We start from the raw sequence: 72,089 nt of genomic DNA, 5'->3' as shown, positions 1-72,089 counted from the left end.
TGAGTTACGAACTTCGCCAGCTTTGGGAACAATGGCTTCCCATTCGCCGGCACTTGCAACTTCCGGAAAAAGATCATATAATTTTCATAACTTTTAGACGAAATTTCCCACAGGCAGGTTTTCAGGCGTTCACTTTTACGCGCTTATTAGCAATTTAATAATGATATTTATGGATTCCTTTTCATTCCAATTCACATGTGTCACCTGTGCTACTTTCTATTAATTTAGTGTAAGACTCATTTTTGCGGCTCATATGTCAGGGCCATTCTTCCCTTCCGTTTCCTTGCACTTACGTAATTACTATACATACAATCAGAATGGAGTGATTTCAATATCTAAAGCGAATACACGATACACATCAAAGGCTCATTCAGTAAAGTAAAGCCACAGCCCTGGTGACGTCTTGCACTAGGTGTTGTTTATGTATTTACGATTAGTTAATTATGTCTTATGAAGTAAATATCGTGTGTGAAACGGGCATGTCTACCCTCACTGTTGTAAACCGCCAGCCTCCTTCGTGTCATATACTGCCACCTGACTGCTAGAATTCGGTTCAGTTGCGCTAATTTCGATGATTAAGATCTGCACAGCGATTTGATCACCAATCCCAGTTTGTAAAGCGGTAAGGAACGAAACTGGACTGGAGATGAATTCGGAAGTCAAAAATTTCATTTAACTTCCACTCCACGAGGATATCTTTTAAACACATTAGGTACTCGACAGACGTACGTACAGTTAACTTTTTCCACTACGAAGTGCAATTTTACGGCACAGAGTAGAAAAACGGAGGAAATTAAAATTTTTCGTAAGTTTATGCTAGCACAGTCACGGGCGACTCCAGGCCGATGTGATAACGTAGCTATGCAGCAGAATGAAATTAACACTGTAAGTCGGTCACGTGCAGGAGCACATAATGCGAAATCGGCATCAATCGCCAGGTACAACTTACACATTCAGTGAGACGTTAACTGAGAGAGAGTGAAGTGGTATGTTTCTTGGCTTTTGTTACCTGGAGGAACAAGCTGTATCTCGAACGCTATGATACCTGTCAGAGACTTGACATTGCAGTTAACAGGCTGTAACAAATAGTTAAGCAAACACAGTGGAATGAGAACCTCTTACCACCAGTAACAAACCAGGCCACATTTAGTCATAGTATTCAGAGCTAGACTTTATTATCAAATACCAGTCTCAATAAACACCATAGATCTCTATTTCTGAATTGAGTTGGTTATCTGACAAAGACCACTGGTGAGTGGTCTTTGTATCAAAGCACATGTTTCATTTATTATTCGGTGTAGTGACACCTAGATGTTAGACGTTCCAGCACTACTGGTGAACACGCCGCTTCCTGTTCCAGAAATGACAACATCTAAATAACCATGAACTACCAGTGATGAAACTTTGCATTTGCTAACTGCCACATCACTCATGGGGAGACTGAGGGTCTTGCAATATCCGTAAATCTCGTGATGCTTATCGCACTCTCTCTTGGGTGAGAGGACAGTCTGCTGCCTCTAATCATGATCATCGCTGCAGTGTCTTCTGGATGCCAGGACCTGGCTGTACATCGGACCAACGATCAGCCGATTACATGACTTCCATAGAGCGCTAATATCGATGGGTCACCGCAAGTCATCATCTTCTGGAACGGGATCGACAATGCTCTAACGCAGTGTGGCACCATAATCACACGCTGTCCCGACCCCATAGTTGTTGATAATGGAGCTGTACCTACCTCTGCCCTTCTGGCATCTGGCCACATGTCGGACGATAGCATCCCGCCATCCGACACTGAACGGCATGTTAGGAAGCAAGGGTCGTCGAGGAAACGGAAGAGACAATGCCGTACCCCTTCTGATTACTGCGTCCATCAGAAGTCAGCACAGGATGACAATTCTGCTGTTCATATCGCGCTGTCCTCTGACGCCCTGACACTTGACGACGAGACGTCCTTCCCTGCGGCCATCTCTCCAGTCAACGTCCACCTCCGGACACCGACCTTCCCCCGGCTGCATCTGATGTGGTTGCCTCCTTTTCTGTGTCTGACGCTATCTGTGGACTCACCCTTGATAATGTTTCAGTGAACCGGCGGATGACACTTATAACCGGTATGTTGAATGGTAATTCGAATGTTCTTTCGGGAAATCTCTGTGAGAGATTCGCCAGACCTAATGGGCCCACGTGACGTAATTGTCATGCATTTCCTTCTACATGACAATTCTCTACCGCACAATGTGGGGGGCAGTGAGGACGTACCTACAGTGTTGTCGATGAGAAGTGTTTGATCACCCACCACATAGCCCGGACTTGGCTCCATCTGACTTTCATCCCTGCTAACATGAACTGCTAACCTTGAAGTCAACATTTCGGCACACAGAATAATCTACAGATCAGCGTTTGAGAATTGGTACAAAAAACACTTGCGGCTATCTACTGTAACGAGCGTATTGGTGATTTGGTACAATGCTACGACAAATGTCTCAGACGGAGCGGTGACTTTGTAGAGAGGTAGCAGGAACCTGTAGCCAACTGTTGAAAATAAAATACACTACTGGTCACTGAAATTGCTACACCATCAAGATGACGTGCTACAGACGCGAAATTTAACCGACAGGAAGAATATACTGTGGTATGCAAATAATTAACTTTTCAGAGCATTCACACAAGGTTGGCGCCTGTGGCGACACCTACAACGTGCAGCAACGTCTCAATCGCTAGGTCAACAGATGGGGACGTTTGCAAGACAACAACCATCTGCACGAACAGTTCGACGACGTTTGCCAGCATGGACTATCAGCTCGGAGACCATTTCTGCGGTTACCCTTGACGCTGCATCACAGACGGGAGCCCCAGTGATGGTGTACTCAACGAAAAACCTGAGTGCACGAATGGCAAAATGTAATTTTTTCGGATGAATCCAGGTTCTGTCTACAGCATCACGATGGTCGCATCCGAGTTTGGCGTCATCGCGGAGAACGCACATCGGAAGCGTGTATTCGTCATCGCCATACTGGCGTATCACCCGGCGAGATTGTATGGTTACACGTCTCGGTCCCCTGTTGTTTGCATTGACGGCACATTGAACAGTGGACGTTACATTTCAGATGTCTTACGTCCCGTGGCTCTACCATTCACTCGATCCCTGCGAAACCCTGCATTTCAGCAGGATAATGCACGACCGCATGTTGCAGGTCCTGTACGCAGCTTTCTGGATACAGAAAATGTTCGACTTCTGCACTGACCAGCACCTTCTCCAGATCTCCCACCAACTGAAAACGCCAGTGACGCACGACCGCATGTTGCAGGTCCTGTACGCAGCTTTCTGGATACAGAAAATGTTCGACTGCTGCCCTGACCAGCACATTCTCCAGATCTCCCACCAACTGAAAACGTCTGGTCAATGGTGGCCGAGCAACTGGCTCGCCACAATACTCCAGTCACTACTCTTGACGAACTGTGGTATCGTGTTGAAGCTGCATGGGCAGCTGTACCTGGACACGCCATCCAAGCTATGTTTGACTCAATGCCCAGGCGCATCAAGGCCGTTATTGCGGCCAGAAGTGGTTGTTCTGGGTACTGATTTCTCAGGATCTATGCACCAAAACTGCGTGAAAATGTAATTATGTCAGTTCTAGTACAATATATTTGTCCAATGAATACCCGTTTATCGTCTGCATTTATTCTTGGTGTAGCAATTTTAATGGCCAGTAGTGTATTTGTAATTTTCACTGTGGTTTCCATTTCATTTACGATCGGGCGTCGTCTGTCGGATAACCCTCGTTCATCATAGATGTCTGAGATCTGAAGAGGTCTCTGGAATCATATAGCAATATTCAATCATGTTTTACTAGCACCAGAAGATGGCCTACAGGTGCCACAACACCATCCTGACAACGTAGAAGTGTATCCACTCGGCGCACCTACAGCATTAAAGACGAGCTAAAAGCTTTTAACACCCTTAAAACGGATAGTATTAAACAGGTAAGCTACATGCGTGTAGAAAGCCACGCAAGAGATCGCCGTCACCGACAAGTATCTCCCCTCCATGAGATAGTCATGAAATATTAAAACAACGCCTCCCGCCGTGTCAGTCAGTGATAGCAATCGAAGTAATGAGTTCCTTTTGATACGTTGCGTCCCTCCATTTCGTGGACATTGTAAAACATGGAGGACGCCCACGCGCCTCGCGTGACGCGGCGATCTCGAGAGTTGCTGGAGTACAGTGCGCGGCTGACTACTACGGTGTTTGCGGCGCAGCCGCCACCGACGCGGTGAACGAGTCAGTAATTATGCAGCAGAGCCGGCCTAATGGCCCGGCAGCTGTCAGTCGCGGGCGCGGGCGCCAGCGGCCGCTCGCTCACGCCATCACCACTGCCTAGGAGGGCCGGCCGGCCGTCCGCCGCCGCCTTGGAGCGCACTGCGCTAATCCGATAACGCCGGCGACTGCGCGATCGATGGCGTGCAGGCGCTCCGCCGGCCGCGTCCCGGCCTGCGCCCCGCGGCACGGCCCGCTCCTATAAATCCTATCTGTTGCTCTCCAGACTCCCGGCCCGAGATCAAACAGGTAAGTGTTTCCGCGCAGAGGGGTGGAGGGAAAAAGAAAAAGATAACGCTGGGGGTGGTGCAGCCTGAGGGTGGGCAGTGTCAGCGGTGTACACCGATTCTATAAATCAGAGATAACAACTATTTCTCCCCCCACCTAAGCCTCTTTTTATTTCCACGCCATAAACTCTGAGACTTCCCTTACGGCCGGCAGAAAACCCCCACAGCCAAATGGAGGAGGAAAATTGCGCTACCCTCGCGCACTGGCCTTGTCGATAAGTCAACCTCCTGACCCATGCACGCTCCTGGTCCATCGGTTATAACGCTAATGGAATTGCACGCTTCTGATGCACTATTTCTGCTGTATACGCTGAAGAGCCAAAGAAACTGGTACACCTGCCTGACATCGTGTAGGGCCCTCGCTAGCACGCTGCTGCCACGGTCGCAGGTTCGATTCCTGCCTCGGGCATGGATGTGTGTGATTTCCTTAGGTTAGTTAGGTTTAAGTAGTTCTAAGTCTAGGGGACTGATGACTTCAGATGTTAAGTCCCACAGTGCTTAGAGACATTTGAGCTTAAGCCTACCAAACACAAAGCGTAAACCTTCTCTTATCTTCTAGGTCTTAACATACATGGACTTGACACTGGTTCGCCTAAAATATATAGCTTGCTTTTCTACATCTTATTTTCCACTTTACCTTTCCAATCAAAATCCACAACTTCTGGAGTAACTTCCGGACTCGATACATTTTCAAACGTCTCACATGTCCATTTTTCGTCCTCTTCTGCAACTACATCTTAATATTCGCTGGCGACATAGCTTTCACAGCTTCATACGGCCCTTGATTCTTTGCCAGACATTTTTTTCGTCTTCCCTTTTGAGTACAAGAAGTCGATAACATTACCCATTGGCCAATCTTGTATTGTGGTATTCTTGCTGTATGGCTCAGTGCTTTTCCTTACCTTTATAGTACTCTGATATTATCCCTATGGCAATTGTTCCCTATCTCCATTATCACTCTTATCAATGTTTCAGCCGATTCTCCTGTCTTACCATCCTTGGTCCCTAACATACTGAACACAGATGGAATTTTATGACAACATACTACTTCACGTGGTGACAATGTTGTATTTGTACTGCTTGAAATTTTACAGCAAGACCAAATATCTCAAATAAACATTCGAATTGTAAACATTCGAACTGTATGGCCGCGCGGGGTAGCCGCGTGGTCTCATGCGCCTTGTCACGGTCCGTGCGGCTATCTCCGTCGAAGATTCGAGTCGTCCCTAGGGCATGGTGTGTGTGTTGTTCATGACGTAAATTAGTTTAAGTTAGATTAAGTAGTGTGTAGGTTTAGGGAACGATCACCTCAGCAGTTTGGTCCCATAAGACCTTACCACAAATTTCCAAATTTCCAACTTGTATGGCGTGAATCCACATAGTGTACTAGCATTTTTCCTGTAGTTCTACGCACCATTTCCCTTCTACCCTTACCTTAAGGATGTAAAGAACTCTCCTGAAATTTCTTCACTCCTAAAGGTACAATTCGTTGAACAAAGCCAACATAAAACGATTTTCTGGTCTGTCAATATCTTCTCAAGTACTGTGAACTTCACTATCCAGTTGTTTACTAGAACTGGTTCGGATGGTTCAAATGGCTCTGAGCACTATGGGATTTGACATCTATGGTCATCAGTCCCCTAGAACTTAGAACTACTTAAACCTAACTAACCTAAGGACATCACACACATCCATGCCCGAGGCAGGATTCGAACCTGCGACCGTAGCAGTCACGCGGTTCCGGACTGAGCGCCTAGCACCACTCGGCCACCGCGGCCGGCTGCAAGTAATCGAATTGAAAGAAAATGTAACGAAAAACGGAGTCTGAGGTGTGATCCAAACATGCGAATCACTGAGTAGCCGATTACAAATCTCTAACGCTACTGTACGAGACTGGCAGTCCGTAGATAATATCACCTCAGCTTTGGTGAATCAAATTACCTCAGAAAACTTCAAAGTCCATTTTCTCTAGAAACCTTGAAAGGTGAATCAAATTTGTGTTATTGATATTTGATATCTGAGGTTCGCGTGGCTCAGACATTCAATACTGCAAACATCCGATTGCTAGGTGGGCTCCTTTTAGTTTAATGTATGTAAAAGACGACAGAGAACATAAATAAAAAATACCAACGCGTCTTTCCATGTTGTGTATCGAGTTATTGAACAGTCGGGTGGATCCAGTTACCTGCAACACCGTCAAGACGACATGACGACATGCTACAAACATCAGTTTCACATGATGTGTATTGTACAAATCGAAATCAAAATGACAGGTATTTCTGGGCAACCATACATAGCAGGTAGCAGTAACGCTGTGTACATTACTTGTTTTATGCAAGATCGTGTGCCGAATCTCTTATTAACTAGCGCATTCCAGTGATGTTTGTGAGAATATGCTGTGCCACATCTGAAAAAGACAAACAAGTAGCAGGAATTACACGAACTGGATTGGCAGTATCGTGCCTTATGGAGACAGCAGTTTATGTACACTCGGTATTGCTGCACGCGTTGGTTGGGATTCCACGACTTTCTCTACAAGTCGATGAGTTCAGAAGAACTCTACCCAACGTTATGCAGGAACTCCATGGTCCACACGACTAGCGCCCAGGAGGATATACGTAGGTTGGAACTTAAATAGTGGCAACACTGGTGTGGGTACACTATGCAATGAAATCTAATGTCGTCGCTGAGAGCTCCCGTTGTTGGCAAACCTACCTTACCTACGAGCGAATTGACTCCCCCGTCCCACGTCAACGGCGTGTGCACAATCGAGGGAATCAGAGCTACTTGTGAGCGAGCGGTCTAACGTAACGGTGTCAATATGTTTTAGAAACAGGAACATCGGAGTTGGATCAAGATTGAATGTGCCATAGGTCGTACAGCACGACAGTGTCATCAAGGTCCTCAAGAGGTGTGCGGGGAATCGGCATTGTCGTACAGAACAGTGACACGTTGGGTAAAAGCCTTCAACGAAGGTCGAAGAACTGTGCCAGACATGCATCGGGCAGGTCCTCCTAGCGTCTCTGAAGAAGAAGTGTATGCCGTTGCAGCGTTAGTGGACAGTGATCGATGCCATACGATTCGTGAGCTCGCCAATGAAACCGGATTAGCGCATACGACTGTGCTCCGCATAGTGAAGGAACGCATGGGCATGCGAAAAATAGCATCACGATGGGTTCCGCATGACTTGACGGAAATGTAGAAATGGATCCCTTACGACGCTGCTCAGACGCACTTGGAGCGCTATGAGCGCGAAGGAGAAGCTTTCTTGATCCGTATCGTAAAACTGTATGAGACATGAGCCACACGTACGAGCCAAAACTGAAAGGCCAATCGAACGAATGGCGTCATTATGGGTCGCCGCGAAAGTTGAAAGTGCGACAGAGTCCCAGTATGGTGAAATTTATGGTGATTTTCGTGTACGACTGTGATGGTGTTATCCTAACGCAATACGTTCCTCCACGGCAGACCGCTAGTGCACAGTATTACTGTTCGTTTTTGGAGCATCACCTGCGACTGGCTTTGTGAAAGAGGCGATGACACTTTCAGCGCAACACACATATCATTTTGCACAACAATGCCCGGGCGCATACAGCGCAAGCTGTGGCTGCTCTGTTTGGTCGATACAGGGAAGTACTGTACCAGCCACCATACTCCCCGGACTTAGTGCTTGTGACTTTGTTATGATTCCGAAGATGAAGAAACCACTTCGTGGCATTCGCTTCAGAACTGTTCCAGAGATTCGACAGGCAGTAGACTGCTCCATTCGAACCATCAACAGAACAGACTCTGATAACGGTATACTACGCCTTCCACATCGCTGGCAACGGGTTCTACACAACGCTGGTGACTACTTTGAAGGACAGTAACAGTTGCAAACATGTAACTCCTTTGTATCGGTTGTGAATAAATAGTTGCCACTATTTAAGTTCCAACCCTCATACGTATTGTTCTCTAGGCTCAGTAAAACAGTAGAGCAACGTCACGTACCTCGAGTCAGAAACAGGGCTGGTACGAAGCAAGACATGCTTCCATATGGACAGTTGGATGACACGTCGAACACAACAAATGTCAACACCTCGACCACTGCTGCGGAGATGGTGATCTCCCGAAGATCTGTTGCTGAGAGACTGATATGCTGCTAATGGCCATCTTCAGTCATTACTGGCCTCTGTGGTGGAATTGAGGCAACGTGAAACGACGTACCTGTACCTTAACGATTAACGAAAACCACCACAGCTATATTAGTACACCTTATTTGCGCTACGGCCTTCCTCGTTCGTAGAACATTGACAGCAGTCCTGTACTAAACTAAAATTGTTAACTTTTCGAAACAAATGTTGATGACCAAATCCAGAATCAATAATAAAATTCGTTTGGCCGACAGTCTTGCGGAAGTCTGACGAGCAGGCACGGCGTGCTGTGTACAGTAAACCAGCTAGTCAGCGCCACCCCAGGAGAGATATAAACATGCAGACATAATACGTGGTGTATGTCGAGTGCGATAACTGTAGTGATACCATGATCGTTGCCAGCAATGACAAAACTCTGGCTACAGAAGTGGAATTAAAGGGTAAAAACCGTAACACAATTTATCAGAGCGAGGAGCGAGGAGATGAAAGGTTAACAAAACAATTATGAACAATAAGAAAAGAACAGGCAACAGTGCTTACACAGAAATGCTTCATTATTTCACACGTACGCATGTAACTGAATAATTATGAAATAAACTTACAAAGTAAAAATGGAAAATATATCAACAACGATAATTACGATCCCATCAATAACGTAGCTAGAAGAGACACACTGTCACTGAACTGAAGATTTAAAGCATTTAGAGCAATCGAACTGGTGGTTTTCGCCATATGTTGCTAATAAAATTACACGCGCGCTGTTTAAAGTTGCTGCAATTATTTACAAAGGAAAAGAACAAATGGTGTTTACACAAGGCTGTATTGTCATTAGGTTCATAAATTTATCAGAACTACAGAATAAAAGCAAACAACGTATCATCGAACATTTAAACGTACTAAAAATAGTTGAAATGACTAGTTCATGTCACGCGTCGCAAACAAATAGAAAGCGAGCTTTGTTGAATTTGCTTCGTATGTGTACCGTAACAAAACAGCTGTTAAAGTTACGCAAGGTTGCTCCGATGCTAGACAGCTGAAACAGCGTGTAACTGACCATACAAGTGATTACGAAGTAGTTGTATACAATACAGTTGAAAACAGTAAATGTGCTCAAACACAGTGATTGTGAGCAACGAATCAGCGATTATAAAAACCATTGCCATTGCCATTGCCATTGAAAATGGGGAAGTCAAAAGTAGCTCAGCTGTATAATTTCAGTCTTATGTTAACTTTGTTACTTCTATGTATGAGAAAATGGGTTGGACAAAGCTACATCACGTTAGTGACTGAATGACTGAAAAACTAACTGTGACGTAAAACAGTAACTGATGGTCGCGTCACACACACACACACACACACACACACACACACACACACACATACACAAACGTTCAAAAATAGTCTCCTATACTTAGAGAGGTGTTAATACTCATCTAAACCTGAAAAATAAGTCCAATAAATATGGATACAGAGACGAATACTTTCCGAGGTAAACACATTCCTAGGAAGGGCTGTTCCACGCTTGGGTGCGGATACTAGCACAGCCGTTGCATTGGCTTGCGAGGTGTGGAAACTGTTCACACATGTATTTTTACATCCAAATAAAAATCTTCTATAAGCACCAACGTGATCGAACAAGGATCAGAAATTAATGTGTCGACAAAGTATTATGACGTTTTACTCACAGTACTCTACCTGCCATTAGTTGGTCTGCAGTCAGTTGTGTGGTTCGAGTCGTGTTGTAGGCTACGTTAGTTTTCGTCGTGTATGTGTGCGTTATTTTACGGTTCTGTCAACCCTGGATACGTATTATGGTGTCTTACTTTCTTCCACACGCGTATTCACCTGTGTGTGCGCTGTTTTTTTACGTGCAAATGGTTCAGTACATTTATATTTTCTCTCTTCCACCACTTGTAAGCAAGGGAAGCCCACTACTCGACAAGTAAAATGGCGAATATGATAGTCTGATATTATTTAGGAAATGGACGCAGCCATCGAACCTGTGCCCTCTACGCTGAAAAAATTCGCAGCGCGGAGTGCCCTCTGTTCGGCAGACTTCTCCTGCGCAAGAGGGACACAGGGACCCTAGCACCTCGGAAGACTGACGGTGGAAGGCCCCGAACAGTCCACACATCTGACACGGAGCAGCATGTGCTACTTTCAGTGGAAGAAACGCCTTGGACCAGAGTGCGACCATTCCCAGCATCAGATGAAGTGTCTAACTTTCTTATGTGGGGGGTACTTCATGAATAATTGCTGTACACATATCATCTACAGCGCGTTCAGACCCTAAGATCACTGGATCATCGTGGCGAGCGGAGGTTCTGACAATGGCTGTCGCACAATGGTGCCACAGATCCACTATTCACGTCCAGTATTTTATTTACGGATGATGTAGGGTTCACAAGAGATGGTGTTGTGAATTTCCAAAACCAGCATGCATGGACTGACAAAAATCCCCAAGCAATTTAGGAAAGAAGGTGTCAACCCCGATTCTCATTCAACGTATGTGCAGGCATACTTGGCGATAGATTAGTAGGGCCATACACGCTACCGCAAAGGTTAACTGTGGCGCATTATCCGGACTTCCTTATTAAAGTATTCCCTACCTTGGTGCAGGCTGCGCCATTGCAGCAACGAAGAGAAAAGTGGCGCACCGGCACACATTCGTCACAATGTCGCGAAGATGGTCTACGCCAGTTCAATCGTCGATGTGAGGACCTTACAGTGTCGCATCTTCAATGCGTGCCAGCACGTACAACAACAACAGGGTATACTTCAAATGGTGCGTCATTCCTTACGCCGGAAGCAGGGGATGCACTGTCATGAATGGACGCCACGTTGAAGCCCTTCTGTTGATGTACTGTAAATCCCGCAACCGTTACTGAAAGAAATTGAATGTGTACAGATGATGTTTACAAAAATGTTTTGCTTCCAATATTTAACACCTGTAGCAAATTATCTGTACTAAGTAATAAAATGTTTTTACTCACTTCCAGCAGGATGATTGCAAGAGGCTTCAACTTAATGCGATTCAGTGAAATTACAAAACCGTCAAAGTTGCACAAAAATTATTATTATTTTTTTTAATTTTGACCAGTCCATTATGAAGCCATCCACGTAACTGGTACTATAATTTGTGTACGCATCGTTCACCACTAGACTGTCGTGTGCTAACAGTACCTCGCTCTTAGCCACTCACACAAGCAATGAGGTAAACGAACTAACCTTATGGTAACACCTATGTGGATGGCTCGATAATAGACAAAGGTCCGAAACTGGTCTTCATTTAAACAAAAATAAACTTCTATGTAGATGTGACGGTTTCATAATTTCATTGGATAAAATGTTTGATTTTTCATACTGTCTGTCTGACCTTCCAGTGGCCTGCTCCCTCGCCTCGACACACAGCCACGGCCCAACCCCAAACAGATGTGGTCATACGTCTCTGAACCGATAGAGCTGGCATCAGAAATGGGATCTTAAACCCAGTTACCACTTCAGGTTGTAAGGTGTCCGCATTTTTCGGACCTTGCATAAGCTTCATACGTACAATACAGAATGAAATCCTTAGAGAGCAACTCTATATTGTCAATAGGAAGTAATAATAGCAATCTCATGTAGCGAATAACAAAACAATTTCTACTGGTATAACGACAGGGGCATGCGTAAATGAGATAAAGTGAACGCAGCTTGGAGACCAGCGCACATGGGTAATGGCATTTCGAAACCCCATTTAACATTAACAAAAGAAGGTCAAGCTGCAGTTCAGATAGAAATAAAGCGAGTACAATATAATACATTTTAGAATAAACACAGCCGAGACCGTGGGTAAACGGCGATACTACATTAATGAGGCTAGTGGAGACCCGGGCAAGATAAATAAGAATTCACCTATAACAAGGAAGCAGTTGGCTGAAGCCATACTGTGTGACGTAATACAATCGTGGTGGGATAGTAAAGCCATATAAAAGCATTTTCAGAATAAATTAACACACAGAGAGCTCTCGACTCGCGGCGGGCCACACACATGCGGGTGGTAAAATTAGCGAAGACGTGGAGACTCAGACTTCACGTTTGCGAAGTGAGGACGGTACGCTTCACGTATCGCGGCGACAAACGTAAAGTGGTAGCTCATATTGCTGCGGGAATTTGTGTGGGTTGAGATTTGTCCACGTCGCTCCATTCCATAGGTAAAATTTAATGTTCTATGGAACGCAGGAAAGTTAAGACTGATTGAATTCAGTCAAGGCCAGAGTAGGGAATTAGCGTTACAGAATTAGCACGGAGGCAACACCGCCTCAGTTCCCGATTGTTAATGTACCAACGCGCGTTAGGCGAGATTAAATTGTAAGTAGGCTGTTTATGTTTTCTTATTGGTAACGCCACGTAGCGCTCTGAATGAAAATCACTGGCTGCGCTGTATGCAGTCTGTGGCTAGTTTGCATTGTTGTCTGCCATTGTAGTGTTGGGTAGTTGGCTGTTAACAGCGCGTAGCGTTGCGCAGTTGGAGGTGAGCCGGCAGCAGTGGTGGATGTGGGGAGAGAAATGGCAGAGTTTTGAGAGCGGATGATCTGGACGTGTGTCCATCAGAGACAGTAAATTTGTACGACTGGAAGTCATGAACTGCTATATAAATTATAACTTTTGAACACTATTAAGGTAAATACATTGTTTGTTCTCTATCGAAATCTTTCATTTGCTAACTATGCCTATCAGTAGTTAGTGCCTTCAGTAGTTAGAATCTTTTATTTAGCTGGCAGTATTGGCGCTCGCTGTATTGCAGTAGCTCGAGTAACGATGATTTTTGTGAGGTAAGTGATACATGAAAGGTATAGGTTAATGTTAGTCAGGGCCATTCTTTTGTAGGGAGTATTGAAAGTCAGATTGCGTTGCGCTAAAAATATTGTGTGTCAGTTTAGTGTTGATCAGAGTAGGTAAAGAGCGAAATATCTGAGTACGTTCAGTTCTGCTCAGCTGTTTGAAAATCAAATAACGTAAGAGGTTTACCAGCACAGTAATTCACTAATTTTTCTAAGGGGACGTTTCAAAATGCTGAGTCCAGATTTTGTTTATTCCAACCTGCATATGCTTTGAATATAGAAATTCAAGAGTTAATTAGTAACACCCTCCATTGAGTACATGAGAGTTTTGATTAGTTTAAAAGATAAATTTCATTCTCCACCAACTTAGAAAATTGCTCAGCTACGGCAACGTAGATATAAATATCATTTATAAAGGTTTAATTGCTTCATTTGTCGTAATACTTTCATATACAGAGATAAAGTTTTAATAATCACATATTCAATGTCTAAATGTTAATTAATTTGTTGAGATTTGAAAGTAGTTAAACCCTCTCGTTGTTTATGACTTGAACCTTGATAGCTTTGATAAATTAAAATGGGGAATGAGAAGGGGAGAGGTTGTGTTATCATTTTAGGATAAATTCCAAACTATTCGTTTGATTATTCTTGTAATGTCACAGTGGCATTTCAATTAATTGTGAGACAGGCCCAAAATTTATAGATATGCTGAATGCCTGTTTACCACCCTGGGCTTGAGACGCCAGTTAAGATACATTATCCACTGGCGCGTGAGATACGTTAACCACTTGCATAAAGACCGTAAGATACATCACCTATGTACTAGATGACTCCCACGGGATCACTCTTTGGTGGGGTTAGTGGAGTCTTTTCATTCATGTTTTTTTTTTTTTTTTTTTTTTTTTTTTGTATGCAAGTATCATGGAGAGTCAAGAGGTTGAGCCACGTGGGGTAACCGCGCGGCCTCTGGCGCCTTGCCATGGTTCGCAGGGCTTCCCCCGTCGGAGGTTAGAGTCCTGCTCCAGGCATAGGTGTGTGTATTGTCCTTACCGTAAGTTAGTTTAAGTTGATTAAGTAGTGTTTTAGCTTAGGGACTGAAGACTTTAGCAGTTTGGTCCCATAAGAACTCACCACAAATTTCCAAATTTTCCAAATTTCAGTATTTTGGATACCAATAGTGTAACTGTGCTGGTGATAAAGTAAGTGGGAGTAGTCACAGATATGAAAATAAGAATGTTTATTTTGTAATAGGTGTTATTATGGTAGAGGGCTGTGGTTGGTTGTCTAAGTATGTGTAAGGTATATATTGAGATTAAGGGAGGCGAAATGAGTGCTTTTAAAGGCTATTCAATGTTTCGTTGTGTAAAGTAGCAACTACGGCCAAACACTCAGGAACAGTTGGTCAATTAAAGTATAACGATATTGATATTGTCAAGTATTATTCTTGTTTTCATGAAGTTTGAGTTTGTAGATTGTAGGAAGTATGTATCAGGATGTGCCGTTTGAAGCTGGTAAAAGTGTTCAGCAAGGAATATGGCTCAGGTTGTAAGCATGTAAGGTAGTGAGAAGTGATGGAAAAGCAGTACGAGTAAGTGTTTTGGCATTTGCGTCTGTGTAACTGATAAGGAATGACAAAGTCGTGGATTGTATCACAGGAAGTGGGGTTTCAATATCACAAGTGCTACCAGGGAAGAGGTACTGAAAATCGTAAAAACTCAAGTAGTTAAATACGAGCGGAAAACAAAATTTTGTTCATGTTATTGGAAGCATTTCAGGCTAGGGTGAAGGAAATAGCTTTTCCCAAATCACCGGATTTGCAGAGGGGATTTGAGGAAACAATGAAGACTGAAAAGAGAGAAAGGAGAGAGGACTTCTTCTAGTCTACCTGGTCCCACAGTATGTTCATCGGCTATTAATGTAGTGAAATCTGCTAATCTTGTGTGGAGCAGTCCAGAAATGTGACCCCAGATCGGATAGATAAGATAATTAATGAAGAGTTAAGGTAAATAATGAAGAGGGTAACGACATTGTGAAGAGTTGGATCAATGTGCAGAATGATGTGTAGAGTACTGTAGAAGTATCGGCTCTGATATGTTGTGGAATTGGGGAGTGCGAAATAACTATTGTGCTAGACCAAGTGAGTGTGGACTGTAACAAAGCAAAAAAGTGTGTGGATAGCTACATGGGTTATTTAACAGTAGTATTGTCTACCCCACTCTGTGCTGTTTAGAAGCTGTGGAGCCTGGGTCTGATGCACAGAGTTGTGCATGAGCCAGAATGGAACTGCAGATGGGGATGATACTGCAGATATTACTGGGAATGAACAGGAACCTGTGTATATAGACAGCTGCGTTGCAAATGTGAAAGAAATGGTTTACATGCATATATTGACTCATATACACAGAGAACATGGAACAGGAGATAAATGTGTGAAGTAGGGTCGGGCCAACGATAGGAATCTACTGAGAATTTCGCACCTGAGGTTCCCCAAGTACTAACTAGGTCACAACCTTGCGCAGAAAGCTTCTGTGCTGCGAGTTGTTTACAACGAAGAAGCTCTCTGATGCGATGAACAAGAGTGGTGTAGATGAAGAGTGTGACGTAAATCTGAGAATAACCTTGCTGACAGAACACCTTGCCAGAAACGACTTTTAGTGATGCTCGGTGAAGACGTAATTCCAGCTAGCGGAATTTTTCACCAGTTGATTGCTGTCACAACGTTGGACCGTCATAAGAATCAAATCGATTGGACTCTGGAAAAAACCGTTAAGGCTTAATTCGTATGATTTAGTGCTACAAGACATCACGAAGTCACTTCTGGAAAGAAAGGGTACCACAAGGACCATCATTTCCAGAGGAGTTCCTGTTGATGTATTGTTACTCGCAATTTGCGGCGGACAGGAATTCGATCTCGGGTCCGTGTTTACTAGGCAGATGACGTGACCACTGAGTCATCTGCACACAGTATTCATGGGAACTACACGGACTACACGAGCACGCCTCCCGTCGGATGCTAATTCTCAACTCATCCACACAGAACGACTGTAGTTCCCCTTGCCCATTATCCTCATTGTTGTTGCTATGGTCTCCAGTCCAGAGACTGGTTTGATGAGCTCTCCATGTTACTCATCCTGTGCAAGCTTCTTCACCTCCGAGTAACTACTGCAACCTACATCCATCTGAATCTGCTTAGTGTATTCATCTCTTGGTCTCCCTCTACGATTTTTACCCTCCACACTTCCCTCCAGAACTAAATTGGTGATCACTTGATGCCTCAGAAAATGTCCTACCAACCGATCCTTTCTTTTAGTCTGGTTGTGCCACAAATTCCTCTTATCCCCAATTCTATTCCGTACCTTCTCATTAGTTACGTGATCTATCCATCTTATCTTCAGCATACTTCTGTAGCATCACATTTCCAAAGCTTCCATTCTCTTCTTGTCTAAACTCTCTATCGTCCATGTTTCACTTCCATACATACCTACACTCCATACAAATACTTTCAGAAAAGACTTCTTGACATTTAAATCTATACTCGATGTTAAGATATTTCTTTTCTTCAGAAGTGCCCTCCTTGCGAAAGCCAGTCTACATTTTATATTCTCTCTTCTTCGACGATCGTCAGTTATTTTGCTCCCCAAATAGTAAAAGTCATCTACTACTTTAAGTGTTTCATTTCCTAATCTAATTTCCTCAGCGTCACAATTCGACTATATTCCATTATTCTCGTTTTGCTGTTGTTGATGTTCATCTTACATCCTCCTTTGAAGACACTGTCCATTCCGTTCAGCTGCTCTTCGAGGTTCTTTGCTCTCTCTGACAGAATTACAGTGTCATCGACAGAGCTCAAAGTTTTTATTTCTCCTCAATGGATTTTAGTTCCGACTCCAAATTTTTGGTTTGTTTCCTTTACTACTTGCTCAATATACAGATTGCATAACATCCGGGATAGGCTACAACACTGTCTTACTCCCTTCTCAACCACTGCTTCACTTTTATGCCCCTCGACTCTTATAACTGCAGTCCGGTTTCTGTACAAACTGTAAATAACCTTTCGCTCCTTTATTTTACCCCTGCCACCTTCTGAATTTTGGAGTATTCCAGCCATCATTGTCGAAAGCTTTCTCTAAGTCTAAAAATGCTAGAAACATAGGGTTGCCATTTCTTAAGCTATCTTACTCGTATGGTAAGTATTGCCTCACATGTTCCGCCGTTCCTACTGAATCCAAACTGATCTTTCCCAAGGTCACCTTCCACCTACTTTTCCATTCGTCTGTAAATAATTCGTGTTATTATTTAGCAGCCATGACTTATTAAACTGATAGTTGGGTAATTTTCACATCTGTTAAAACCTGCTTTCCTTGGGATTGGAATAAATATATCCTTCTTCAAGTCTGAGGCTATTTCGCCTGTCTCATACATCTTGCTCACATGTTACAACGTTCCTACAGAATCCAAACTGATCTTCCCCAAGGTCGCCTTCCACCTGTTTTTCCATTCGTCTGTAAAGAATTCGTGCTATTATTTTGCAGCCATGACTTATTAAAATGATAGTTCGGTAATTTTCATATGTGTTGACACCTGCTTTCTTTGGGATTGGAATAAATATATCCTTCTAGAAGTCTGAGGGTGTTTTGCCTGTCTCATACATCTTGCTCACCAGATGGTAGACTTTTCTCATGGCCGGCTCTCCCAAGGTTGTCAGTAGTTCTAATGGAGTGTTGTCTACTCCGGGGACCTTTTTTGACTTAGGTCTTTCAGTGCTCTGTCAAATTCTGCATGCAGTATCACATCTTCATCTACATCCTCTTCCATTTCTATAATATTGCCCTCAAGTACATCGTCTTTGTATAGACCCTGTATATACTCCTTTCAGCTTTCTGCTTTCCCTTCTTTGCTTAGAACTGGTTTTCCATCTGAGCTCTTGATATTCTTACAGGTGGTTCTCTTTTCTCCAAAGGTCTCATTAATTTTCCTGTAGACAGTATCTATCTTACCTCTAGTGCTATATGGCTCTACATCCTTACATCTATTCTTCAGCCATCCTTGCTTAGCCATTTTGCACTTCCTGTCGATCTCATTTTTGAGACATTTGTATTCCTTTTCGCTTGCTTCATTTACTGCATATTTATGTTTTCTCGTCATTATTCGCACCATTTTGGCGTTTCCCATAAAAGTTCGCGCCTATGTGCATCTGCACTGAAGAGATCGTAGGCTGTGTCAGCTTAATTATACACAGCTGTCTAGACAGTAACGTTCCTGTGCATTCCCTGTAATATCTGCAGTATCATCCCTATTTGTGGTTTCACTCTGGGACATGTACATCCCTGTACACATCCATCCTCATATAAACTTCATTTATAGAGGTCTGATTATGGTTAATATGTAATGAATACACTTTCAATAATATTTTAAAATAAAACCAATTGGTAAATTATTTTATTATGCATTACATTGACATAATGTTACCTACTTTCTGGTTCATTGTGTTTTTGATAACTTTTGTATACATGGTTGAAATTCATCACGTTACCTTCCATTCGGAAGTAGTATTAAAAGAACTGTGACACGCCCAAACAACTGGGACTTACATAAATTGAGAACAAAAAATAGCGCATTGAGAATGACCAGCTTGTAGCCGAAATCTGGATCTGCATAATAAAACCTAAAAATAATGGCTGATGGGTGCACTCTATAATTTATATAGTAGAAATTGCCTAAAGGGCCAAATCGTGATTGTACACTATAAAGAGATTAAACAGTGAAAAATTGGACCAATGTGTGGAAGGTTAAGAAGATATTTAACTGGAGAAACCTACAAAATAGATTTTAGTTTTTATGTTAACAGAATCTTCCGTCGGTTCTTGGTAGAACAACATTATAGTAAATGAAAAGCACCAGTTTGCTTTTGTTCTACAATATTACTTTTATTGTTAACCGGTTTCTGGCTTACAAGGCCATCTTCAGATATTTACTGAGTATTATCACCAAAGATGCTAAAATGTTTGCAAACAACATTGGAAGAAAAGTAACACGTCTGGACTGAAGTAGAAACATACAGTAAGTAACATCTTTCCAACGAAAAAGTAAGAGTTGAACAGTACATATACAACAAGGGAGTAGACAGGAAAACCTTTAGCACAAAATAGGAAAAGCATGCCTACAGTTCCTATTAATAAACAAAACTAATAAAACAAAATAAAATTAGTAGCAGACAAGGATACATCAGGATGTATGAAACATGGAGAGTGATACACAAACCAATTAAAAGAAGAGACAATTATCAATGTAACTACAAAATACATAAGGAACTTAAGCAATATCAGTAAGATAAACAGAAATAAATAAATGCAGGAAAATATAGGTGTTTGAGGGAACCTACAGTTCGGGAGTGTGGTGGTACTGCATTTTAACATTAACATTGTAATCAAAGCAGTTGTTGTGTAACAGTTTTCATTAAATAAATGAGCAAAATTAAATATGTACAGTATTTGATGAGACAACTACAAGGGGTGTTAAACATGGACATTAATACAAGTACCAGTTAAAAGAAAGCCTTAACTATTGATATTACAGTCTATATGGAATACAAAGACAACTTCAACAAAACAAAACATAACAACTTAATGAATACAGGAAAATTGGAATATGTAGGAAGGGAGAGTGTGGGAAGTAATGGACAACAGAGATGATTATATGAAGTTTAGGAGAGGGAAAGTGTTGAGCTGTCTGGTCACTTAGGATGAGATCTGCACTGTGGGCAAGATGTTTTTCCAGGGCTTCCAGCAGGTTCAGTTTGTAGCTTTTGTTTGCTAAGTGAAGTACATGGGACACTGGCTGGTAGTTGTGACCCTCACTCACTACATGCTCAGAAAATGCAGAGTCTGAATTCTGCAACCTCCAGCTACGTTGATGTTCAGCCAGCCTAGTTGATATTTCTCTGCCTGACTGACCAATGTAAAATTTTTCACAATCAGAACAGGTGATTTTAGTTTGCTTGCTAATTTCATTAGTACTAGGTACGATCTTCCAATGGAACTAAACTAAAGTGTAGCTACTTACAGAAGCCGAGAGTCTCCTGTAACTACACTGGAAAAAATTATTTCCACTTTTGATTACCAGTTGCAAATCTTGCACTGTAAATACAAGAAAGGGGGATAGATATTTTTCCATACGTAAATGGATTAGGAACACGACATGAGCAGAAAACGTCAAACAAGAAAGAAAGATATTATGCTGATTTTTATTATTAAATGCTGCTTACACAATATGTTGATTATGAGCGTCAGAGACTATATGAGACGCTCCATAGCGCCAGCTATTCACCCGGTGCCCAAAAATGGAACTAACTTTTTCCAGCGTAAATCGGTTCCACAATAATGCATTGGCATATCTACCAGATTTTGCTGTTTTACGATATAGCCCACACTGAATCTCTGTGAGTAGCTTCACCTTTATTATAACAACCTCGTTATTTTAGGAACTGACGATCACTGTGTGAAGAAGTTGTACAGTCAGAAACTGAAGATCACAGTGTGGAGATTACTAGGAGACTCAGGTCAACAAAGATATAGATCAGGAAACAGAGTGTAGATAAACACTCCTGGAAATGGAAAAAAGAACACATTGACACCGGTGTGTCAGACCCACCATACTTGCTCCGGACACTGCGAGAGGGCTGTACAAGCAATGATCACACGCACGGCACAGCGGACACACCAGGAACCGCGGTGTTGGCCGTCGAATGGCGCTAGCTGCGCAGCATTTGTGCACCGCCGCCGTCAGTGTCAGCCAGTTTGCCGTGGCATACGGAGCTCCATCGCAGTCTTTAACACTGGTAGCATGCCGCGACAGCGTGGACGTGAACCGTATGTGTATTTGACGGACTTTGAGCGAGGGCGTATAGTGGGCATGCGGGAGGCCGGGTGGACGTACCGCCGAATTGCTCAACACGTGGGGCGTGAGGTCTCCATAGTACATCGATGTTGTCGCCAGTGGTCGGCGGAAGGTGCACGTGCCCGTCGACCTAGGACCGGACCGCAGCGACGCACGGATGCACGCCAAGACCGTAGGATCGTACGCAGTGCCGTAGGGGACCGCACCGCCACTTCCCAGCAAATTAGGGACACTGTTGCTCCTGGGGTATCGGCGAGGACCATTCGCAACCGTCTCCATGAAGCTGGGCTACGGTCCCGCACACCGTTAGGCCGTCTTCCGCTCACGCCCCAACATCGTGCAGCCCGCCTCCAGTGGTGTCGCGACAGGCGTGAATGGAGGGACGAATGGAGACGTGTCGTCTTCAGCGATGAGAGTCGCTTCTGCCTTGGTGCCAATGATGGTCGTATGCGTGTTTGGCGCCGTGCAGGTGAGCGCCACAATCAGGACTGCATACGACCGAGGCACACAGGGCCAACACCCGGCATCATGGTGTGGGGAGCGATCTCCTCCACTGGCCGTACACCACTGGTGATCGTCGAGGGGACACTGAATAGTGCACGGTACATCCAAACCGTCATCGAACCCATCGTTCTACCATTCCTAGACCGGCAAGGGAACTTGCTGTTCCAACAGGACAATGCACGTCCGCATGTATCCCGTGCCACCCAACGTGCTCTAGAAGGTGTAAGTCAACTACCCTGGCCAGCAAGATCTCCGGATCTGTCCCCCATTGAGCATGTTTGGGACTGGATGAAGCGTCGTCTCACGCGGTCTGCACGTCCAGCACGAACGCTGGTCCAACTGAGGTGCTAGGTGGAAATGGCATGGCAAGCCGTTCCACAGGACTACATCCATCATCTCTACGATCGTCTCCATGGGAGAATAGCAGCCTGCATTGCTGCGAAAGGTGGATATACACTGTACTAGTGCCGACATTGTGCATGCTCTGTTGCCTGTGTCTATGTGCCTGTGGTTCTGTCAGTGTGATCATGTGATGTATCTGACATCAGGAATGTGTCAATAAAGTTTCCCCTTCCTGGGACAATGAATTCACGGTGTTCTTATTTCAATTTCCAGGAGTGTAGTTATGATTCTGATGAAAATAAAATTAAGAGTGAAGAATGGAAAATCCAGGAAGGAGTAATGACAATATTATGAAAAGTTTGGATTGCTACCTACCATACAGCGGAGATGTTGAGTCGTAGACAAGCACAACAAAATGATGGGCAGAAAAGTAAGCTTTTGGCCAGAAAGGCCTTCGTTCGAATCAAACACACACACACACACACACACACACACACACACACACATGGGCACAGTCTCTGTTTGCCGAGGCCAGTAGGGCGAAAGTATATTTGTTCAACAGTCTTTTTGTTGTGCTTGTCTGTTACTCAATATCTCCACTGTATAGTAAGTAGCAGTCTATCCTGCTTTTAATTCTGACATTAATATTGGAGGGAAATACAGTTAGTTGTTGGAATATGTTCACATGTTCCGCGTTCCCTCGTTAAAAAAGTTTATGCAGTGGTCGGCTCAGTCGCAACGTTCGAACGTCATATTTGACGCAGCAGACCGAAGCAGCCTGTAACACAAACCCCAAGCGACGATGAGGTAAGGCCCGCCAAGGAATTTCATCAGAGCAAAGGGTCCGTCTTGGGGCGCAGCATGACAATACCTCTGCGGTATAGATGGGCTCGGCAGTGACGCGCATGCGCAGTGGGTGCTTGTGCCAGTAGGCGGCAAAGCATTCCGCCGTCAGTATTGGCTGCGCGAGGGCAAGTTGGGATTCCACTTCTGGTGGAATGATACGAACAGAGGAATGGCGGGACGACGTCTAAAACAATCGAAGACCGCGGGAGGGAGAGGAGGGGGCGACGAGGAGGAGGGGGGGGGGGGTAGGAGGCGGAGGAGGATGAGGAGCAGGAGCTCGCGTTAATAAACGTGCGGAGAGGTGGCGAGGCCCTCTAATAAGTCGGCGCCACTGACTAGTTGCGTGCCACAACAGTGGGGCTCGCTGGCGCCAGCGTTCGGCTTTTGTTCGGCCGGTGAAATTCACGCGCGCTGCGGGCCGGGCAACACGGCACTAATTAGTCGCGATATTGCGCCGCGCACAAAAGGTGGGGGCGCACTGACGGGCGCGGGTTATTTTCCGCGCCGCGCAAGTTCACTGGGTCGCGACGCAAGCGGCGAGCGTGCCGTGCAAATCCGAGCCGTTAGCGGCGAATTACCGCACGAGGGCCGCCGAGCGCAGAGGCACGCCGCAGCCGCCTCTGACTGCTGGCTGTCGGCCGGCGGTCGGAAGGAAGGACCGACGCAGATTAACACGCGTCACAGTTTCGCGTCTTTTGCTAACATCGCCCAAATTATGCACCAGTTAGTACAGAGTAATTGTTTCCACGTTGCAGTTCCCGACAAAGAGAACGACGTAAATAGAGCCAGACACACCTGTGTGCGCGCGCGCGGGCACACACACACACACACACACACACACACACACACCGTCGTGTCCTACCGACAGCCGCTACACAGCCTGTCAAAATATTTTTTTTTGTACTCCTACACCTTAATAACCTATTTCACTAATATGTACACGAAAGTGTGGCACTTCATGAAATCGACCACTAATATCTCTGATTCTCTAAGAATAGATGTCTTACATGAACTTATAACTACCAACAAATAAAAAATTATAACCTCATTGTTTGTGACGAAGTAAAATGGAAATGCCGTGTGCCTAGGGCCTCCCGTCGGGTAGACCGTTCACCTAGTGCAAGTCTTTCGAGTTGACGCCACTTCGGCGACTTGCGTGACGATGGGGATGAAATGACGATGATAAGGACAACACGCCACCCAGTCCTTGAGCGGAGAAAACTTCCGATCCAGCCGGGAATCGAACCCGAGCCTTTAGGTATGACATTCCGTCGCGCTGACCACTCAGCTACCAGGGGCGGACTGTGACGAAATTCTGTCATATGAAGAACGAAATCTAGTACGTAATAAGCGTTTTTTTTAAAATTTGTATTGTGGGGCTGTATGCTAAAAAAGGAAAGTATGTGCAAAGTTTGCTGATAGTAGCTTAGCGCTCTCATTCTGAAACACTGGGTGAATGTATTCTGGATTACTTGCACACCGTGAGATGCACTGTACCAAGACGCAGTCACTGTGTCTGACTTAAATGATTTATTGAGTTTATTTTTCTTCATTCGTAGTTTACGACATCATTTTAATTTTTTATTGGGCCAACAGTTCTATCAAATATTGAATAAAGTTAACTTCTCCCTCGAAGCAGTTAGACTTCCAACTCACAGCTAGTATTTAGTGATTGGGTGATCATTTTACCACTTTTTTAATAATAGACTGAGGTAACGAAAGTCAGCCTCCTAACATAGTGACGGACCTCCTTTTGTTGGGTGCAGTGCACCACCTCGACGTGGCGTTACTCTACAATTTTTTGTTGTTGTTGTTGTTGTTTTGTGTGTGTGTGTTTTTTTTTTGTTTTTTATTTTTTTTTTTTTTTAGTCATCGGCTTGTGACTGGCTTGAAGTAGCACGTCACGAATTCCTCTCCTGTGCCAAACTCTTCTTCTCAGAGTAGCATTTGCAACTTACAACTTGCGTCCTCAATTATTTGCTGTTATTTGTTGAAGGTATTCAAATCTCTGTCTTCCTCAAGACTACCTCTACACCTCTCTCTAGTGCCATGTAAAATCATACCCCGACGTCTCAACAGATATCCTATCACCCTGTTCCTTTCTGCTTGTCAACGTTTCCCAGATATTCCTTTCCTCTCCGATTATGCGCAGAACCACCTCATTCCTTACCTTTTCAGTTCACCTAATTTTAAACATTCGTCTGTAACACCACATTTCAAATTCTTCGATTCTCTTCTGTTCCAGTTTCCCACAGTTCATGTTTCACTACCATACAATGCTGTGCTCCAAACGTACATTATCAGAAATTTCTTCCTCAAATTGAGGACTTTGCTGAATTCCTTAACTTCATCTACTTTGTGACCGTTAATCATGATGTTAAGTTTCTCTCTGTTTTTATATCTGCTGCTTCCCACTACTTTCGTCTTTCTTCGATTTACTCTCATTCCATATTCTGCACTCGTTACACTGTTCCTTCCATTCAGCTGATCATGTAATCCTTCTCTTTCACTCAGGATAGAAATATCATCAGCGATTAGTATCACTGATATCCTTTCACCCTGAATTATAATTACACTCCTGTAACTTTCTTTTATTTTCATCATTGCTTCTTCGGTGTACAGATTGAACAGTATAGGCCTTATACTATTTTAATCCGAGCACTTTGTTCTTAGTCGTCCCCTTTTTTATCCACTCATAGCTCTTGTACGTGTTGCATATTACCCGTCCCCCTCTATAGCTTATCACTATTTTTCTCATAATTTCGAACATCTTGAAACATTTTAGACTGTGGCACGACTTTCCCAGCTCGGCAAATCCTATGAACATTTGTTGATTTTTCTTTATCTTGCTTCTATTATCAACTGCAACGTCAGAATTGATTCTCTGGTACCTTTGACTTTCCTAAAGCCAAACTGATCGTCCTGTAACAAACCCACACGAAAGCCTAGCCCAGTCGGGGAAGTGTTGCCTGTTCAGGATATTGTGCATGAACTGATCTCTCGATTATTGCCCATTTCAGACATTCACTCGAATTGTCAAGAACGTGCTTCAATCTAACGCGAACAATTGTCGCCTTGTGAGATATTGCGTTGTCATCCATAAAAATTCCATCGTTATTTGGTAAATGGCTGAAATTGGTTTCCAAGTAGCCGAACATATCCATTTGCAGTCAACGATCGGTTCAGTTGTACCAGAGGAGCCAGTTCATTCCATGTAAACACAGCCCACACCATTATGGAACCACCACCTGCTTACACAGTGCTTTGTTGACAACTTGGGTCCACGGCTTTGTTTGGCTCCGCCGCACTCGAACCCTACCATCAGATCTTACCAAATGAAAGCGAAGCTCATCTGACCAGGCCACGATTTTACAGCCGTCTAAGGTCCCACTGATACAGACACGGGTCCGGGAGAAAAGCTGCAGGCGATATGATGCTGTTGGCAAAAGCACTCACGGTGGTCGTCCGTTGCCATAACCCATTAACGACCAAGTCCGCCGCATTATCGTAACGGATGTGTACGTCGCATGCCCCACACAGTTTCTGCAGTTATTTCACGCCATGTTCCTTGTCTACAGTGTAGGAGAAGAGAGACTGCCATTTACCGAAATGAAGACACGTTAAGTTGGAGAAAGGCGCAACTAAAAGCTTAGACAAAGCTTTCCACCACTGCGTTCATCGCCACTACAGACAGAGAAACAGCGATCGTGTGAGACCCAACTCGCTTTATTTGTTCATGAGAGCCAGAAAATATTAGATACAGGCTCCCAGGTAGATTCTATTTTTCTTGACTTCCGGAAGCCGTTCGATTACAGTTCCGCACTGTCGCCTGATAAACAAAGTAAGAGCCTACGGAATATCAGACCAGCTGTGTGGCGGGATTGAAGAGTTTTTAGCAAACAGAACACAGCATGTTCTTATCAATGGAGAGACGTCTACAGACGTTAAAGTAACCTCTGGCGAGCCACAGGGGAGTGTTATGGGACCATTGCTTTTCTCAATATATATAAATGACCTAGTAGATAGTGTCGGAAGTTCCATGCGGCTTTTCGCGGATGATGTTGTAGTATACAGAGAAGTTGCAGCATTAGAAAATTGTAGCGAAATGCAGGAAGATCTGAAGCGGATAGGCACTTGGTGCAGGGAGTGGCAACTGACCCTTAACATAGACAAATGCAATGTATTGCGAATACATAGAAAGAAGGATCCTTTATTGTATGATTATATGATAGCGGAATAAACACTGGTAGCAGTTACCTCTGTAAAATATCTGGGAGTATGCGTGCGGAACGATTTGAAGTGGAATGATCATATAAAATTAATTGTTGGTAAGGCGGGTACCAGGTTGAGATTCATTGGGAGAGTCCTTAGAAAATGTAGTCCATCAACAAAGGAGGTGGCTTACAAAACACTCGTTCGACCTATGCTTGGATAGGGACTGCAACTGCTGTGTTCGGATGCAGGCTGAGTTGGCATCCCTTCGCTTCCAGCTTCAGGCAGTGTTGGCTTCGGTCACACAGGATGGGGGTTTGTCGGGGACGGCCAGCTCGTCCCACGCATCCCCCGATCGGACTACGACTGTGGTTGCCCGGGATACTGCCCTCATTGAGGCTGATCCCTCACCTGTGGTAGAGTGGGAGGTCGTCTCAAGGTGTGGCAGGGGGCGAAAGACATTCCGGAGGGCTGAACGGAAGGCCTCTCCAGTTTGTCTGACGAACCGGTTTCAGGCTCTGTCTCAGGCTGATACTGATCTTCGGCCTGACATGGCTGCTTGTCCTGTTCCAGAGGTTGCCCCTCAGTCTGCAAGATCCGGGCAGTCGCAGAGGGTGGGCTTACTGGTAGTTGGGAGCTCCAACGTCAGGCGCGTAATGGGGCCCCTTAAGGATATGGCAGCAAGGGAGGGGAAGAAAACCAAAGTGCACTCCGTGTGCATACCGGGGGGAGTCATTCCAGATGTGGAAAGGGTCCTTCCGGATGCCATGAAGGGTACAGGGTGCACCCATCTGCAGGTGGTCGCTCATGTCGGCACCAATGATGTGTGTCGCTATGGATCGGAGGAAATCCTCTCTGGCTTCCGGCGGCTATCTGATTTGGTGAAGACTGCCAGTCTCGCTAGCGGGATGAAAGCAGAGCTCACCATCTGCAGCATCGTCGACAGGACTGACTGCGGACCTTTGGTACAGAGCCGAGTGGAGGGTCTGAATCAGAGGCTGAGACGGTTCTGCGACCGTGTGGGCTGCAGATTCCTCGACTTGCGCCATAGGGTGGTGGGGTTTCGGGTTCCGCTGGATAGGTCAGGAGTCCACTACACGCAACAAGCGGCTACACGGGTAGCAGGGGTTATGTGGCGTGGGCTGGGCGGTTTTTTAGGTTAGATGGCCTCGGGCAAGTGCAGAAAGGGCAACAGCCTCAACGGGTGCGGGGCAAAGTCAGGACATGCGGGGACCAAGCAGCAATCGGTATTGTAATTGTAAACTGTCGAAGCTGCGTTGGTAAAGTACCAGAACTTCAAGCGCTGATAGAAAGCACCGAAGCTGAAATCGTTATAGGTACAGAAAGCTGGCTGAAGCCAGAGATAAATTCTGCCGAAATTTTTACAAAGGCACAGACGGTGTTTAGAAAGGATAGATTGCATGCAACCGGTGGTGGAGTGTTTGTCGCTGTTAGTAGTAGTTTATCCTGTAGTGAAGTAGAAGTGGATAGTTCCTGTGAATTATTATGGGTGGAGGTTACACTCAACAACCGAGCTAGGTTAATAATTGGCTCCTTTTACCGACCCCCCGACTCAGCAGCATTAGTGGCAGAACAACTGAGAGAAAATTTGGAATACATTTCACATAAATTTTCTCAGCATGTTATGGTCTTAGGTGGAGATTTCAATTTACCAGATATAGACTGGGACACTCAGATGTTTAGGACGGGTGGTAGGGACAGAGCATCGAGTGACATTATACTGAGTGCACTATCCGAAAATTACCTCGAGCAATTAAACAGAGAACCGACTCGTGGAGATAACATCTTGGACCTACTGATAACAAACAGACCCGAACTTTTCGACTCTGTAAGTGCAGAACAGGGAATCAGTGATCATAAGGCCGTTGCAGCATCCCTGAATATGGAAGTTAATAGGAATATAAAAAAAGGGAGGAAGGTTTATCTGTTTAGCAAGAGTAATAGAAGGCCGATTTCAGACTACCTAACAGATCAAAACGAAAATTTCTGTTCCGACACTGACAATGTTGAGTGTTTATGGAAAAAGTTCAAGGCAATCGTAAAATGCGTTTTAGATAGGTACGTGCCGAGTAAAACTGTGAGGGACGGGAAAAACCCACTGTGGTACAACAACAAAGTTAGGAAACTACTGCGAAAGCAAAGAGAGCTTCACTCCAAGTTTAAACGCAGCCAAAACCTCTCAGACAAACAGAAGCTAAACGATGTCAAAGTTAGCGTAAGGAGGGCTATGCGTGAAGCGTTCAGTGAATTCGAAAGTAAAATACTAGGTACCGACTTGACAGAAAATCCTAGGAAGTTCTGGTCTTACGTTAAATCAGTAAGTGGCTCGAAACATCATGTCCAGACACTCCGGGATGATGATGGCATTGAAACAGAGGATGACAAGCGTAAAGCTGAAATACTAAACACCTTTTTCCAAAGCTGTTTCACAGAGGAAGACCGCACTGCAGTTCCTTCTCTAAATCCTCGCACCAACGAAAAAATGGCTGACATCGAAATAAGTGTCCAAGGAATAGAAAAGCAACTGGAATCACTCAACAGAGGAAAGTCCACTGGACCTGACGGGATACCAATTCGATTCTACACAGAGTACGCGAAAGAACTTGCCCCCCTTCTAACAGCCGTGTACCGCAAGTCTCTAGAGGAACAGAAGGTTCCAAATGATTGGAAAAGAGCACAGGTAGTCCCAGTCTTCAAGAAGGGTCGTCGAGCAGATGCGCAAAACTATAGACCTATATCTCTGACGTCGATCTGTTGTAGAATTTTAGAACATGTGTTTTGCTCGAGTATCATGTCGTTTTTGGAAACTCAGAATCTACTATGTAGGAATCAACATGGATTCCGGAAACAGCGATCGTGTGAAACCCAACTCGCTTTATTTGTTCATGAGACCCAGAAAATATTAGATACAGGCTCCCAGGTAGATGCTATTTTTCTTGACTTCCGGAAGGCGTTCGATACAGTTCCGCACTGTCGCCTGATAAACAAAGTAAGAGCCTACGGAATATCAGACCAGCTGTGCGGCTGGATTGAAGAGTTTTTAGCAAACAGAACACAGCATGTTGTTATCAACGGAGAGACGTCTACAGACATTAAAGTAACCTCTGGCGTGCCACAGGGGAGTGTTATGGGACCATTGCTTTTCACAATATATATAAATGACCTAGTAGATGGTGTCGGAAGTTCCATGCGGCTTTTCGCGGATGATGCTGTAGTATACAGAGAAGTTGCAGCATTAGAAAATTGTAGCGAAATGCAGGAAGATCTGCAGCGGATAGGCACTTGGTGCAGGGAGTGGCAACTGAACCTTAACATAGACAAATGTAATGTATTGCGAATACATAGAAAGAAGGATCCTTTATTGTATGATTATATGATAGCGGAACAAACACTGGTAGCAGTTACTTCTGTAAAATATCTGGGAGTATGCGTGCGGAACGATTTGAAGTGGAATGAGCATATAAAATTAATTGTTGGTAAGGCGGGTACCAGGTTGAGATTCATTGGGAGAGTCCTTAGAAAATGTGTCCATCAACAAAGGAGGTGGCTTACAAAACACTCGTTCGACCTATACTTGAGTATTGCTCATCAGTGTGGGATCCGTACCAGATCGGGTTGACGGAGGAGATAGAGAAGATCCAAAGAAGAGCGGCGCGTTTCGTCACAGGGTTATTTGGTAACCGTGATAGCGTTACGGAGATGTTTAACAAACTCAAGTGGCAGACTCTGCAACAGAGGCGCTCTGCATCGCGGTGTAGCTTGCTCGCCAGGTTTCGAGAGGGTGCGTTTCTGGATGAGGTATCGAATATATTGCTTCCCCCTACTTATACCTCCCGAGGAGATCACGAATGTAAAATTAGAGAGATTAGAGCGCGCACGGAGGCTTTCAGACAGTCGTTCTTCCCGCGAACCATACGCGACTGGAACAGGAAAGGGAGGTAATGACAGTGGCACGTAAAGTGCCCTCCGCCACACACCGTTGGGTGGCTTGCGGAGTATAAATGTAGATGTAGATGTAGATGTAGATGAAACACACACCATTCATACACACTGGCAAGCACATCTCACATAAGTGTGAGCGCCAACTCCGGCAGCTCAGGCCTGAATGCATTCTGCATTTTCCGTGATGAGATGTGGTGCCTGCAATTCTCGGCACAGTCGTGACATGTGGATCTCGGAATATTGAATTACCCTAAAGATTTCCGAAATGCAATATCCCATGCGTCAGGCTCCAACAAACCATTCCGTGTTCAGAGTCTGTCAATTCCCATCGAGCGGCTGTAATCACATCTGACACATTCCCACCTGAGTCGCCTAAGCACAAACGACAGCTCCGCCCACGCACTGCCCTTTTATACTTTGTGCACGCGATATTGCAGCCACCTCTATACGTGCTTCTCAGTATCCCATGACTTTAGTTTCCTCAACGCATAGGGTACACTGCGGAACACAACCTCATAATTATTTCCCACTGTGACGTAGAAGTTGAAATTGTCTCATAAATGCCTACGACCTTCCTCTGTAATTATGAAAATTTGTGGGGAGCTGCAGAGTCACCGTTGGGTTCGCTGCTGCTTCATACAGCAACGCGTCGACACAAGCGAAAAATAGGGCAGACATCAGATTATCATATAAGCTAGGTTAATGATGTCACATTGGCACCAAGATTCACTACTGCTCTACCTAACGCCACCGATGGGCAGGTCGTCACACCCCCTCATACCTACATTTCTGATATCTGCCCTTCCTTTGACGCCTGTGCGATGGATGTCAGAATCGTGAAGCCCAGCGTTGATATCACGTGGTTTTCTTAAGGTTGGCCCAGAAAAAACATTTCATAAACACCAAATCAGACGAAAAGACTTTAGGGGATGATATAGAGCACGCCAGTGAAACTACCTGTTACCTTAGGTCGTTGACTCCTACGCATTTCCTGGTCAAAAACAAATGTTCAAATGGCTCTAATCACTATGGGACTTAACATCTGAGGTCATCTGTCCCCTAGACGTAGAACTCCTTAAACCTAACGAACCTAAGGACATCACACATATCCATGCTCGAGGCAGGATTCAAACCTGCGACCGTAGCAGCAGCGCGGTCCGGAGTGAAGCGCCTAGAACCGCTCGGCCACAGAGGCCGGCCTGGTCGAAAACATCACAGTGCGATGAGAAACAGGACGAAATTCTTGACAGCTTTTGGCACCGCTGAAAACATCTGGACGTTTCAATACTTCTCTGAGGACATCGTGGCCCTAAAATACTCACTGAACATGATCGCACCTTTTTGGAGTGCAGTACGATCGTAATTTTTGTTGTGGTGTACAGACTGGGACCTGTAGAGGCCGTTCAGTTCATCCATGGAAATTTAAACCTGATCCGAATCAACAAAAGATTTTTATGCGTTTTCAACCGTTTCTTTCACAACTGTCTGTATCATGATGACGGGGAGGTGTGACTTTGACACATCGGTATTTATAATGCCAAAGTGTCCCTCTAAGACAGCCAAGTTTGGCCAATAACCTCGGTGCTGTCTACCCACTTTTGTCGAGCACTTTTGAAATGTACTTGTGTGGAGATAACTCAAGATGGAGTCTTAACCGCCTGCAGGCAGCTAACCACATGACAGGCTAACAATCCCACATGCTCATTAGCACGGGCTTGAGCTGCAGCGTAGCCTGACTGGAGACGTCTCGAACTCCACCAGCAAGCCAGTGTGGCCGAGCGGTTCTAGGCGCTTCAGTCTGGAACAGCGTGACCGCTACGGTCGCAGGTTCGAATCCTGCATCGGGCATGGATGTGTGTGATGTCCTTAGGTTAGTCAAGTTTAAGTAGTTCTAAGTTATAGGGGACTGATGACCTCAGATGTTAAGTCCCATAGTGCTCAGAGCTATTTTTTAGTACAGCGTATGAATAGAGGAATAGATGCTTTTCTGTCTGGTTACACTATTGCTTACAAGTAAATGGAAGCAGGAAAAACAGTAAATTAGTTAGAAGTAATCAAACGCAGTGATCTAACATAAACTGAACACGAATATCTACTTATAGAAGAAGATGTAATGACTAGATCATTGGGAGAGTCTTAAGGGAACCTAATTCAGTTACGACAAAAGTGACTTAAAAATACTTTTATTACCTATTTATGAGCAGTATCGGAAACCCCGTAATCGCCAACCATTACAACTCAAAAGTTTGAAATTTGGCTCAAAGGTGTCTACAACATTCCTCCGAAGCACTGCAAAAGTGTAGTGATCTGCGACATTAAACTCATGATTAGCGACGCTTCAAAAGCGCTAGGTGTTGACACATTTGAAAAAACAGACCATAACTCAGAGGTTCAAGTAACATGTAGAGTGGGTTAATAATGTCACAGTGGCATCAAATATCACTACATTTCTGTATAACACCACCATTGGCAGCTCACAAGATGGGAACGTCGACATACCCCCCCCCCCCTTCGTCTTCTCTACATTTCACATCTCCTCTTGATGTCTCTGCGATGGAGATCAGAATCACGACTCACAGCGTTGAAATCAAGCGATTTTCTTATGGGTGGACTAAGAAAACATTTCAGGTACACCGCTGCTCAGAATCGGCGAAAATACGCAAATAGGCGTCAGAGGATGACATCAATAGCTTGAGTAAGACCCAACCTTTCAGTGGGTAGCTGATTCCCACACATTTCGCTGCAGAAAATGGACAGTTCGCAGTGTGTTGGTCTACAGAAAGACCTTGAAAATCTTTGACACTGCTGACATCCCCGGACATTTCAGTCCTTCTCTAACGACATTTATCGGCTTACAAACTATTGACAACGTACCTCTTTGGATTGTAGCCCCAAAGCAGTTTTCGATGAAATTTGAACTTGGTGCGAAGCACCTAAGGGTATTAATGTTTATTCGGTCCTCCTATTTCGCGCCCTCTTGTGGATTACGGAAGGAGCGATATTGATGTATGCACGGATCAAATGGCGAACTGTTGTTCTACGACCCCACAGTTCCACATCACCCTCGGTGCCATCCGCGCACCTTTGTTGGACACTTTAAAATGTCCCTTTACAGAGACAGCCATTCACTGACAGGCAATCATTTCGCTGAGTGGCGCAAAGTCTCCGAAGTGGCGGCTCCTGGCCGCTTGCGAAATATAAGGGCTGTCGAAAAGCATGCCTATCATGTCGGCGAGTGTAAATTAGTCAATTGCTCTCTCTGTAAAGAGACAGATTTGAAGAGCCCAAAAAGGATTTATGGGGGGCCTGAGGGTGTTGCTACACTGGGGGTCTTAGATGGACTCTTTGCGGTTTTATTGATGCATGTGTTAATGCAGGAAACCCCCGGTCATCACGCCGTATTAGGCCGCAAGGCACGAGACCTGAAAAGGCGTTAACACTTTTTGCTGTTTTACAAGACACTCCTGTAATTGTTTTGAGCGGTTCAGTGTGGTTCCACACGACAGCTGAAATTGCGCTTGCGTTTCGCTCCGAAGGGCTGCAATCACCTTCGGTATCGTAGTAGCCGACAAATCGTGCGGAGGATGTCAGCAGTATCAAAGTTTGTCAAGAACGTCATCCTTGAGCTCATCACACTGCGAAATATGTCTATCGGCCGCGAAATGTGTGGGAATCAACACTCAAAGGGAAGCAGCGGGATCTCTGACTCCCTTAATTGCCACCCGATTAAGGCATTTTCGTGTCGATTTTGAGCGGCCGTGTGTCTGAACGTACCCTCAGGTACCCTAAAGAACACCGCGTGATTTCAACTCAGGCAGTCGTGGTTCTAACCTCTGTCACAGAGGCGTCAAGAACAGGGGTGAAATGCGAGTAAGAGGGGTTGTGACGCCGTTGCCACTGTGTGAGACTTTCACAGTGGCGTAATACAGAATTGTGCGACATTTTGTGACAATATGATGTCATTAACCTACCCCTCAACTCGCTCGAGTTTCTAAGCTGTGTCCTTTTTTCGGCTTCTGTCAACACCTTTCTGTTTGAAGGGTCGCCGTGCCCGAGGTTGACGTCACAGGTCGCCACGCCTTCGCCCAAATACAGAGGAAGCTTGTACACGTCTGTGAGACAAATTTTAAATTTACTTTTCGCAATGGAGAATTCTAAAAGTGACCGTTTAGTTGTATAGTGCAGTGTACATATATTTATGGACGGTAAAAAATTCCTAACCATGTTAATTAGTTCTTTATATACACTGAAGAGCCAAACAAACTGGTCCACCTGTCTAATATCGTGTAGGGCTCCCACGAGCATGCAGAAGTGCCGCAACACGACATGGCAAGGACACAACTAATGTCTGAAGTAGTGCTGGAAGGAACTGCACCATAAATCCTGGAGGGCTGTCCATAAATCCGTATGAGTAAGAGGGGCGGAAATATCTTCTGAACAGCATGTTGCAAGGCATCCCAGATACGCTCAATAATGTTCACGTCTCGGGAATTTGGTGGTCAGTGTATACGCTTAAACTCAGATGAGTGTTCCTGGAGCCACTCTGCAGCAATTATGGACGTGTGGGGTGTCGCAGTGTCCTGCTGGAATGGCCCAAGTCGGAAGGCACAAAGGAGATGAATTGATGCAGGTGATCAGACAGGATGCTTACGTACGTAACACCTGTCAGAGTCGTATCTAGGTGCATGAGAGGTCCCATATCACTCCAACTGCACACACCATTACAGAGCCTCCACCAGCTTGAACAGTCCCTTGCTGACAAGCAGGGTCCATGAACTCATGACGTTGTCTCCATACCCGTACACGCCCATCCGCTCGATACAATTTGAAACGAGACTCGTCCGACCAGGCTGCATGTTTCCTGTCAGCAACAGTCCAGTGTCGGTGTTGACGGGCATAGTCGGGGTGTAAAGTTTTGTGTCATGCAGGGTACACGAGTGGGCCTTCGGCTCCGAAAGCCCATATCAATGACGTTTCGATGAATGGTTTGCACGCTGACACTTGTGGATGGCCCAGTACTGAAACCTGCAGCATTTTGCGGAAAGGTTGCACTTCTGCTACGCTGAAATATTCTCTTCACTCGTCGTTGTTCCCGTTCTTGCATGATCTTTTTTCGATTGCAAGGGTGTCGGAGATTTGATGTTTTGCAGAATTCCTGATGTTCACGGAATGCTCATGGAATGGTCGTCCGGGAAATTCCCCACTTCATCGCTACCTCGGAGATGCTGTGTCCCTTCGCTCCTGCGCTGACTATAACACCACGTTCAGACTCACTTGAATCGTGATAACATGCCATAGTAGCAGCAGTAACGTATCCAACAACTGCGCCAGACACTTGTCTTACACAGGTGTTGCCGACCGTAGCGCCGTGTTCTGCCTGTTTGCGTATCTCTGTATTTGAATACGCATGACTATACCAGTTTCTTTGGCGATCCAGTGTAAAATGTATACTCACTATTGCCACATCTTGTGATACATAAAATGTGCCCACATCAGTTGTAAAAGAATTCATGATTTGTGGGAAACATCCAACTGAAAAATATCTTAACTAATCCCCTATACAATTTTTCCGCTTGTAAAAGGTGTTCGTTTAGAACTTTCCCCACAAGGCACTCTTTTAGTAGCTACAGCCTTAAAGACATTACGTAATATCACCCCAGTCTCAAGACAACAAGATCAAACATACTTCAAATGAGTGAGCGATGTTTCCTATCCTGATGAGAACTGTTCAGTTGTCTATGGAACAGTATTTCCTGAATCAGATCCCAACTGTTTGGATCGATAATTTGGAGTGTAAGAGAGTCACATGACTGTTTTACTTGGATTGACTCTGGGTTGGAGGTTATGCAGAGAGCCTTTGTATAATCTGTACACTGGAAAAATTACGGAAGAGACAATAGGATTTGTTTGGAATACGGTGTGGAGTAGAACGACTGTAGGCGAACTAACGTGTCAAGGGATAGTATTCGCACCCTTAGTCGGCTGTTGGTCTCGTCTCGTCAGAGGGCGGTTCGTTCCAGCCTCCCTTGGGTCAAGTGCTTCCTCCGACGAAGCGGCATCTAATGAATGGGTTGTCTGAATCGCTCCTCCACAAATAATTGCTCGCCCCGGTTTAATGAGCAAGAAGGAGGGGGGACTCCTCATCGCTACAGTAAATTAAAATCCCTTTGAAAGCCGCAACGGTCGCCCGTTAGGACTGCGAACTGCACGGAGAAATAATTCTAGGCGTACCGCATGTATGGAAACGGGCCTGGATTTGTTCTCTGACTGAATATAAAACCAATTTCTAGAAAACTTTCCATCATTCATAAATTTTAGTGCAGGTGCACACTGATAAACTGCTCTGCAGTGTAAAGCAGAATAAAACAGAAATCTTAAGACCAATATCGATGATGGAAAGGCAAGTAAACAAAAAAAAGGTCCGTAACAATGTGATGGGTAAGCTTAAGGTCCCTCCTCGCCGTATTTCAATGGTCATTAGGGTGTCACAAACGTGATTAATGATTATTCGAAACTAATCAGATATGGGTGCAAAAAAACATATACAGGTAAACAACGAAAGACGATGTATTGTACCCGTGTACCTAATACCAATCTCATATTCTTGTTTATATTTCACAATTTGATTACTGTTCATTCCCTATAATAGATTATAGTGTAAGGCTGTTTTGCACTCACTATCTTTGATGAGGGACTCTTGTAACTCAAACGACTCGTTATCAGACAAGAAACACATCGTTAACGAGCTTCATTCCGCAGGTATACTCAACACTACATTTCATTCTCTGGTTAGTGCCATTCTGGAAGTATCTTCTTGAAAATTACTATAGCCGTAAATGAAACTGCAATGATAGGGAGGTTAGACCTGTGATTGGTAGGGTACTGAGCCAAAAGTAAGAATAAACAAAACTTTCAATACTATTTCGTTGCCCCAACGACACTTTAACACTGACAAATTAAAGATGTTTTACAACAGCCACCAAAAAATCATTAATATTTCCAACATTTAAAATGGCGCCACATTTGCCAAAAACTTCAAAGTCTGTCCACATGACATTCATATACGGTAAGCAGTAAGAGAATAAATATTAACAGATTAAGAAGTTTCAAATCATCGAATCACAAAAGCGCTGAAAGCAGTTGTATTTGATTACAGCTGGTGCGCTGCATAAGGCTAGCAGCTTCGGTTAGCTCAGAAATTGCTCTGCCCTTTATCGTCTCACATTGAAACATCGACTCACACCATATATGTCGAAATGTAACCCATACTTAAAATTCACATAAAATATGTAACGAGTATTAACAGAAGCTACTATCCTGGCAACACAAAAACGCATAAACTGAGGACGCGGTAAGCATTAGGAATGACCTATTTGTAATAAAAGTAACTTTGCAGTCCAGACTGTTCCTTCATACAATTATGGAAAGCGGTTGCTGTACCATTCAGCCATCATGGAATGGAATAAGCGTCACAGAATTTCCCTGTCAGGCTTCCAACTCGACTGAATTTAAGTTAAGGAATTATAAGCTTAAGTTAATGCAGACTGCGATGAGCATGCGCATCAGTGAAGAGTGTCTTTAAGAAAGCCTTATCACAGTTCACCTACACGCAAATTTCATATTTTCTCTTTTCAGGTCTCATTAGGCGTCTATGCAATGGAAAAGATAATCTTTAACCTATTTCGTACAATGCTTACTTTCCATTGTTAAAAATGTCTCAGGACCATTTGGATTTTTTAATGAATGAAGTTAATTATGTCATTTGGTACACTGCCAAGCTGATCACTAGCATTTATCCTAGTAAATTAAAATAAATAAAGGTGTATTTATTGCCCGACTCCCAAGAAAGAAGGTGCTAACGAAGAGCGTCATTTTCTGTTCGCTGACAGAGTGCTGAATCTCACTGCTATAGTTTCCAATCACCAAGAAGTGCAACCGTTAAATAAGGGTTTGAAACACTGCATTCAACTAAAGTTAGAAGACTTAGTAAATATGTTACAGTGGATTAGAGAGTAGCCATCGATGCTTTTCCATGTATTAGAGATGAGAAGTAGAAAATAATTTGCCGGCCGGAGTGGCCGTGCGGTTCTAGGCGCTTCAGTCTGGAACCGCGTGACCGCTACTGTCGCAGGTTCGAAGCCTGCCTCGGGCATGGATGTTTGTTATGTCCTTAGGTTAGTTAGGTTTAAGTAGTTCTAAGTTCTAGGGGACTGATGACCTCAGAAGTTAAGTCCCATAGTGCTCAAAGGCATTTGAACCATTTGAAAATAATTTGTAGAGTTATCAATCTCATAGAAAAAGTCATTCTTAGGATATCTGAAGATGTTGACCACCTTACATTAAATACTATTAATGAAAAGTTAAAATCGGAAGAGGCTATTAAATTGTGAGCTGTTAAAGGAAGCAATTCTGTAGTGCTACACAACATCAATTGTATTGCCAAAACGCTACAGTTCTTCATCAGGATCCACACTCATGAGATTGAAACTGACCCAACAGAACAATTTGCAAAGAACTAAAGTCTTGTTTACATTATTGCACGAACGTACTCTCTCCTGACGTGATGGCAAAAATGAAAATAAATAGTGCTAAATCCTCATCGTTGCGTACCCAAACAAACGCTTATGAATACCGGGTAATGCCAGTGTTTAGTGGTATCGATAACATGGATGAACTAATCTCAGAATTTATCTTGAGACTTTTGTAGGAAAATTTTGAGTTCAAGGAGAACATCACAATACCTAACCGGAAGGTGTTAATTGATTCACGCACTAGTAGCGTCTTCCCTTCTTATTCTCCCTACTATTATTGGATACAAAAACTTTTACACCGACGTTTCAATCAATGTGTTTATCGCCCTTTTACGAGAAAACTTTGTGCAATACAGGTGACGTACATTAGACGAAACCAATAGAATTTTTGCCGTCACTTCACTATTGATGGTCTGTTACTACTTTCCGTTTAGTGGCAAATACTACAAACAGACGGCTTGATTATGGATAGCTCCTTAGCAGGTTTCGTGGCCGATGTTTTTGTTAACTATCTTGATTGTAGGTACTGTAATAATAACTAATACAATTCTAATTAAGTATTTTTTATTCTCGATATGTCGATGACATTTTTATGATTTTCAAAGGACCAAGGGAAGAGCTCAAAGTGTTAGCAAAAGGATTCAGTGAACTGCATCCAAAAATGAAATTCACCCACGTATTTATTGACAAATGTAATGTACATAACTACTCACACTTACAGATACAACTTAATGGAGGAAGTATACGCTTTGATAATTACCGAAATTCTACAGCGAGCGACAATGCGATGTGTGGTTCCTGCGGTCACCCTTTCCTGTACAAACTTGCTTTCTTTAAAGCTGTGAGCCACTGAATTTGCGAACTGCGCTTAGCTCCCGTTTCCGTTGAGAAATAGCTGTCTAGCCTTAGGCAATTTGCCCTTCGTAAGGGCTATAGCCCTGAGGTAGCTGACAATTTGTAGAGACAAATGAGAACATTCTACTTCCATCCCCACCCGTTACGACTGAATTCGTGAGAATATCATTCGTTGGAAATATTTCATATGACTTAGCCAAACAGTTTCAGAAATACGATTTTAATACTGTGCATTCATCGGCTAATATATTGCAAAATCGTAATGAGCAACCATATAGAGACAAATTTAACGGATCTGGGATACACATGTTTAATTTTTATTCAGTGCTGTCAAGTATTTTAGTTGAGGTGCTATGAAATCAGTTTTACATATTGCCTGCAGGTTTTTCTTCTTATGGTCTTACGTCTAGATTAGTTTATGTTTTACCGACACCAGCGTCTTCTGTTGGTTTACCGTCCCACAAGCTCCAGAAACATAGATTTCCCCTGTTCTCTGGCTTCAATGTGACCGACTGTTAGACCGTTTAGTCACCTGATATCCAGATCATTCGGTGTGCGTGTTGCTGTACGCTGCGCTCCTCCTGGAGACTCGGAGTATTTTCAGGCATTTCCCCATAACTTTATTTGTCTGTGCCCCTTCCTCCAGTCTATATTTGCCTTTATACATTTATCCTCGGTTTTCAGCCTTTTGAGTTAATACACTTGGTTTTCTTATCGTACATTTTGTTCGACGGTTCTTCTCTTAGATGGCTTGTTGCCATCGTTCTGACTCAACACCTACAAGCCGGTGATATGTAACGATATTATACCCCTTCGTGAACATCAGTTTGACTTTTAAATTCCTTAAAATAATTTTTAAATGTTTACCGCAACTTTGAAACATTCCACTAAATGATAATCATCTATAATTACATCGTTGATTTTCCTTTTCTTTTACAAAATATGAGGAAACTTCACCCAGGCGAAATGCGTTATTTGTAATAAAATTAACTTTGTAGCTGAGAGCGTCCCCATAAATAACTATGGAAACCGGTTGCTGTACCAGTCAGCCCATCATGAAATGAAATAAACTTAGAAATTTAACTAAGAAATACAAGTTACATACCTCTCCACAATAATGATGAATTGAGAAGTTACTGTAGTAATCTGATGCAAAATCATTGCCGGTTCAAAACAACAATTAAAAAGTAATTTCTTCGACCTGAATAAATACAGAAATTAGACTTCCACAAACAATGAACTATAACCCTTTGAGTCCCAGCAACATGAAAAATAAAAATTTTTTTAATATTTTTCACGTAAAAAACCGTTATCATACCAACCAACAAGTATAAGAATAATTTGGCAGCAAGTAAACAATTAGTTGTTTTAAGGAGTTGATTACACTATGGAATATAAATATAAGTTTCTTCAGAAAATTAATCTTCATTATCATAGCAAGCAGCAAATATAAGATGAAACTGGAGAAAGGTAAATAAGCAGTTATTTTATTGACTGAGACATATAGTTTTCACCCGTCATTTCATGTGATACATTGAAAGCAAATTCACATTATTCCTAGACAGATTCTTATGTCTCGAAATTTCTACAATGCCTAAAACAAATTATGCTCCTAAATAACAAGCAAAACAGATCGTAAACTCTAATAAATTTCATATGACAGCTACATATTCTGCCATTGGTTTCGTTTCGGTAAATCTCAAAAATATGCTTACTTTCGCTGTGAATGATCTCCTCAATATATCCACCATAAGATAATCGCGTGTGGAGATTTTCTACAACCACGTAGGACAATCTTCGCGCTGGGTGTTGCTTTGAACGTTGTATTGCAGTAGATTCGCAGAAATTCTTCATTATACTGCTAGAAGCCTCACACGAAAGCCACTGGTACGTCCCATAAAAAAATTAATAAAATTGTGTCTTCAGGAAGAAAACACTTAAGCTCAAGGGATTAAACTATAAAATTCTGTTTGCTGTTAACAATATGGCCTTAAATAACTCAAACTCAACCACTAACACGGACTGCTGGCCAACATAAGGATATAAGACAAATATAACTATCACGATTGGAAGTTAAGAAGCGGTAGGATACGCGAGAAACTAAACTAAATTTCGTTCAGCGAAGAAGGGATTTCGAGAATGACAAAAGTATTTTAGCCGCCCATACTCATTCTTTAATTTTTTTTATTTTTTATTTGAGTCATCAGACTTCCCCGTGGCTGTGTGTTTTGAAGCGTCCCATGACTAATTCCTCTTCTGCGCCAACCTCTTCATTTCAGAGTACCACTTGTACCCTGCGTCCTCAGTTTTTTGCTGGATGTATTTCAAACTCTGTCTTGCCCTACAGTTCTTGTTCTCTACAGTTTCCTCCAGAACCATGGAACTTATTTCCTGATGCCTTAAGACGTGTCCTGTAATCCTGTCCCATCCTCTTCTCAGTGTTTTCCTTATGTTCCACTTTTTCGCTGATTCCTCCTCATTACTTATCAGTCTGTCTGACTTTACGTTCTTGTGTAGCACCACATCTTTTATCCCGGTTTTCCCAATGCCCATGATTAAATACCAGTGCTCCAAACATGCATTCTCAGAAATTTCTTCCGCGAATTAAGACCTGCGTTTGATACCAGTAAAATTCTCTAGGCCAGGAATGCCCTCCTTACCTTGACTAATCTTCTTCTTATATCCCTCATGCTTCGTTTATTATGGGTTATTTTCTCCCAGTCTAGCAGAGTCGCTTAACTTCATCTACTTACTGACCACCAATGTTGTTGGTTAGCTTCTCTCAAGTATCATATATGCTACTTCTCATTACTTTGCCTCAATTCAAAATGTGTACTTACTAGATTGTTCATTCCATTCAACAAGTACTGTAAATCTTCTTCTCATTTTCTAACAATAGCAATGTTATCACCAATATTATCACTCATACATTTTCACCTTTATTTATACTCCTTGTCTTGAATCTTTCTTTCATTTCCGTCATTCCTTCTTCAATGTGTAGATTGATTAGTATGACTGCATCCCTGTCTTACGGCCTATTTACTCCGAGCGCTTCGTTGTACGAAATGGTTCAAATGGCTGTAAGCGCTATGGGACTTAACATCTGAGGTCATCAGTCTCCTAGACTTAGAACAACTTAATCCTAACTAACCTAAGGACATCACACACATTCATGCCTGAGGCAGGATTCGAACCTGCGACCGCAGTAGCAGCGCGATTCCGGACTGAAGCACCTAGAACAGCTTGGCCACAGCGGCGGTACTCATTGTACGTCTTACAGTCTTATAGATCCGACATGGTTTTTATACGTCACCTGTGTTTCCCTGTTGCTTAATCCTATTTTTCTCAGAATGTTTATCACCTTGCATTACTTCGTACTATTTAACACTTTTTGTAGATCGACAGATCCGGTGAGGGTATTTTCATTTTTCTTCATTTTTCTTCATTTTTTCTCCCATTATCAAGCGCGAAGTCGGAACTGATGCGTCTACTCATCCTAAAGCCAGCAGACCATCTAACAAACCCTCAGCCCCGTCAGTTACATGTAACGAAAGTGATCAATGGTTGGTACACCGGTTCCCGTCAGATCACCGAAGGACCATCCCGTCTGCCGAGAGCTGTTGGCAAGCGGGATGCAATCAGCTAGAGATGGGTCGTTCGCGAACTAACGGGTCCAAAGGAACGGTTCACCCAGATGAACAGAACGGGCGAGAAACGATTTCAAAGGAACGGTCTTTCGTAGTTCACTTCGGTCGCGGCTTTCTACTTACAGTTCCCGGGAACGGGAAACGGGGTGTCTCGTTCCTGAACGGCAAGTCGGCCAGTCTCGTTCCAGCCTCGGCCCCGTTTCCGTTGTCTCGGTCTCGGTCTCGCTCGGCCGGACTCGTCCTTCTTCGCGTGGCCAGCCGTCGCAGTTCCACTGCGACTGCTCTTAGTTCAGTATCGAGTTGTTGTTCGTTCCGTTCACTTCGGCACACCCATTCTAGATCAGTTTCAAACCTTTTGGAACTCTGAATTTCTGGTTCTTTCCGTATTCTATTCAGCGTCCACAACCTGAAATTAAAATGTATTTTATAATTACGTAAATTACATAACATTCCGTGGTATGTAATACATACATCTTTTCAGGTAACGAATCGGCGTATCACCTTACTTCTCTATTTCGATAAACAGCAGAAGAAATACTTGTAAAAAGACAAGATTTTTTTCTTCTTACACACGCAAAGGAAGTCGGCACGGCGCAGGAGTGGCCATTTTCCGTCTTTTTTTGATCCACGGTAAAAAGGCATGTTCATTGTTATGGAAGGCAGACCGACTTACAACCGAATGCAGCCCGCGCTTCGTAATCGAGTGTATGGCGTCACATTTTGTAAAGAGAATATGACAACTCCTACAATATTATTTCAGTGGTACAGGGTGACGCACGAAAAATGGGCCCTTAGTTCTAGCCTGTTCATTGTCGCTCATCAATCGTAATCTATTGTTTCTAAGTTGTTTGCATTAGCTTCTTTGTTCTTTCTTAACCGTCTAATTAATACATGTTTATCTTTTCTGCTCGTAGCGGTTAACAAATCGTGCGTAATTGAAGAGCAGTCTTTACTTGGGGCCGGTTTTTCGTGCGCCACCTTCTATTATTTCACTGCTATCAGCCACATAGCGCTACAGTTGGCTAAACGATATGTTTTACTGAATCACGAAAAAATGTGTGAGAATTCTGTTATGAATAAAAACTCAATACTCCGGGGGGAGGCGCCTATGCAACTAATTTTCAATTTATCTCAAGAACCATAAAGCACAATGGATGGTGAACGAGTAAAAATGAACTGTTCCCAAAAAAGAGTTATCACCAGTGAACTAGTTCCCAAGGATGAACGATTTTGCCCATGTCTACACTCAGCCCTCGTGAGGCAAACTCAGGAGCTACTCGTACTTGATTGGGAAGTAGTGGATCCGTTCTCATAAACTGACATAAGGCCCGGAGGGCGGTGTGTTGACCACATGCACCTCCATATCCGCATCCGGTGACACCTGTGGGCTGAGGATGACACGGCGGCCGGTCAGTACCGCTTGGTCCACCAGGGCCTGTGGACGGAGTTTACGTTTACGTTTTGTTGGTACACTTGTAGTTGTTTATAAATAAATACCGGCTGATAGTGGATGTAGGTTGCAGTAGGTACTGGGAGATGATGAAGCTTGGAAGGGATAGAGTAGCATGGAGAGCTGCATCAAACCAGTCTCTGGACTAAAGACCACAACAGCAACACAACCACAACAATGAAAGTAAGACTGAAGAAAAATCTAGACACGTTCATAGGATTTGTCGACCTGAAGAAAGCGTTTGTCAACGTAAAGTGTTGCATGATTTTCGAATTCCTGGAAAAATTGGGGCAAGCTATAGGGTAAGACGAGTGACATACAATATGTACAAGAACAAAAAGGAAACGATAAGACAGGAAGACCAAAAACGAAGTGCTCATATAAAAAATGGTTAAGACAAGGATGTAGCCTTTCGCCCCTAGAGTTCATTCTGTATATCGAGGAGGCAATGACGGAAACAAAAGAAAGGTTCAGTAGTGGAGTTAAAATTCAAGGGCGAAAGATACCAGTGTTAAGATCTTACGATGACATTGCCATCTTCAGTGAACGTGAAGAAGAATGACAGAATCTGTTGAATCGATTTAACGGTCTAATGAGTACAGAATATGGCCTGAGAGTAAATCGAAGAAAGACGAACGTGATGAGAAGTTAACTTCTCATGGTTGGATTCGCAGTCATATAATATTTCTTAAAAGACATCATAGTCGCCGTTGACTCTATGATATATTTATTATTACAAGACTATGTAAATATGTATACTATTCCATCGAAATTGCTTAAAATATTTTTGGTTTAGACTCACTCTCGTTTGCTATAATAGAGCCTGCTTGCAGAATGCATCCTGTATTTGTGCAGAGGCATTGTGTTTTTTTTCCCTTTATTGTTATTTAAACACCTAATATAAGGTGGGCTGGCAGCAGCATATTACGCTGCTCTTCAGCCTCAAGTTGTGCAATGAAAAATACAAAGGAGACACAAAAGATACAATACAAAGCGGTGGGCAAAAAAAGAACCGTAGACACAGAAACAAATAACACGAGGCGTTCACACTCGACGAGAAAGAACACTAAAAACTGTCAGCATAGTGCACAAACACTGACCACTTCGACGGCACAGGTGAACGAAGGAGCGTGATGGTGATGAACACAAAGCACAAACACGATGGCACACACACGAGAAACTGATGGCGATGATGTCTGGCACTCGAGTGTCGACTTAGCGTGTGCGAGTCCAGGGACATGCCGAGGGGTGAAGAAGGGAGGGTAGGGGAGAACAAAGATGCCAAAGGCAAAGGAGATGATAGGAGGAATGGAGGTATGAGGGTAGGGGAAGCCCGGGGGAGGAGTGGGGAGAAAGGGAGGAGGGAGGGAAGTGGGAGAGAAGGGAGAGAGGGTGCCCGTAGGAACAAAAACAGGAAGAGGGAGGGAGGATCAAAGTTGGTTGGAGGGGTAGATGGAGGGGAGGAGGGCATTATCAGGGAGGGGGAGCTGGCGGAAGCCACCTTGGGAGAGGGTATGGGAGTAGTGAGATGGAATGCAGGTGGGATGTGGAAATACAGGCGCAGCAGCGTTATGGGGGTGGGAGAGGATGGGAGAGACCAGTAAGTGAGGAGTATAGAATTTACGGGAGGTGTAGAGGATCCGAGGCATTGTGTGTGTGTGTGTGTTTTTTTTTTCTTTATTGTGATTTCATTCCCCTACCCCATATGGGCAGGGCAGGGCTGTCAGCAGCACAATTCGCCGCTCTTCAGCCGAGTGATACGACAACTAAAGCAAGAATAAAATAATACATACATAAGGAGATAAAAAGGGGAACATAAAACAGAGTAAGGGGAGAAAATGGAGGTAAAAAGACATGGACATGTAGACGTTCATGGGGGACAGTTAAAAAAGTCACCAGAAAGTTAAAAAACACAGTTGGCGATTCTTAAAAAACAGAGAAGACACTGGATGCTCATGCACAGGTTAAAAGTTGGCCACAGTATTAAAAACACTAGGCATTGTGTTTTTTTTTTCTTTATTGAATTTCAATTCCCCCCAAAGGGGGCGGGCTGGCAGCAGCTTAATATGCCGCTCTTCAGCCTGCAGACTTTGTGTGAGAAAGATCAAGAGAATAAATAATAAAAAACAGGCGACAAAATCGGAGACTTAAAGAGTAACATGACGTAAAGAAATCGTGGAACTTAAAACAAAGAACAGAGGGATGATGATGCTAATAAAATACATACGAAGCAGACAGGGAAAACAATAGACAGACAATTAAAAAACACGGTGACAGTCTGGATTCTGTTCGCAAAAGACATAAAATTCACACCTAGCGACAGCATGGTTTCTGTTCGCAACACGACAAAGACAAACAACACTGAATAGTCACTGGAACACTGCAATAAAAAGTTGGCAAATGTGACGTACCACAGTCGAGAGCAGGTGGGGGGAAACTGGACAGAAGATGGGACAACAAAAAAGGGGGGGAAAGGAGAGTAAAAGCGAAGGGGGGAACTGGGAAAGGAGCTGATGGAGGATGAGGACCCATAAGAGGGGTGGGGGGCAGACGCGACAGGGAGTGGGGTAGGCAGAGGAGGGGAATACAAAGGGACTTGTGGGGGGAGAAGGGAGGGAGGGAGGGAGAGGTTTAGTGGGGAGAAAACAGGACGGAAGGGGGGAAAGAGGGAGCCCAGGGAAAGGACAGAGGAAAGGAGGGGGAGGGAGGATCAGAGTTGATAGGAAGGATAAATGGAGGGAGAGAGGGCATCGTCCGGGAGGGGGAGTTGATGGAAGCCACCTTGGGAAAGGAGACGTAGGGTGTAGAGATGGAGGTTAGGGGGGACACAAAAGTGAAGACGTGGCAGGGGGCGGGGTAGGCATTGTGATGCTTTGTCTAGTTTTATGGTGCTGCTAAGTGAATTGGATTGTAAGCGAGCGTTTTATGCCGTTCATACTCGTAAAATAATTTTAACAGATAAAACATGTATTACCCTCTATTATGTTGTAAACAAATATTACCATCTGTCCTACTGCCCCTTACAGTCATAGCACTATTTAGATAGTTGTATGATGTCTATATACGAAAAGACTTTACGATATAAAGCTTATAAGTTGTATCCTTGGTGTGCACTATCTTTGCTACGTGCACAGGTAGTTTCTTTAGTAAATGTATTTTCTCGCCAACAGACTTAGCTCCACATGTTGTCAGTGCACCTGAGCTTTTATTTGTGATAGATTATTAGAACGATAGTAACATTGACAATACAGCACATATTTAACCAAATTTTACGATGTAATAAGTGTTGTACTCATCGGAACTTGTGGGACTCTCGCAGTCAAAAGGCTACATTTTGACGGCAGCCTGTGTCTTATATTGTGGCAGAATGTAAGTTAAGTTAATTCCTAAACAATTTTGTAATTAAATTACTATCTTGACGAAATATTTGTTTAATTATTTACATACATTCTGTGCTTCATTTATGTCGTTATTTTTATGTTTAGGTGACTTTTGCAGTGTTGCTTGAAAATAGCCCTAAGGCCAAAATTGCAATCGTAATAATAAATAATTCATAAAGTTAACGGCGACTATGATGTCTTTTAACAAGTAATGAGAAGTAACATACATAACAGCGACAAACTTTTAACATAATGAGTGGTGATAACCAAGTAGATGAAGTTAAGACATTCTGCTTCTAGGCAGCAGCATAATCCATAACGGACGGAGCAAGGAGGATATATAAAGCAGACTTGCACTGACTTAAAAGATATTCCTGCGCAAGACCAAGGGCATTATACTAGTCTCATAAATAAGTCTTAATCTAAGGAAGGAATTTCTGAGAATCTACATTTAGCGTGTCCGCCCACAGTAGCTGAGTGGTCAGCGCGACAAAATGTCAACCCTAGGACGGTGGGTTCCATTCCCGGCTGGGTTGGAGATTTTTCTCCACTCAAGGACTGGGTGTTGTGTTGTCTTAATCATAATCATTTAATCCCCATTCCCTCGCAAGTCGCCGATGTGGCGTCAATTCGAAAGACTTGCACCCGGTGAACGGTCTACCCGACGGGAGCCCCTGGTCACACGACATTTACATTTTCCGTTTAGAGTACAGCATATATGGCAGTGAAATATTAACTGTGGGAAAACCGGAACAGAAGAGAGTCGAAGCATTTGAGATGTGGTGCTGTAGACGAATGTCGAAAATTAGGTGGACTGGTAAGGTAAGGAACGAGGAGGTGTCCCGCAGAATCAGTGAGGAATGAAATCGATGGAAAATATATCTTTCATGGTACCACAGGCAGCTGTAGAGGGTAAAAACTGATGGTACACATCGAGCTAAAAATTGGAGACCTAGGTTCCAAGTGCCACTCTGAGTTAGGTTGGCACAGGTGTCATAATATTACTCCAAATATGAAGACGCAGACCCGCGATCATAGAGACAGAGGAAAACAATAATTCTTACGATTTTGTATGCACATCGTTTCTTTCGTATACCAATCCATGGCTGTAAGTAATACTGACACCACAACCAATACTGACATCCACAACCAAGGCAGACGAAAAGAGAAGTGTGCCAACTCCGGAAACGCAAATCTGATACCATAAAGGTACACTGCTCTGACCGTCATCAATAACACGAAAAATCCGACCTCAGACCTCAGAAAGCGAACCCACTTTCTGAGAAAAATGTCAGGCAATTTTGCCAGCGAGAAGCGCGAGTGCGGCTAAGTGATACGGCGGGTGACTCTGCTGCCCTCTCGCGAGACGCTGACCAACACGTAACGTGGAAACAAGAGGAGATACTGCATGACTGGTGTAAATCAATTCTAACACACTTACAATTCAGAAACATAGTATACGGTAATAAATATTTCTCATTATCCACATGTGATTTTTAACCTTATCAACCGAGTGAGGTGGCGCAGTGGTTAGCACACTGGACTCGCATTCGGGAGGACGACGGTTCAATTCCGTCTCCGGCCATCCTGATATAGGTTTTCCGTGATTTACCTAAATCGCTTCAGGCAAATGCCGGGATGGTTCCTTTGAAAGGGCACGGCCGATTTCCTTCCCCATCCTTCCCTTACCCGAGCTTGCGCTCCGTCTCTAATGACCTCGTTGTCGACGGGACGTTAAACACTAATCTCCTCCTCCTCCTCTTAACCTTATCCATGTGTGTCACTTCAAAATCGAATGGAAATTCCTTAATAACTTCTTACAACGACCTTTTAGTTCTACCTCACATCCCATTTCCATTGATTACGTATCATCGAGGTTTACTTTACTTTTAATGTTCACTAATATTGAACATTATTCTGTACCTGAAAATACTGTCTGTCTCCACTAACGGCCAGGGCCGTACTTACGGGGTGGTGATGAGTAACAGTTAACGTTTTGTACTTGACTCGCTAATATATCGCTACTGAAGTGAGTGGCATAGTGATGTTCATCGTGACACACTCACAGGTAACAGAAAAGAATGTGATATCATCTGATAACTAAGTGTGACTATAATTGTGTCACTTGTCTCATGGACTTTGTAACATGTTCAGGGTTCAAACTAAATGACAAGTGAATGCTGCCCATTGGCGTAGTGTATCCTTAAGGGGCAACACAATAAATCCAGTAACAGTTCTCGCCCAGACGACATACATAGGTCTGTTGTTGTCTCAGGTAGATTTAAAGCCACCCTTGCTATAATGCTGTGGATGCGGGTATGTTTACTACTTAAGTGTAGTTTCTTGACAAGACCACTGTCCGTCAGCATGACTATCTCAAGCCGAATTAGCAGACCGTAATCTTCGATTGTGGTGATGTCAGTGTGCCAGTGAATGACCGTAGGTTGCCGACAGTGGTTACCGATTGTCCCTTACACAGGTCCGACGGACCGCACTAGTCTAGTGTAAAAGGAGCCAAATGCCGAGGCAGGTAGATGTACTTGGGTGGAGCTTCCAGCTGGTGTGAGGTTTGTGGCACCCGCCAGCAGGTAACGAGGTTTGTGGCACCCTCCAGCAGGTAACAGCTCAGTGAGACATCTTTTTACTCTGTCCTGGTCCTGCCGTAGTGTCTCAAGACTGGTTCACTCATTACCCGCAGCTGCCACCTCGACCAGCTCTCCTTTATTCTCGTAAGTAATATTACATCGGGCGTGTCGATTGTTTTGCCCTCAAACAGCGTTCCACAGATACATTACAGATACAGAAATAAAGTTAATACAATCACCATGACAATAAATTTACTCTTCAAAAAAATGTACCTATTGTGAATGACAGAAGATGATTACATTACATTATTGCTCTTTCTCCACGTGGAAACAAAGAAATTTGATACCTTATCTCCTTGGCCCTTACCAGCTACTAATTTTTAACGACAGAAAGTAATCGTATTATTAGTGTAACCTGGCTCTTTGACCTCTTGAAAGTGAACCAACTGAATACACAGACTCTGTGGCCTATCGAAAATGAGCAAATGAAACTTTAATGAACATGATAAACAAAGTTTACACTACTAAAAAGTGGAGTTACAAATTAATTTTTAAGTTTTTAACTTAACAGTGGAAGTGTATGACAGCTGAATCTACAAAATTAGAAAGACCAGGTGTCCAGGGCCGAAAATTTTTCAGAAGAAGAAAACTGTGATTTTCCGAAGGACCAATAACTGAATGTTGTTTGCAAAAAATTGCACATTTTCTACTCGGTTATTCTAGACCCAGAAAGTTGCACATGCGTATTACAGGAACCAAAATATTAATATATATATATAACTATTGGACGTGAGGGGTTTCTTCTCAAAAGTGTGGACATGGGGGTTTCTCCATCAAATGAACTGCAACAAATGGCGTTTTAGTACGACTTGTTAATGTATCAATAACAAAATATTGTACAATATGTGTTGTGACTTGGCAAGACAGCCAAGCCACTATGATTGGTAGCCGAAAGGCACGTGTTTAAGCTCACGCAGGCTGGCGTGAGGTCTGGAACATTTAAGGAAGTTAGACTTTAGCAAAAAGGTCGTAGCTGTTGGAATACTTAACTTTAATCCATAATTGGTGAACATCGGTCTGACGGTACATGCATCACAAGATAAATGGCAAATGATAATGGCGCCTTGCTAGGTCGTAGCAAATGACGTAGCTGAAGGCTATGCTAACTATCGTCTCGGCAAATGAGAGCGTAATTTGTCAGTGAACCATCTCTAGCAAAGTCGGCTGTACAACTGGGGCGAGTGCTAGGAAGTGTCTCTAGACCTGCCGTGTGGCGGCGCTCGGTCTCCAATCACTGATAGTGGCGACACGCGGGTCCGACGTATACTAACGGACCGCGGCTGATTTAAAGGCTACCACTAGCAAGTGTGGTGTCTGGCGGTGACACCACAATATGTGCACCTATGTACGTACAATATATCATCCAACGAAATGGAGTACAACATGTACGTATTCACAATCATTACAATGTTACGCTTATCTATGAGTGGGAAGTCCAAAAATCGTGCATAAAACACTCTCACTCTAGTTTCTTCAGTCAAGTAAGATCTAAACTCTCTGATATCTTCCATTTCCTCTTGACTGATGGACATAGGTTCATTGTAGGCTCTTAATGTAGAGTAAGCAAGTGAAACTCCTTTTGACAGGTTGAACGTTACGTTGGTACTGCTAACACATAAATCAAGGGATTTACTCTTCTCTAGTTCTATCACACTTTTTATGTATAGAAACTGGTTGTTGTCGTCTGATAGCCCGTTGGCTCCTTTCGTTTCCTCAGAAACAACAACCTTCTTGTAATACTGAGGCCACCAGTTACGTTCGTTCTCGCTGTCACGGAGTTCGACCATTTTCACTTCAAACTTATTTTGAACACATGACTGTATAACCAGTTCTGCATATTTCATTTAAATGTAGGTACCGTTAGTGTTTCATTTGATCATGATCAATTCCCTATCACAGGATAGGTATGAGTGGCTCCTGATTGGGAGATAAAGCGTTATTGTTTCAAATCTCCCTACATCCAGCAACATGAGTTTTGTTCCCTCCGCCACAACCGTTTGAGAAGAGGTATAGATTTTTCACTTTGTGGCTAACTTTCTCTTCAATATAATCGAAAACAAACGAACAAACCTCATCAGGTCTTCTCCTCGCAGTACCTTCATGGTAGAGTCCGAGAGTACTGGTTTTGAGGCAATGGATGTTAAAATCATTCACTGTCAGGTGGCATAGATAGGTTTCTTCCACTGGAGTTACAGAAAGCATTACATTTTGCTTGTAATCAAACTTTAACCCAGCCCATCGTCATGAGTTTCTGCTAGTTCTTCAACTTCTTCAAGTTTGGAATAAAACGTTTCAGCCCGACGCTTATGTACCATCAATTCCGCCAAAGCAGCACTTTTGGAATTGATTTAGAGATGAGGACTTCTAGTATTAACGTTAAACGCTTAACAGAGACAGTCTGCATGTGAAACCAGTAAGTTACAGACTGATTCATTTTTCTGGGGCCTGGATACATTGGCAGAAGTACTTGCCGTATTCGTTTGACGTCTAGTCTTGGCTTAAGATATTTTTGTTCGTTGCTACCATATTGTATGGTATGGACTGGTTACTTCTTAATGTGACTGAACCAGCAACATAAGTTTGACAGACATAGCATTTCCTGAAGCCGATTTGGCTCTTTTATCTTGTGGTGATTCACCAAGAGTCATAAGTGTTCTTCTTCTTTTCATGCTATCAACACTCACACAATATGTAGACAGTAAAGCACTTTTACATACCTATTTTATTCCACTTGAACTGTTTAGATAATACACAGGGCGAAGAAAAATTAGCGCATTCGGACCTCGCAGCACGATGCCTCACATACTGGCAGTACAAAAAGTATTTCACAAAATTTCGCTCATTTTTACGACGGTAAATGGACGTTAAACCTGGCAACATGGCAACACTGTAATTACATATGCAGTAAGTACCTCTGAAAGCATATGTATCTGACATTTAAGTAGTAGGGTATTTTGTGGCTGTGAACATAACAAAACGTGGTCAGACTAGTCAGAAACAGACAGCTGAAACAGATGACCTGTCATAGGACAGAATAACTACTAAAACAATATCAATTTCAAGATGATAAAGATGATTGTACAGATAAGTAACTCAACGTCTACTAGTCAATTAAGTCAGTTACAGTACATGCAGTACATCTACTCAGATGCAGTACATTAGCGATCAGTGAAAATAATAATTTCCATATTAATGACAGCATGATGTTTACAAAAGGATACAGATGCTCAACTGCACCCCCTGGGGCAGTCCGCGACCCGCTGGATCATACATCTCTAGGCTCTTCGCAACACGGCTGCATCCACAGATACAAGAGCAGCATGAACACGTGCTATCAGTTTTCCCGCGGGTGTCGGCGGAGTGGAATACACGTGCTCCTTCAAGTGTCGCAACAGGAAGATATCCGGGGGAGTTAGGTCCACGTGGAGGCTATACAGCTAGACCTCTCTTTCCGAGCCATTTCCCAGGAAACTTTCCGTCTAAATACCGTCACACTTTAGTTCCAAAGTGTGCAGGTGCAACATCATGTTGGAAGCATAAACTTTAACGAATATGAGATGGAACATCCTCCAGTGCATCAGACAAATAGTTTGAGGTGAACGCAGGTTACTTTTGTGCTGTCAACCGGTCAGGCAACAAATAGAGACCCGGACTCCAGCGTCCAAATGTTCCGGCCTAGACGATGACACAAAAGAGGACAATGACATCCACAGTCGCGAGTGACGTGCGGGTTAATGTCACACCAGTGGTGACCACCGTCACGAGTGAACGCTGCTTCATCCGATCATGCTACAGTGTTTGTGAAGTCGTAATTGGCTTCGTTTTGATGTTGGCACTATTCATAGAATTGCAGCCACAGACGGTGGTCTGCTGGGTACATGTATTGCTTTAAAGAATAATGGTAGGCGTGCAGCCCATGCCAGTGCAGCACGTCAGCGACTGTGCGTTGTGAGACACGCAACTGCCTTGCTATGCTATGTGTACTTCGCTGGGGTTTTATGTATGAACTTGAGAACAGTTTCCTCAGAAGCTGGAGTACGGTGATCCCGTGGGCGATCTCTGCACGTAATGGTGGAAGGTGAGAAACTGCTTCTCGAAGGCGAAGCTGCAGATGACGAAACACTTTTTTTATCTGGAAGACGACGACCAGGATACCTAGCAGCATATGTCTTCTTTCGTAGTACGTAAGTATAAATGTTTGTTAGAAGACCCATTGCAATCTCTGCGTGACGATTAAGACGCCAGATACCGTACCACGCAGACTAGATCTGGCACACAAATCGAATAAGCCGCGACCCAGAATCGAATCCTCGACCTCATGTGTACTTACAGAAGACGCTATCTATTGCACTAACTGTACAGCACCCTACTACACTCCTGGAAACGGAACAAAGAACACATTGACACCGGTGTGTCAGACCCACCATACTTGCCCCGGACACTGCGAGAGGGCTGTACAAGCAATGATCACACGCACGGCACAGCGGACACACCAGGAACCGCGGTGTTGGCCGTCGAATGGCGCTAGCTGCGCAGCATTTGTGCACCGCCGCCGTCAGTGTCAGCCAGTTTGCCGTGGCATACGGAGCTCCATCGCAGTCTTTAACACTGGTAGCATGCCGCGACAGCGTGGACGTGAACCGTATGTGCAGTTGACGGACTTTGAGCGAGGGCGTATAGTGGGCATGCGGGAGGCCGGGTGGACGTACCGCCGAATTGCTCAACACGTGGGGCGTGAGGTCTCCACAGTACATCGATGTTGTCGCCAGTGGTCGGCGGAAGGTGCACGTGCCCGTCGACCTGGGACCGGACCGCAGCGACGCACGGATGCACGCCAAGACCGTAGGATCCTACGCAGTGCCGTAGGGGACCGCACCGCCACTTCCCAGCAAATTAGGGACACTGTTGCTCCTAGAGTATCGGCGAGAACCATTCGCAACCGTCTCCATGAAGCTGGGCTACGGTCCCGCACACCGTTAGGCCGTCTTCCGCTCACGCCCCAACATCGTGCAGCCCGCCTCCAGTGTTGTCGCGACAGGCGTGAATGGAGGGACGAATGGAGACGTGTCGTCTTCAGCGATGAGAGTCGCTTCTGCTTTGATGCCAATGATGGTCGTATGCGTGTTTGGCGCCGTGCAGGTGAGCGCCACAATCAGGACTGCATACGACCGAGGCACACAGCAAGATCTCCGGATCTGACCCCCATTGAGCATGTTTGGGACTGGATGAAGCGTCGTCTCACGCGGTCTGCACGTCCAGCACGAACGCTGGTCCAACTGAGGCGCCAGGTGGAAATGGCATGGCAAGCCGTTCCACAGGACTACATCCAGCATCTCTACGATCGTCTCCATGGGAGAATAGCAGCCTGCATTGCGGCGAAAGGTGGATATACACTGTACTAGTGCCGACATTGTGCATGCTCTGTTGCCTGTGTCTATGTGCCTGTGGTTCTGTCAGTGTGATCATGTGATGTATCTGACCCCAGGAATGTGTCAATAAAGTTTCCTCTTCCTGGGACAATGAATTCACGGTGTTCTTATTTCAATTTCCAGGAGTGTAGATACCTACAGAGCTAGTTACCATACATGGGATTACAGTGACGCCAGATTGCCAATATTTAATGTCCATTTACTGAAAGAAATAGGCGCAGAGCGAAATTTTGTAAGCGACATTTTTATATTACTAGTATGTGAGAAAGTTACTTCCTTTGGTTTGCTCGTTTTGCGTTCATTCTTACCCTTCCCTGCTATTCCAGGCCGCCTACGAGCAATGGGTTTTACTTCAATAAGATTTTGAAGGTGTGCATCTAGTTCATTTTTTAGATGAGAAGCATATGAATTTATTATACTCGTAAATTTCCGGCTGATTCTCAAAGCGTATCATGCGGCAAAGTATATAATAACATCAGCATCTAATTCTAGATTCCTAGCTACTGGAAGATAGAACATAACTTTAAAAGACCTTCTATTGTAATTTGAGAATTTTCTGGTTTTCGATCTCGTTTGCTTCATAGTATTACCTTTATGTCTGCTGTGAACCCCTTTCCTTCTCTTTCTTGGTTCTCCTACATCACTCATATTAGAAACGCATTAAGAGTGCAGAAGTAATAGCTAATGTAATAATGCAATGTAAACTGACTATAATATTAGTTGCAGTACAGCCGCATAACGATTATGTGAGTTACTCACTGTCAGCTGTTTACCAGTCAGGTACGACAACGTTAGAAAAAATGTAAACTACCAAGGAAACCAATTAGAAATCAAATAGAATCATAGTCAAAGAGAATCATATTTCCCCTCATTACATGTAGAACACAACATTAAAATTTACCGTTTATAACATGGAAGCCATTAATTAGACATGAGGTACTTCTATTACAATTAGTTTCCTTACCTTCAAAGAGACGTAATCCGCCATTAAATCATTTTGAAAAAATAAATGAGGACATGAGAGGTTTCAGATTTTATCATTTCAACTATTGTACTAGTACAGAGCTGTAATTCAGTGCAAATGCTGTTAACACACAGTGCATGTAATTACGATTTCCCCTTGAGGTTTCCGCTGATGAATATCGGAATCCTCTCTACACAGTCATGCATGCAAATCGTGTTACATGTCGGGGCTCCATATGTGTAACTACTGTGCAGGCGACTAGCATGGATATACTTCCTTATATGGGGACAGAATTTCTTTCCTTTCATGACTAAATTTTCACTCTTTGGTTTCCTCGAATTCTGGAAACAAAATAATTTTTGAAAAACTACTCTGAAACATGCAATTCGTAAAACGTAATGTATTATAGACAAAGCGAAAACGTATAACACTTTATTGCGATATTCATTAGAACAATCATATAAACGTTCGTTTCTAGTTTACTTTCTGTACTGGAGTTCGTGACCTACCTCTGCCTTTAAATAGATGTTCATCGCTCTTTATCATATCCTTACCTGTGTGGGTTGTACCTTTCTTTACCTATGGTATTCGTCAGTATAATCGAGGGGTTCCTCCAGATTACAGTCGCATCCCCTGTGAACAGTACAAAAAACACCCACAAAAAAAATACCTGTGCTGCAATTGGTCGCATTTCCATAGCTATTCGTTGCATGGCATATCTCTAACACGAGTTCTTCATCGCTCAGTGCTTCAAGCTTCTATAATCCTTAAACACAAATAAAGAATCCTCACAGGCACGACATTCCATTGCATCCGACAAAGCATTAAGCGCTTGGCATTCAACTACCGGAAAATACAGCTCATTGCTCACCACTATTGGTTCCTAATAACTAAACGGCAACAGACCAACCAATATTACATGGTAAACGTATCCAATATCTTGTCCGTACCATCACAACAGTTTTAAGATTAATTATATTAAATTTCAGCCTCCAGTTTCATAACAAAGAAACATTAACTAGGTTTCGGCTATAAAAATGTAACCTTCCTCAGAAATGTCACCATATAAAATTAAATTAAAACATGCCAAATATTGGCATTGTCAAACTTAAAACGTTAGTACTACAGTACATAGTCGTAAGACTGCGTCACTAATGTTTTGTCACACCAACGGGCCAGACAGTTGGGCCGCGGGCGCTGAGTCGTTTGACAAGGCCAGTATCTGGAATTTTTAATTTAATTTTCTGCAGAAGGCTACATTATTATAGCCGAAACCTAGGTAAAGTTTCTATGCTTATGGAACTGAAGGCTGAAAATTAATATAATTACATTTTACGGTTCCTGACTCTGCTGCACCATGCTAAAAATTTTCAAGTTTTAAGCTTACTTGTAAGTCGTCCAAACGTAAACCATAAAAGAGTCCACCATCCCTTGCTGTTCATCGTACATGCACCCATGACTGTGAGACTTGTCGGTTTATCCCTAACTTTGCTTACTCAATAAATCTTTCCAGTTGTGAAATACACAATGTGATCAAAAGCACCCGCACACCTAGCTGAATGGGTCTTACAAGTTCGTGGCGCCCTCCTTCGTTAATGCTGAAATTCAATATGGTGTTGGCCCACCCTTAGCCTTGATGACATCTTGCACTCTTACAGGCGTACGTTCAATCAGGTGCTGGAAGGTTTCTTGGGGAATGGCAGGCCATTCTTCGCGGAGTGCTGCACTGAGGACAGGTATCGATATCGGTCGGTGACGCCTGGCACGAAGTCGGCGTTCCAAAACATCTCAAAGGTGTTCTGTAGGATTCAGGCCAGGACCAATACAGGCCAGTCCACTAAAAGGATGTTATTGTCGTGTAACCACTCCGCCACAGGCCGTGCATTAAGAACAGGTGCTCGATCGTGTTGAAAGATGCAATCGTTATCCCCGAATTGCTCTTCAACAGTGGGAACCGAGAAGGTGCTTAAAATATCAATGTAGGCCTTTACTGCTATAGTGCCACGCAAAACAACAAGGGGTGCAAACCCCCTTCATGAAAAACACGACCACGCCATGACATCCCCGCCTCCGAATTTTACTGTTGGCACCACACGCACTGCCAGATGACGCTCACCGGGCATTCGCCATACCAACACCCTACCATCGCATCGCCACATTGTGTATCGTAATTCGTCACTCCAAACAACGTTTTTCCACCGTTCAGTCGTGCATTGTTTACGCTCATTACACCAAACGAGGCATAATTTGGCACTTTTACCGGCGTGACGTGTGGCTTATGAGCAGCCACTCGACCATGAAATCCAAGTTTTCTCACCTCCCGCCTAACTGTCATACTATTTGCAGTGGATCCTGATGCAGTTTGTAATTCCTATGTGATGGTCTGGATAGATGTCTGGCTATTATACATTACGACACTCTTCAACTGTCGGCGGTCTCTGTCAGTCAACAGACGAGATCTGCTTGTACGCTTTTGTGCTGTACGTGTCCCTTCACGTTTTCGCTTCACTATCAAATTGGACCTAAGGATGTTTGGGAGTGTGGAAATCTCGCGTACAGACGTGTGACACAAGTGACACCCAATCAGCTGACCTCGTTCGAAGACCGTGGGTTTCGCGGAGCGCCCCACTCTGTTCTCTCACGATGTCTAATGACTACTGAGGTCACTGACATGGAGTACTTGGCAGTAGGTGGCAGCACAATGCACCTAATATGAAAGGTGTTTGATTTTGGGTGTGTCAGGATGCTTTTCATGACTTAGTGTATGTTGCTGTATCTTTGATTTGGGTCTCTTGATGGTCTCAGTCTCTACTACGTTGTCGTGTATTATCATCCTAACTGTTGTCATGGTTGCATACAAAACATCGCTGTTACAGTTGTCTACGGAAGCCAGTTCATAGATGGCGGGTACTGATAGGATCGTGTATACAAATGGTTCAAATGGCTCTGAGCACTGTGGGACTTCCTACTTTGGTCATCAGTCCTCTAGAACTTAGAACTACTTAAACCTAACTAACCTAAGGACAACACTCACATCCATGCCCGCGGCAGGATTCGAACCTGCGATCGTAGTGGTCGCGCGGTTCCAGACTGTTACGCCTAGAACCACTCAGCAATTCTGGCCGGGGATCGTGTATACGCTTGTAGTTCACCCCTCAGCGTCAATTAAGTCCTGAAAATGGAGTATTGAGTCACTGAAACTGGTTGCTATATAATGAATAACATCAAAAGGACAGCTGCAGGTTTTTCATTTCAATAAAATCCCTATTTTCTGGTGACGTCTGCATCACCCTGGTGGGTATTCAACCATCTCCCATATTATGTCGGTACGCTGTTCACGCAGCAGTGCAATTTTGTGTTGTATCCAGCCTACTCGCCAAACATGGGGTGCCTAGGAAACCTGTTTTCCTCGGTATTTTGACACAAATTCAAGCAAATCCTATTTATGGGTTTTTATTACAGTAAGATAAATGACAATATTTAATGTTGGGAATTTACAAAAGAGTTCAAATGGCTGTGAGCACTATGCGACTTAACTTCTGAGGTCATCAGTCGCCTAGAACTTAGAACTAATTAAACCTAACTAACGTAAGGACATCACACACATCCATGCCCGAGGCAGGATTCGAACCTGCGACCGTAGCGGCCGCTCGGCTCCAGACTGTAGCGTCTAGAACCGCACGGCTACTCCGTCCGGCCTGAGAATTTACAATGATGTGTCGCAAGCAAAGGGCGACATGCATATACGAAAACTCTTCAGTGTGTATAATGTTACATAGCAGAGGCAGAATGACTAGTCTCGATGCTGTTCTTGAAGTCGCTGCTGTAGAACTCGTAGAACGCGCTAGTCTTCACCTGGGGCAGCGGCAATTGTCTGACGTCTTCTCCACAGCCCTCTGAGCTCTAAGGTTCCCGATCGGCGTGCCGGCGCTTCACGAGGCAGATTGTTGATGATGCTCTGAAACTCGGTCAAATGATCATCTAAGGACTAGTGTCGCTTGTGAATATGGAGGCATTATAATTTTATTATTATATCCCTCACGATCTTTCCATCGGAAATCGATGCGCAGTGATGCTCACCATAAAAATTATCCAGGTTCGTGAGCGGAATTGTGGCCCATTGACGGTTAGAAATCTCTTGACTTGTCCGGAAGCAACAGTTAAAAGGCTATCGCAAGCCCTGATTACAGTTCTGCCAAGATGTTTCGCAGTGAGATAAGTCACGAAATTTAAATTCGACAAGAAGCAGAATGTACTGGTGGCCTTTATGTGAAAGAAGGACAGATACGATAAGATCTGAAGTGGCGATGTCAGGCAAGCCATTTGGCACCACAGGATACAAGGATGCTGCTAAAAAACGGACACGGATTTAGCCTTTTCACATATCTGGTCAACAGCTTCCGAAGATGACGTTCCCGCTGCATTATGCGGACTCTCGCAGCTTGTTACAGCATGCTTCTTGATCGAAATGCTCTTGTGCCAAGTGGGGGCACAACATGAAATTTCTGACAAATTCGTCTGACACACATACACATACTAGCCAGTTGCTTTCATTAAGATCAGTCCACATGGATAGTAGGGGAAGAACTCCGTCTCTTGTCCTAGATGGCAACTGTTCAGAGACAAGGGTGTTCTTAGGAGAACCCTAGAGAAGTGTTAGAGTATCGCTTTTATTCTCTATATACATAAAATATCTGTGGGCATAGTAAATAGCAATTTACGGCTGTTCGCTAATGACTCTGTGCTGTAAGGGAAGGCCTTGTCATTTAGTGACAGTAGGAGGGTGTAAGGTGACTTAGACTGTATTTATAGTCAATATGATGAACTACGGCTTCCTCTAAATGTAGAAAAGAGATGAGTAGGGAAAAAAATTCTGCGTCGATGGCATACGGCATTATTAGTGTGCTGACTGGAACAATCACATCGATTAAACACCTAGGCGTAAAGTTACAAAGCTATATGAGATGGAATGAGCATACAGGTTGGTACTAGGGTATGTAAATATTCTACTTCCTTTTATTTGGAAAATTTTTGGAAAGTGCAGCTGATCAATAAAGGAGATGGCAGATGGAACGCTAGTGCGACCTGTTCTTGAGTACTGCTCGAGTGTGTGGCTTTCCCACCGGGTTGGATTAAAGAAAGACATCGAACCAGTTGAGAAGGAAGCTGCTATATTAGTTACCAGTAGTTTTGACTAGCATACAACTATTATGTAGAAGTTTCATGAACTCAAATGAGAATCTCTGGAGGGATGACGGCACTGTTTTCGTCCTGCATTTTTGAGGAAATTTAGAGACCTAGCATTTGAGGCTGATTGCAGATTGGTTCTACTGTCGCCAACGTACATTTTGTGTGACCGCGAGGATAACACGAGAGAAATTAAGGCTCGTAGAGAGACTTATAGACAGCCGTTTTTCCCTCGTTCTCCTTGCGAGTGGAACAGAAACCAAATGCCTTGTAGTGGTACAGGGTACGCTCCCCCATGCACCATATGGTCACGCATGGGGTAAGTATTAGATGTAGATGTGGCTTACTGATCTTGGACACAATGATATTTTGCCACATCAATTTGACATCATGCAATATGGGTTCTTCATCCAATTGTCATTTGGTGTCAGCAAGCTAGGACGCTGTAACAAACTTCCCGAATGTTATGCCCATCACGTACAGTATGTCAAAATTAGCATTCTTAAGCTCAGTATCGTTTTCTTGGGTTAACGTTGTGGTGCCTGGGACAAGGCATCAGCCACAACATTGTCCTTACCTGGCGCATGCATAACACAGAACAGATATTCTTGAAAGTATAATATCCAAGGACAGAGCAGTCCAGTTGTTTATTCTGCAATCATTAAAAATTCCTAAGCTTTGTGGTCACTATAGACCTCGATCATCCTTCCCATTAAAAAGTGTTTGATTTAAGTAAACACCAGGCAACTTCCAGTGCCTCTAATTCAGTCACTCAGCAGATTCTCTCGGTCTTATTTAGGAAACGACTGCCAATCACTATTGTATCTTTAACTATGAGTCCGTCATGTACCCCAAGACCAGTAGGAGACACATCCGTAGTTATGAAGAATTCTCTATTGAAATTGGGGTGGAAGATAAGTAGAGCCCTCAATAATTTATATTTGGCTCATTAAAACTGTGGTTGTACAAATTGTGTCAAATTCCTTTGCACCTTCTTTCTGGTCAAATAGCGTAAGTACGTCTCATGACTGTCTGCTTTATAAACTGTTGATAAACTGTAAGGTGACATAGAAAAGCAATAGTTCTCTCATGGTTCCTGGCACTGTGTAGTTCTCTACAGCCTCAAGTATGTGTGGATCCTGCCAAATACCATCTGTAGAGATTACACAGCCAAGAAATCCTACCTCCATATGTCTAACCTCTGACTTCACTACGTTGACCATAATTCCCTTATCCTTGAAAGCACTAAGCCGCTCATCCAGTTCCGCAATTTGTTGAAGCAATATCTTCTCTACAATGACTTCATAATGATGATACTGTGTCACATTGTCTATTAGTGTTATCAGGATCACGGAACTCAGTCACTTACTGAAGGCAGCCAACGACACATTTAGTCCAAAAGGGAAGTTCCCAAATGGTAGCACCATCAGAAACATAAAAATGTCATCTGTTGTCGACACTCATGTTGTAGTTAACCGGCTAGTAATTTTGGCGCAAATCCACTGATGTCAGTAAAGACACACCATCGAACTTCTGAAACCACTCTTCTGATGTTTGTGGTCTATTGGAGGTAATATAGTTGATTCACTGTGAATCTGACACCTGTCAAATAGAACTGTCTCTTCTGATAATGCCAGGAGAGCTTTATTATAAGAGCAGACTGCTTCTGCAGTAACACTCTCTTGCAGCAGATCCCTTATCCCATCCTGCACCTTCTCTTTATATTCCAGTGCAACTCGGTAGGGTGTAGCAAAGAATTTTCAACATTCTTTTCAATATTCTTTACTTTAAATTTGTATTGGAACACCCAATTTTTCTTAGTATGAAAGAGAAAATCTGGGAGTGCTCTTGAAGCCTGTTTAGAATTCTTTCTTGGATCTGGGAGCTCAATATGATATAGTTTCTTAGAAATTTCACCCCCGATGCCTAGCGATTCATTGCAACTCATACGTAAAAGCCCCAGAGCCATGTAATTGGATCCCTTGTCCTTACTCATGTAACCACTAAGATGCAAGCTCGGTTCTTGGCTCGCGACTTTTGCGCAACCGCATTGTCTGTTAAGTGCACCACCATCCCATGTACAAGCCAAAACTGACTCCGACCATGAGTCCTTCTATCTCCATTAAATTGTCACTGACCTTGTGCCCCTGGCACCTGAAGCCAACATGAAACAGTTACACCACATCGGATGTTAATATCCTTTACCTTTGAAACTGGCCAATGCTATCTTGTGTCATGGATATTGCACACAAACTTATCCAATACCAATATCTGGCATCCAGTGTCTAAAATACATTGTAGTTTTCTGTTTCCTATTGCTACATTCATTACGCGACAACTAAGACAAACTCCCTATCAGAGGTTGTCGAAACTCCAGTAAATCAACATACTGTATATTCCATTTCCTTGCATGTAGGGCAATGACTTTTGGAGCAGAGAATGACAGTCAGGCATGTCTATAGTCATTTCTTTCCCCGCCATTTCTCAAGTTACTGTATGGGTCAGGATCACGAATTTCGACCATCCCTGCATCCTCTCTTTAACGTTCACATCATTCTCCGTGATTCTGCCTATCATCTGTATGCTACAGTGGCGCCCATGACCCGTACAAACCTCATGGGTACCTATACCTATACCAGTTATTTACATTTTTGAAGGCTAGATTCGTTGTTTAATAGCTTACATTGGGTGGTCTATGTTGTACCAGCCCATTGTTGATTTGTGTGATATGCACCAGTAGTCTAACGCCTACTCTGCGTTCTTACCCAAGTTCATCAAGTGTAAGAAAGAACTTATATCACACATTCATCGACCTGACAGCACAATGTCCTCCAGCATTCTGTTCAATAGCTTGTTCTGGAAGGTTTTTATCAAATCTCTCTGCTCAAATGGTGCGTCCAAAAACTGGTTTCATTTCACTAATGTTTCAAAATTTTGAATCGGGTTGCGATATTGTGAATTAGCATAAGGCTGTATGATCAAAATTTCTAATTCCACGCTCCCATGTTTTTCTAGAGCACAGAACTTACTTAAAAATGTCTGTTTATATTCTAAATACCTTCTGAATTTGTCAGCGATCATTCGCAACAAGGCTACTGCTTCTTCCCGGAGGTGTGTGCGTGTAGAATTTATTTTGTTTCTTCCTGACCATGATCTAGACAGTCGGTCTTGGAATTGCTCAATCCAGATCTTTACATGAAAAATGCTCAGCCAGTCCAGCAATAGCGTATTGTCTTCTGTACCAACACAAAAGTCTCCAAATTTCGTCCTCTTCGATTCCTGATACTCTGTTTCTAGAGATCCTTGTACATCTCACCTGTCATGCCCTTAACATGTTCAAACAACGTGCCTAGCTTAATGACTCAAGTATCTAATTTTTTATTAATTGTTTGATTAATTTTGGCTTCTGATTTCTTGATTTCTACGTTGATAATTTCTCCTTTTCTAGTCTCATTTAGTCACACACTTGTATCTACCCTGTTAGCTGTTCGGCGGTTTAGCTCTGTGGTTATGTGCTTGCCTCCCATGCAAGCGGGCCCGGGTTCGATTCCCGACCGAGTTGGAGATTTTCTCCGCTCGTGGACTGGGTGTTGTGTCGTTCTCATCGTCATTTCATCATCGGCACGCAAGTCGCCCAGTGTGGCGTCGAATGAAATAAGGCTTGGACCTGGCCGTCGAACTTCCCCAAATGGGACCTCCTGGCCCTGCTAGCTGTCGTTCAGTCTTGTCGAAATGTTCCCTATTTTTCTCGAACTGTTCATCAATAATCTTCAACCACGCATAATTCTATTCATCTTGTTGCTAATTGGTTAATGCTAGAGCTGCAAATGTTTCTTCAATTTTTGCGAAAATTTCCTCCTAGTTCTTCATAACACATTCGTATTTCTCATATTGTTTCTTGGTTTCCAATGGCATCTCAATTAAAAAAGGTAGGAGATTGAATGGCGACGATAACGGGGTTGTTAGCACACGGTCGGTAACACTCTGTGCCATTTCTTCATGTCCAGAGGCCATGGAGTTCTCTGTGGTCTGTGACATCGTCATATTATCCTCACATAACTACTCAGCTTCAAACGGTTCCTTATTAATCTGCATGTTACGAGGGCTGTCCAGAAAGTAAATTCAGATTGATGGCATAATGGAAACCACATTGAAAATCAGAAATTTCTTATTTGTAATAGTTAGCTACACCTTCCAGCTACTTCTCTACATAGTCGCCGTTCTTAGATATTTTTCGTAGCGTTGTACCAACTTTCCAATACCCTCATCATAGAAGGCATCCGCCAGTGCTTTCCGCCAATTCTCTACGCTGCCCTATCGCTCGTTGCCTGTGCCAAAATGTTGCCTTCATAGCCGGTGGTTCATGTGAGCTGAGATGAAACTCAGAGGGAGACAATTACGGGCTGTATTTGGTAATCAAACATTTCCAATTGGAAACGATGCAGGAGCATCTTCATTGCCCCTGCAGAATGCGGTCGAGAATTGTCTTGAAGAAGAAACAGTACGACAGTTATGTAATGTTGGCTGCATACCTTCAGGCGAATTTTCTCACCTGACCGTCGTACTGGGTGGGCGACACTATAGTTCTAGGTATCTTTACGCGCTCACTGTGAGCTCATAAATGGGAAGAGCGACGCGATGCTATCAAGTGTCATAGTAGAGACACTGCCCAACACATCTGTGGAAAGCTTTACCGGATTTTCATAATCGTTTCCATTACGCGACTGATCGGAAGTTACTTTCTGGACACCCCTCGTATTTTTTTCATTATCTGTTATTACTGAACCTTGAAATTACTAATAGCGATTTTCTCAAACATTGAGACTCTGCAAACTATTCCGCTCGACGTGCGTTGAAAAATCACTGTCTGCTGTTACCGATGGACTAGCTACTTCTCTGTCAATTTCACACATATTTTCCAGTATACATGCACGAGCATGTATACCTCAGCATAACCAAACACTGACTCAGTAAAACGTTTTGGCCTATCACAGAGTTTTTTTATGAAGAACACAGCGCAAAACAATGAAAAACCTGATAAGAAACACAAGTACGTAAAACTGTTCTATTAAAAGTGCAACGGCGACACTCAGGACAACGACTGGCTATACTCAACTGCCATCTTCTTGCTGCATGAGATGCCAAAATTAGTGCAGCACGTGCAAGTTAAGTCCAGTTTAATTGCTTGAAGTTCATTATTACGGTGGTCTTCCTATCTACATTTCCAGTCAACAAACTGGCAATGGCAACTATTTCAAATTTTTACGAGTTTTAAATCAAAGGGTCGCAGTATTTCGAAAATTTGTCCTACACAGCACCCAACTGAGTCGTTTAGCATACCAGTGCGATGCTTTAGATTCTGTCACCGGTGACCTTCAGACAAGGAAAACTCCCCATGAGATCACGTGAATTAAAAGAAAACATTGTCTCACTACAGATAACGCTTGAAATTACTAGGGGTGACCCAAGCCAGAGTAAGGGTACAGCACATTACACGGATATATTAATAACAAACTGCAGCAGAAAACTAAGGGTCAATATAACAGTTTGCTTTATTGCAAAATACTTAAAAAGTTTTATCCACTCAATAAAGAATACAGACAATTAATAAATGGACAATGGACTGCGAGTAGTGCCTTGACACTGGTGAGTGGATCTACAAAAGAAACAATATGGAAGTGAGTCACGAATACAGCCAGTGACTGCGGAAGAGATTATTAATTTAAAGAAAGTTCCCAGAGAAGCACGAACTAACACAAGCACCGTCGCCAAAGCACATAGTGGCAGCAGCTAGCAGACTGTGCAAATTAGACTAGCAAAACGACGCCCTGATCCAAATCCACTGACCCTCTGCTCACCTCGTGTCGGTGACTGCAACGAAGGCCCATGGTTACCACTCGATGTGAGGACAGTAAGTGGCTGAAGTAGTGACTGATAATCCTGATTTCAGAATGGCCTCTGTGTTCTACTCTAAGTCAGAGACAGCTCGCTATGCAGCTCTTTGTGATGACCTGGAGCAAGTGTCATCTTTGGGGGTCTAAGGAGAAGTGTATCTCTTACTTTGGGCAGTAAAAATTTGCTTGTTCTGGAATCTCGCTGGCCAGTTGTATCAGACCTAGCGGCTTCTGATCAGTGATAACTTATTAATCAAGCTGTGGCAAACGCACAGAGAAAGTTTTTTGAAATAGTCAATCACGCTGTGAGTTAGGCTATTCAAATGTACCAAGAGGGTCAACGGACGCAGATCAAAACACTATGCATCCCACCCACGGTACATGATCTTCGTGAAATTCAAGTCTCTTTCATACTGAACGACGCCAGGGTGACCGTCCCTCTTCCTAGTGACCAAATGTAAACCATTGTGGAGTTTCCCTCCGAATGGCATAATGCATAATGCATCGTTCACTTAAATAGTCATTCTGTTTTCTACAACATTCGCTCACGGTCACTTTAACTTTCTTAGGTATGCAGTGAATATCATACACCATGGTTATATTAACCACTAATTTTGCAGTCGGATACAAGGGGGATTTTTGTCGTCACCTTTCTCATTTTTTTCTTTTAACCTGATAATATTATGGCATTCTGGACGACTCTTACATCAGACTGGAGCTTCACACATGTAGTTTTTCTTACAATTCAAAGTTCTTCAAGGAACGATAACAATTTTTATATGACAAACAGTAATATAATAATAGCATTAGAATAATCTGAATGTATGTAGCGTCAATGTGAATAAATAGTGCTGAGTGAGAACTACTGATATTAGCGATACTATCACTATTGCCCTTCTCCCTCATGAACCATGGACCTTGCCGTTGGTGGGGATGCTTGCGTGACTCAACAATACAAATAGCCGTACCGTAGGTGCAACCACAACGGAGGGGTATCTGTTGAGAGGCCAGACAAACGTGTGGTTCCTGAAGAGGGGCAGCAGCCTTTACGGTAGTTGCAGGGGCAACAGTCTGGATGATTGACTGATCTGGCCTTGTAACACTAACCAAAACGGCCTTGCTGTGCTGGTACTGCGATCAGATAGAAGCAAGGGGAAACTACAGCCGTGCTTTTTCCCGAGGGCATGCAGGTTTACTGTATGGTTAAATGATGATGGCGTCCTCTTGGGTAAAATATTACAGAGGTAAAATAGTCCACCATTCGGATCTCCGGGCGGGCACTATTCAAGAGGACTTAATTATCATGAGAAAGGCAACTGGCGTTCTACGGGTCGGAGCGTGGAATGTCAGATCCCTTAATCAGACAGGTAGATTAGAAAATTTAAAAAGGGAACTGGATAGGTTAAAGTTAGATATAGTGGGAATTAGTGAAGTTCGGTGGTAGGAGGAACAAGACTTCTGGTCAGGTGAATACAAGGATTATAAATACAAAATAAAATAGGGGAATGCAGGAGTAGGTTTAACAATGAATAAAAAAATAGGAATACGGGTAAGCTACTATAAACAGCATAGTGAACGCATTATTGTGGCCAAGATAGATACGAAACCAACACCTCCCACAGTAGTAAAAGTTTGTAAGCAGACTAGCTCCGCAGATGATGAAGAGATTGATGAAATGTATGATGAGATACAAGAATTTATTCAGATAGTGAAGGGAGACGAAAATTTAATAGTCATGGGTGACTGGAATTCGATAATACGAAATGGAAGAGAAGGGTACGTAATAGGTGAATATAGAATGGGGGTGAGGAATGAAAGAGGAAGCCGCCTGGTAGAATTTTGCACACAGCATAACTTAATCATATTTAACACTTGTTTCAACAATCATAAAAGAAGTTTGTATACATGGAAGAAGCTTGGAGATACTGACAGGTTTCGGATAGATTATATAATGGTCGGACAGAGATTTAGGAACCAGGTTTTAAATTGTAAGCCATTTCCAGGGGCAGATGTGGACTCTGACCACAATCTATTGCTTTTCAGCTGTAGATTAAGACTAAAGAAACGGCAAAAAGGTGGGAATTTGAAAAGATGGGACCTGGATAAACTGACAGAACCTGACGTTGTAGAGAGTGTCAGGGAGAGCGTTAGGGAACGATTGACAAGAATGGGGGAAAGAAATACCGTAGACGAAGAATGGGTAGCTTTGAGAGATGAAATAGTGAAGCAGTAGAGGATCAAGTAGGTAAAAAGACGAGGGCTAATAGACATCCTTGGGTAACAGAAGAGATACTGAATTTAATTGATGAAAGGAGAAAATACAAAAACGCAGTAAATGAAGCAGGCAAAAAGGAATAGAAACGTATCAAAAATGAGATCGATAGGAAGTGCAAAATGGCTAAGCCAGGATGGCTAGAGGATAAGTGGAAGAATGTAGAGGCGTATATCACTAGAGGTGAGATAGATACTGCCTACAGGAAAGTTAAAGAGACCTTTGGAGAAAAGAGAACCACTTGCATGAATATGGAAATAAGGGAAAGCAGAAAGGTGGAAGGAGTTTATAGAGGGTCTGGTCCACATAAGGGTGAAGTTCTTGAGGACAATATCATAGAAATGGAAGAGAATATAGATGAAGATGATATAGGAGATATAATACTGCGTGAAGAGTTTGACAGAGCACTGAGAGACCTAATTTGAAACAAGGCCCCGGGAGTAGACAGCATATCATTAGAAATACTGATAGCCTTGGAAGATCCAGCTCTGACAAAACTCTACCATTTGGT

This window comes from Schistocerca cancellata, chromosome 5 (assembly GCF_023864275.1).
Source record: "Schistocerca cancellata isolate TAMUIC-IGC-003103 chromosome 5, iqSchCanc2.1, whole genome shotgun sequence".
Classification (NCBI taxonomy): Eukaryota; Metazoa; Arthropoda; class Insecta; order Orthoptera; family Acrididae; genus Schistocerca; species Schistocerca cancellata.
Note: the sequence above shows the minus strand (reverse complement) of the source record.